Raw genomic sequence first — 72,089 nt, 5'->3', positions numbered from 1 at the left:
AAAGATAAATTAGACTTCATCAAAATTAAAACACTTGTTCTTCATAAGACCCTGTTGCAGGAGTAAATACAAGCTACAGACTAGGAGAAAATATTTGCAAACCATATATCAGATAAAAAACTCATATTTAGAATTTATAAAGAATTATCAAAACGCAATAGTAAAAAATAAACCATTCAATTAGCAAACAGGCAAGAGATATGAAAAGATGTTTCACTAAAGAGGGTATAGATGGCAAATAAGCACGTGAAAACATATTCAACATCATCATTGAATAGAGAAATGCAATAAGATTACTATGAGAGATCAAAATACCTACCCAATCAACAAAAATAATATCTAGTGACAAACTGGAATGCTGGCAAAAATGAGGAAAAACTGAATCTTTCATACTTTGTGGGTGGTGGTGATATAAAAATTATACAGCCACTCTGGAAAATAGTTTGGCAGTCTCTCAAAAAAAAAAAAAAAAAAACCCAACCAAACAAAAAAAAACCCTAAACACACTTACTATATAACCCAGTAATCTTCCTCCTGGGCATTTATCCCAGAGAAATGAAAACTTATGTCCACACAAAAACCTACACATGACTGTTTTTAGCAGTTTTATGAGAGCTAAAAACTGGAAATAACCAAAACATCGTATAATAGGAGAACATTTAAACAAAATATGTACATCCATAACAAAAATACTGCTCAGCAATAAAAAAGGACAAACTAGTGATATATGTAACAACTTGGATGGATTTCAAGGACACTAGACTGTGGAAAAAAAAGCCACTATCAAAAAGTCACATATTGTAAGATTGCATTTATATAACATTCTTGAAATGACAGTATAGTTTAGTATATTTTCTGCATTTGCTCTACATTATTTTTATGTCTATGTCTCTCTATCAGATGTCATCTCCAGGGACCAATGTCATCTTTTAACAGATGAACAGTTGCCAGGGGTTAGGGATGGTGGAGGGAGGAGGTGGGTGTAACTAGCCAGGGGTAGCACTGGGAGGTCTTTGTGGTGATGAAATACTGTGTATCTTGATTGTAATGGTGCTTACCAAATCTAAACATATGATATAATGGCTTAGATGCAGTCACTAGGAAAACTGGGTGAAGGAGACATGGGACTACCTGGACTATCTGTAACTCCTTGTGAGTTTGTCATTATTTCAAAATAAAAAGCTATTTTTAAAAAATCCAACTAGAAAAAAAGGGATGCTCTTTGACAATATAATTGTTTGCCGTGGATTCTAAGGACAGGGATCTAATTTGTTAATTATACTTCTTCTGAACCTCCTTCAAGCCTCAATTCGTATACTCCAGTATATGGATGACTTCGATTACACTTATAACTCTTTACTGTATTTGATTTAATGATTTACATGTCTATGTAACTCTGTTAGATGTCAAACCTAGGTCCACACTAACGTCATCTTTGAAACCTGTGTTTTAGCACAGTGCCTAGCACATGTTAGGGGTTAAATAAAGGTTGGTGAATGAGTAAGCTATGTACAAATTAACTATACATTCATTTTAACAAATGAAAGAAGAAATGAGTGATAATTTCAGAAAATAGCAATGGGAGTTTAGTGTCTCTACAGGAAATATTTTGGTGAATGAAAGCATCTAATCTTACAGGAAACATGAAGTCCTCATTATTTCCTAAAGCTGAACAATTACAAGATGGCCAGCAGGGGGAGAACTACCCTTTAGATTAGAGCTGGAATCTAAGGAGTACTATCTGTGGCTGCAGGAGTTTCCTACGTTCAATTTTACCCAAGGCTTACATTTATAGAACTAACAGTTTCTAAAGTGACAATTGTTTTTGTTATTTTTACTGCTGTTGTATTTATTATTGCTGTGAAGCATATTCATAAACTTGCAAGTTCCCCATTTATAGTCAGGCCTTACCACACATCCTGTCAACATGTCCTCACCCCAACTTGATTATTTTTTAAATTGTAATAAAACAAACAAAAACAAAAGCAAAAAAACATAAAAAATTTTACCATCTTAACCATTTCTAAGTGCACAGATCAGTAGTGGTAAATATATTCATGCAATAGATCTCCAGAAATTTTTCATCTTAAAAAACACAAACTCTATACCCATTAGACTCCCTATTTTGCCCTTCCCCTAGCCTCTGGTAACCACCATTTTACTTTCTGTTTTTATTAATTTGACTCCTTATAGATACCTCATATTAGTGGAATCATAAAATATTGTCTTTTTGTGTCTGAGTTCTTTCAGTTAGCATAGTGTCCTCAAGGTTCATCCATGTTATAGTATATGACAAAATTTCCTTCCTTTTTAAGGCTGAATAATATTTTATTGTACGTATATGCTATATTTTGTTTATCCATTCATCCATCAATGGACATTTGGATTGTTTTGACCTCTTGGCTCTTGTTACTAATGCTGCAGTGGACGTGGGTGCATATCAACATGTCCTTTTAAATATGAAATCAATACGTACACACAGATGACTGGTGTTTCCATTTTAAGCTCAGCCTTGTCACCTTCAGAGTGCTTCACAAACAATTAGAAATAAATTTTGAAGAACTCCAACATTACATGACACATACACAGGTAGTTCTTTCTTCTGCCTTCAATAGTCTTTTTACCATTTTCTAATCTCTGCCCACTGCCTGGTTTCAAAGCCAATGCTGCATGTTGTTCTTATAGTACCATTGCTTTCAGGTATTAATTATATATTGTTGCATAAAAAACCTCTCAAGACATTGGAGCATCTAAGAAAGATTTAATATTTCTCAAATTCTGTGGCCATACTCAGATAAGTGGTTCTTCTGATGGTCTCAACTGAGGCCACTTACACAGATACAGTCACCTGGCAGCTCTGTTAGGGCTGGAGGGCAGAAAATGGCTTTACCCTCTCATATGAGGTGTTGGTACAGGCTCTGAGCTGAGCCTCTCTCCTTCATCTTTTCTCATCATTCAGTAGTTTCACCTAGGCTTCCTTACATTGTGGTAGGAACATTTACAGAGCTGAAAGCATAAGGTGCAAGGCAACCTCATCAGTCACTTCTGCCACATTCTACCTGGTCAAAGTGAGTCACAAGTTAGCCCACATTTGAGGGATGGTGTAGCAAAGTCACATTGCAAAGGGGCATGCAGGATGGAAAAAGCAAACAATCTACCATAGTGGTGAAATGGGAAACATAATGGGAACTACATTGGGGGGAACAAATAGCAAAACAGGGAAAGAGAAAATAGGGTTGACAGAGATGTAGAATCTCCTGGGTATGAGCTAAATTGAGGAAATGAGCCAAAGTCCAAGAGTATCCAACATAGGAATTGTTTATACTCAGATGAAGTGAACCCTTTATAAGACAATCTCTAAAGAGGGAAATATCCCAAATGTCAAAGAAGGTCTAAGACAAACTTTGTCAATCTTTTCTCCCATCCCTATCTACCCTTGAGTTTCAAAAAAGTACATAGGACACAAAATATTCTTCCTTGACACTGTAGTTTAAAGGAAAAAAAAAAATAATTCTCAGACAATACTAAAAGATGGTCACACCTCATCTCAGAGTAAAATAGAATGTCAACTGAGGAGAAATGCAAGATGGTGGAGTAGATAAACACTAAGCCTGCATCCTTCCATGAATACATTAAAATTATAGCTAAATTATAGAACAATCAACCTGGAGAACCATCTGAAATCTAGCCAAACAGAAGTTCAGTATAACCGAAAATATAAAGACGCCACATTGAAACTGGTAGGACAGGGCAGGATGAAGAATGAGCTCAAAACTTCCTGTGGCAATTGAGAATCAGGAGAGATACCTTGGCTGTGGAAGTTCCCCCAGAAGGAGCGAGGCTCCCCAACCCCCTACACCAGGCTCCCCAGCCCGAAGTACTACTGCCGGGAAGAGAAGCCCCACAACATCTGGCTGTGGAAAACAGTAGGAATTCCAACTGTTCAGGTGGGACAGAAGGCTGCAGGAAACCCAGATGTCCTCTTACATGGCCCGAACACAGACTCACACACTCTCAGGCATTCACCTTTGGCTCCAGCGGAGGGACGGTGACTCAAGTGGCCTTGGAGAACTCTAGGAGTGGGTGAGGGAGGAGGGGGATGGCAGGGGCTTCAGGGGGAGGACTGGAGAACAGTTGGCATTTTCTCAGTGAGGGGTCCTCTTCCTTGCAGCTGGCAGGCAGGTACTATCCTTTCTATGTTGAGCCCGCCCCCATAGGCCAAATCTGAATCTGATTGGCCTGGCAAGCTCCTCTGTTCCGCCTTATTGACTCAGCTGGGATCCCTGCCCCACCTAGCTCACACACAGCTGGAGGCACTTTCTCTACCTGCGAGCAGCCCCTTTCCCATTGCACTCTTTCTAAGAAAACTATCAGAGTCCATGGGCTCCAGACAGGCAACAACTGGCTTCCATGTGCTCTGAAACTTTTTCTGAGTTGCTCCAGGCACAGCACTGGCACCAAACCAGAGTCTACAATAACCTGCTGAGCACAACTCTAGTGACTCCCTGAGACCCTGCCTCACTTAACTTGTGTATGCACAAGGCTTTATCATTGGCTGAATCTTAAGTGAGCCAGCAGGTGGCAGCAGGCCTCTGGGTGTCCTGGCTTTTTGTGGAGTTACCTCAGGCCTAGTACTGGTGGCAAAGTCTTCAGTTCACAGTGTGGCCTTTCCAACTCTTCTCCAGGGTTAGCACAGGCAGCGAACAACTGTGGATTACTTGGCAGCTCCCACTAGGTAGCCCTTGGTCAGTCACCGGCAGTGGCTGACCTGCGTCTGCACCAGAGCCCACCCCAAGAGGCCCCAGAACCATAAGATTGTCAGCTGATTCCTCAACAGAACCTTTGCAGGCCAGAAGGGATTGGCAGGAAATATTCAAAGTGATGAAAAGCAAGGACCTACAACTAAGACTACTCTACCCAGCAAAGCTATCATTTAAAATTGAAGGACAGATAAAGAATTCCCCAGACAAGAAAAAGCTAAAGGAGTTCATCATCACAAAATCAGTATTACAAGGAATGTTAGACGGACTTCTTAAGACAGAAAAAAATATATATGAATAATAAAATGGCAATAGCTACATACCTATCAATAATTACTTTCAAAGCTTGGTTAGCTATATTTATACTTAAACAAAATAGACTTTAAAACAAAGGCTATAACAAGAGACAAGTAATGACCCAGTAATATCACTTCAGGGTATTTATATGAAGAATTCCAAGCTACTTTGAGGGGATGTACACATTTATATATAAACAATATTGCAGCATTGTTTACAATGGCCAAGATGTGGAGGCAGTCTAGGTGTCCATCAATAGAAGAATGGATAAAACGGAGGTAGTATATACGTATTTACAATGGAATATTCCTTGGACCTGGAAGGAAATGGGTCCTTACCATCTGTGGTGGCATGGATGACCTGGAGTGTGTTGTGCTGAGTATGTCAGACAGAAAAAGACAGATGCAGATAAGTGATTTCACTTATATGTGGAAGTTAAGAACAAAATTAACAAACAGAAACAAACTCATAGACACAGAAAACATTTTGATAGTTGCTAGATGGGAGGGGTTTTGGGGTGTGGGTGAAAGAAGGGGAAGGAATTGAGTACAAATTGGTTGTTACAAAGTAGTTATTGGGGTGTAGGTTATAGCATAAGGAATGTAGTCAATACTATTTAATAACTATGTATGGTGTTAGATGTGTACTAGATTTGTTGGGGTGATAGACAGGAGGGGTGGAGGCAGAGTCAAAAAGGTGCAGGGATTAAAAAGTACAAATTGGTCATTACAAAATAGTCATAGGGATGTAAAGTAAAGCATAGGAAATACAGTCAATAATGTGCTAATAATTATATATAGTGCTAGGTGGGTACTAGGCTAGTCAGGGGGATCGCTTCTTAAATTATATAAATGTCTAACCATTATGCTGTACACCTGAAATTAATATAAAATAATATTGAATGTAAAAAAATAATTTTAAATGAGTGATAGATTAAATAATGCTGTTAGAATTGTAATCAGGGAAACTGGACATGGATTCATGGAGCTTCATTATACTCTGATTCTTGTGTATTCTTGAAATTTTTCAGAAAAAGCTTCAAGAAGAATGTCAACCATAAGTAAGATAAAAAGAAATAGCATTAAACTCAGCAAATATATACTACAGGATAAAAGAGGAGGAAGGAATTAAGGAAGGAAGGAAGCAAGCAAAGAAGGAAAGAAGGAAGGAAGGAAAGAAAGAAGGAAGGAAGGGAGGGAGGGAGGGAGACAGGAAAGGATTGGTTAATTCCACTTATTCCACCTAGAAGAAAACGCTAAGTCACATAACCAGTACCTTAGGAGTATGGCGCAGAAGAGGAGTGATATTTAAGAACAGGGGCCTTGGGCTGGGCTTTGAAATAAAGGTGAAACATTGATAAGTAAGGACCAAGGGCCAGGTATCTCATTTGTCCTGCTCTGCAACTTATCCCCAATGCCTAATTCCTTGAGATAGAGAAAACACAGCTTTGAAACCTATTGTCAATATTGATCTAATTGAATCTCATCTAGTTGCAATGTCCTGAAGTGTGCTGTTGAGTTAAACTATGGTTATATTTTATTGGGGTGACAATTGTTAGTAAAGTTACATAGGTTTCAGGTGTACAATTCTGTAATACATCACTATAAATCCCATTGTGTGTTCACCACCCGGAGTCAGTTCTTCCATCACCATATATTTGATCCCTTTACCCTCATGTACCACCCCCTCCCCGCTTACCCTCTGTTAACCACTAAACTATTGTCTGTGTCTATGAGTTTTTGTTTCTCATTTGTCTTGTTCTTTTGTTGTTTTTGGTTTGTATACCACATTATCAGTGAAATCATATGGTTCTCTGCTTTTTCTGTCTGACTTATTTCACTTAGCATTATATTCTCAAGATCCGTCCATGTTGTCACAAATGGCCCTATTTTATCTTTTCTTACCGCCGAATAGTATTCCATTTTGTATATATACCACAACTTCTTTATCCATTCATCTATCGAAGGACATTTTGGTTGTTTCCATGTCTTGGCCACCATAAATAAAGCTGGAATGAACATTGAAGCACATTTGTCTTTATGGATAAATGTTTTCAGATTTTTTTGGTAGATAACCAGGAGAGGGATTGCTGGGTCATACGGTAATGGATCAAAGACTTAAGCAAAAGACCAGAAACAATAAACTGCATTGAAGAAAACATAGGTACTAAACTTATGGACCTTGGGTTCAAAGAGCGTTTTATGAATTTGAGTCCAAAGGCAAGGGAAGGAAAAGCTAAAATAAATGAATGGAACGATGTCAAACTTAAAAGCTTCTGCACAGCAAAAGAAACCATCAACAAAATAAAGAGGCAACCAACTGAATGGGAGAAGATTTTTGCAAACAGTGCCTCCGATAAGGGGCTAATATCCAAAATATACAAGGAACTCATGAAACTCAACAACAAAAAAACAAACAACCCAATTGAAAAATGGGCAGAGGACCTGAAGAGACATTTCTCCAAAGACATACAAATGGCAAATAGACATATGAAAAAATGCTCATCACTAATCATCAGAGAAATGCAAATAAAAACCACAATGAGATACCACCTCACCCCAGTTAGGATGGCTGTCATCAACAAGACAAATAGTAACAAGTGTTGGAGAGGCTGTGGAGAAAAAGGAACCCTCACACACTGTCGGTGGGAGTGCAGACTGGTGTAGCCACTATGGAAGGCAGTGTGGAGGTTCCTCAAAACATTAAACTATGGTGATATTTTAAAAAGAAACAAGTTCACAAATGACCCACACATTTACTACCCTGTTTATTTGGAGCTTAATATAAGTAACTCTTCAAAACAAAGACAGTTAAATTGTGTGAAGGTATAGAACATTTTATGATAGAGAATTCAAAATTGTGTTAACTGAGATTTTTTAAATTGTGAAAATTTGAGCAATGAGATCCATTCACTGGACTGAGAAAATTTTGATCTCATTTATCTAAAATCCTCTCAAGTTTTTATTAACTTACAAATTTTCAGTACCAAGGCCTGTATCATTTCCTTTATATTATGCTCAGCACAACACCATCCAAGTGTAGGCATAAAACGTTTCTGATAGTGAAAAATACCCGGGCATCATGGGGCAGAATTACTAAGAGATGTTATAGAAATCTCATTTCCTGGATATTTATTAAATTGCTTTTTACATCTGTTCTGTGAAAGCTGAAGTCTAGTCTGAGTTCTGAATTTCTGATATATAGTGAAATTGGATATAAATTTCAAATGTGTTAACTTTCATTAAAATCCTCCAAGTGTCCCCTGAATTGAGGATGTTTATGTGCAAGTCTGAAGTTAAATTTAAAACTGTACCTGGTGGGATGAAAGGGGCTTCTTTCATGTTGTCACTTCCTGTTGGCATCCCATAGATATACCACCTATTCCACAGATTCTTTCATTTCTAGTATGCTAACACATATTTTATGCGTCTGTTTCTTGGTATGGATATGATTTCTAGACAACATTTTGATTTTTTTCTCCAGTCACTATTTATATATAATGGACAGGATAAATGCAAAAATGTCGTGTTTAAAAAAAATCTATGGAAGTTACAAGTTGGAGATGTTCCCTCTGGTTTCAGACCATCTAAGTACTGGAAGGATATTTATACATGCCTGTTGTTTGTTTTTACCTGGAAGTATGATGAAATGTAATTAAAATACCAGAAACAAGAATATAGGTCACAGATCAGAAATGGATGTTTACTCAGTTAACCTGAAATGAACTTTGGAGCCTCTCATTCCAACAACACAGCTGTGGTTAATTGTCCAGAATCCTTGCACTCAGTATCAGTCCCTGGAGAAACACCACCACCCATCATGTGCCCCCACCCTCCAAAAACACACACACCACCCAGGAAAGTAACCAAGCTTCTGAATATACAACTTTTATTTGTAAATCCACATTTTAGCTTGGAGACACTTATATTTTGTAGAAGACTTTTCTTTTCCACCTTACAATATTTAGACTGGCCCCAAATCAGGGAGAGTGTCCTTGGACTGTACCCATAATAGAATTTGACTTAATGTTTATGAAAATTCCTGTGATAGGCTTCAACATGAAATATAGTCATCATAGTTAGTTTCAAAGTTCAAATGCCAGTTTCTATTAGCATGTACCTACAGAGCAGGGCAGGACAGTTATTGTTGCTAATGACAGAAAAATATCAAGGGAATTAAGAGCCTCTGCTGCAGGAGTAGGTGGTTCAGCTCTATCCCTGTTACTTACCTCATTTAAGAAATACTGACCAGAGGCATGACAGTAAGAGATAAATAAAGTCGTGCTTAGCATTTGAGAAGCAAAAAATACCCTTTATTGAAGGAGAACGTTTTCATATATGGTCATAGGAATTTGCCATTCAAATTGGGGAAGTGGTGACTAGTCACATGTTTAAACCTGATGAATAGTGAAAGGAAGTATCTCTTTAAAGAACAAAAGAAAGGAATACTGTGTAACACCACCTGGAGGGAAAAAAGCTAAGTAGGAAGAAATATGGATGCCGTTTCCTTTAAAGAGTCAGCATAGAAGTGATAGTCTGACATTTCCTTTAAGAATGGGAGATTACTATAACAAAGCAAGAAAAATGAAATAGTTGAATATTATAAGCTGGTCACAGTGACACTTGTAGAAAATATCAGAAGTAGTAGTAAATGAGAAAATGCCAAAATGTATCCATCTCAGAGAGGCTAGAATACTCTTTCCTCACCTATTTGCCTGAAGAGCTTTCAGTTCATCCTTCAAGTCCCATCTCCAATGTCACTACCTCTGGGAAGCCACTGCTGAAACTGCCAAGCAGCACCCAGTGCATCCTTTGTACTCCCTGGCACCTCACCCACGGCTCCATGGCAACATTTACCATCTTTTAAGGATCATTTACACTTCTGCTGCCTCCTTTCTCTCTTCAGGTCCACAATGATTATAACTTGTGTTTCTTTGTATTCCTAGTGTCTGGCAAAGGGAAGAGGCATCTATCCATTTAATTAAGATTTACTAAGATGTTTTATGTAGAGGCAATCGAGTCTGCATGTGTTTTGAATAATACATAAAAACCAATGAGACACTTCTGCTAAGTGCAGATAAAAAGCTGGGTTATTACGTATAAAACAAACATAGGAAAATTCTGAAAGGTAGCGAAGACACACAGGCTAGGGACCTTGGGACCCAAGGAACAATGTCATGCATTCCCAAGTTTTCTTGGTAGCTCAAATAGCCCAGACTTGGAGCTGAAGAAGTCAGCAACCTGGAAACACCAAGTATAGACAAAAAGAAGCCTCAAGAAAGGCCTCTATCCAAAGGAACAGAAGAGAAACCACCTAGCAAGAAAGAAAGCAATAACTGCTGCACTCCAGCCAAACACTACAGAAAAGACCACGATCCCATCTATATCAGCAGAGACAGAGTATGGAGCCTAGACTTTCACCCTTGCCAGGCTATGAACAGGCGCCCCAAGTGCCCTGCGGGGTGATGCTAGAGAAGGCTGAGTAGAGAACTGGTAATTTCATCTCCACTTGGTGATAATAAAGCTTTCCTTGCCAGCCCTGTCCAGTGTCCGTGGAGACTATGTCAGGGTAGTAACTGGGCGTCCTGCACATCCCAGCCAGGGAGGCATCAATGGAGGCCGCGTGCAGAGCTGAATTCCCACCATGTCCAGTAACAAGGGTCCTCTCTTACCCCAAGTGTCAACGGAGGCTGAATAGGGAACCTGAACTCTAACATACCTGTCAGTAACAAGGCAGAGCCCCCACTTCCCCTGCTAGGGTGATGTTCAGAGAAACTGCTAAAAACAGATGGTTTAACTGTAACGTAATACCTGAAATATCCATGTTTCAATTTAAAACCATTCATCACGCCAAAAATCAGGACAATCTTTTTGAATGAAAAAGACAATAGATGCCAACATAAAGATGACACACACGTCAGGATTATGTGACAAGGATTTTATAGCAGCCATCATAAAAATGCTTCATTGAGCAATTGTGAACATTCTTGAAACAAATGAGAAAACAGAAAGTCTCAGCAGAGATAAAAAAAAGTCTCAGCAAAGAATTAAAAGATATAAAGAAGACCCAAATGGAAATTTTAGAAATAAAAAAATACAATAACTGAAATTAAAAAAAATTCAGTAGATGGGCTCAACAGCAGAATGTATTACACAGAGAAAGAATCAGTGAACTTGAAGATAGAACAATAGAAATTATTCAATTTGAACAACAGAGAAAAAAGAAAAACTTTAAATAAAAAATAATGTACAGAGTTTCAGAGATCTATGGGACTAAAACAGAAAGCAATGAAACTTTCTAAATTATTAAATAATTTTTGGGTGCAAACTGTATTATCTAAAGGCCTTTGTGGCCCAGAGGCAGTTGAAGAATGACTATCATATGAAAGACAAATACAAATATTTGGTGTACTAATAGAATACCTAAATTAGACCCAAGTAGCCTAGAAATGAACGTAGCTTTTGAAGGTTCACAGGTAGGCACAAAAGAATATAGTCTATGCAGTGGAGAAATCAAGTTCATTTATCATGACCACCAAGAAGATATGAAGTGATGGTAACATGTCTTCAAATCTATGGAGCTTCAAAATGAGCAGTCAGGGCAATATAGCTCTCCTGCAAGTGGGGTCATGTTTGTGCACAGAGGAAAACATTCCTACCTTCTCAATGAAAAATGTCACCTTGCATGTACTGGCAAGTTCTCTGAAATTTCACCAAGATAAGACATTTTAATAGTCTAAAAGAACCACTTTTAGAGCTGTTTTCAACCTATGTTAATTACCAGGGAGCAGGATGGGAGTATTTCTGTTTTTCGGTACAAATGTAGGGTAAAATTTTATAACAGGTCGATATACTCAATTCACAGATATTCCCTCAAAGTTTAACTTGTTAGAGTCATTAAATCAGGAGAAGCCATCACAATAAAACACATAACACAGGATTACATATTTTGCTTTTGAGGACCTCAGAAATATTTGTTTCCATTGACTTTTTTTTTTTTTGATTAAAACTAAAATAAATGAAATTCCAAAATCACTTTTAAAAGATTCAAGAATCACTTTAAAAATCTTGTGAGGATACTAACATAACATGGATTATTCCAATCCTATTCATTAGTCTGGTGTTTGTCAGCTCCATAAAAGTTTACTAATGATAATAAGATTCAAATATCTGGTGTCCAGACAATGTTCACAGGCTACTTCTGTCCTTAAGAGAAGTAGAAGAGCAGTTTTAGGTTTGGTCTGTCTTTATTCCCAAATTTGAACAACCCTTACACGTTCAAACTTGTGCGAGACTCAATAGGAACACATTTCTGCTGCTATGCTGAGGCCACCAGTTTCCCTGAGATGGTCGTATCACAGAGGATTCCCAGTTCTAACTCTGGTCGACAGTTTCCAAACAATGCAATACTGTGAATAGAGGACTGTATAAAATAGAAGTTTCTTTCAAAAAGATATATGGTGTGCTTTTGGAATAAAAAAATATCACTCTTCTTGGTTAAAGGTTGGCAACTGTGTTTTTAACTTTAAAATGTCTGAAATTGGCTCTTTTCTTTCTTGATAGAAGCTGAGTCCAGTGATGTGTTCAACATCTGTGATCCGAGCTCTGTGTAACTTCAACAACTCTTCAACCCATGAGGATTCATGCTTCCCATGCTATGAGGGTGAGAAATAAAGAAAAATCGTCACTGGAGGACAGTCAGTTCACTTACCCTCCAAGCTCTCCATCTCCCCTATTTTAATCAGCTATGGCACTTTGGCTCTTAAGTGGCAGATATCATAAAATTTGTTAGGCATAATCCTTGCTCTTGTAACTCACTATCTAATATATATCGTGTATGTTTGCTTAATAAAATGTACCAAATTCGGGGAAAGGAAAGTGTACCTGGAACAGATGCTGATTTATTGCATTCGTGCAGGACACTTCAGTTGTGTAGGGTTAAAAAATGTTGGAAAACAGAAGCAATATGGCATGGTAGAAAGCATATGGGAATTAGCATAAAGAAACTTGGATTCAAATCCTGGTCCTACCAAGTAAACTGAGGCAAGTTATTTCACATCTGAATCCAGATTCCCTTATCTAAACCCTCCTTACAAGGTTTTGTTTTGAGGATCCAATGTAATGATGTGTGCAAATGCACTATACAAACACTAGTTCTTATGAGAATCAGTTATATACATAATTGCAATGAAGAAAGGGTTTGGGGGAAGTGATAAAACAATTTCATTTTTGGTAAGGTAGTGAAGTCTTAGCTGATATAAAATTAGAAAAGAATTAAAGGCATATACTCTGGCACATGGAAGCAGAGGTGGTAGCTGACACAGGTAATAGAGATGGAAATCATATATGCATGTGTTAGTGTAAATTTTTCTGAAAAAAGCTACTGGAGAAGGTTAGATGAAGAAAACACTGACTGGTTGGTGGGCTATGATTATACTTGAAAGATCTCCTTCAATAAAGTTTCTTGTACCTTTGGAAAATTTTTAGTTAAAAATGATAAATACAGACTTCACATAAAAGGGGAATAGACCAATAATTTCCATTTTCCCATTAGCCTCCTAACATCTACTTAATACTACTCAATACTGCTGCCCCACTGTCTCCTTCTCTGCAGCTGTCCTCATCCTCTGTGACAAATATCTGGGTTCTCTGTTATTTGCTGCAGAACACTACGTGATAGTTTTAATGAAAATTTAATCTCTCAAACGAGATAAAGCAACAAAGAAGGAAATGTTTGGTGTGTGTCCAAAGACGCCCCACTACTGACCAGTTAGCAGAGTTAGATGCTCAACAGGCACCTGAATAATTAAAATCTCTTTGTTCTGCACATAATTCTGAAGCATAAGTAAAAAATAGCTTAATGAGAAATATATTCTATGAAGACTGGTCAATTAATTCTGTAAGTTGGTCAGAACAACAATTAAAGAGAGACATATCCTCATTAATTTTAATGAATGATACACAGGAAAACTACTAGATCAGGGATGGCCAATGGGTCACTGTACTGCACTTTTGGAATTATAAATCCAGTTTTGAAACCAGAGTAAATTCACACTTCAAATAAACCTAGAATTTAGTGGCTAAATCATACACGGTCACCAGGTTTTTACATTTTGATCTGATTTTTACTATTTTTAACAGACAAGAGTGGTCTTCTCCAAAGATATGTCATCTTAGAGGATCATCAATTTCAGGCCATCCTATAATTTCAAAGTATATGTATATTCAAGTTATATTTTCTTCCGCAGTAATGTTAGATGTAAGACACAAACACAAATATACTTGTATTTATATTTTCAATGTTTAAGGTAAGTTAACAAAGGCTACTTACCACACAGCTCTCACTGTTATCAGTCCTGTGAGGCAAAATGAAAGCTAAGGTATCTAAGTTTTCACACTGTGAGGAAGTCTGTGATGTGTTTTTACAACTTGTTAGTACAATGAAGAAGTGAGTTGGAATCAGAATTTCTTGATTGCGGATGAGTCTGCTGTTTCTGTAAAATATGGCAATATTCACTTTAAGAAAGAAATAACTATATTCTTTTTAATGAATACTTCAGCAAAGCATGTTTAATACATCTAAAAATAAAATTTAAATGATTAATTGTATTATAAGAAGTTAGTAATCATAATACCTCAACATATTCTGCCAGATTGAGAGAGAATAAGAATTAGAATACAGTGAGATAAACACAACCCAAATAACTTTTATTTTCTATACATATTTAATGAACTTTGAAAGTTTTAAACATTCTACCGTAACACACCGGAATTGAGGAATTGAGGCATTAATGAAAAAAATATCATTTTTGAATACCTATAACCAAGATTCTAAAGCATTATTATTAGTCTTTTAAACTCTATGCAGTTGTGGACAAAAAATGGACAGAGAAAGAACTGGTTTGGGATTTTCTTTTTAGTCCATCCCCTTCAGAGAAGACATGTTGCTGTGTCTTCTTTGCTTTAACTAGATTTTCTTTCCTATCCCAATAACATTATTATTCTTTTAATTGCAGCATATTTTTAAAGATGTCCCAAGTAACACCTCTGCCTCATCTTACTTCTCCTATTTCCTTTGGTCTCAAAGCTAGGTTTTTTGCTTGTTTTTTCAGCATCTTTAAAAATTTAAGGTAGTAGGCTCATTGTTTTCAAATATAAGTTTATGTGGTACCATAGTACAGAAAACAGATTAAAACAGAGAGCTCCAGTTGAAGCTGCAAATGGGAAAGGTATGAAGTTCTTTTCTTTACCTACTCTACTGCTGTGACTTGTGAAGCAGTTATATAGGGCCCTTATGCCTCAAGGAATATAGTAAAAAGAAATTGTGATTTTACAAACTAACTTGGCCACATATATACATGTGTGTAAACCGTAATCCCTAAGTCAGCTTGGGAGAGAAGGTCTCAGAAAGGGACTGAATCTCAGAGTAGGTTTTGGTCCCCTTTTGGTGAAGCCTTAATAGCAAAACTGCTTCAAAAAAATCTTGTAATTATAATTACTATTTTAATAAAGATCAACCAGTTTCTAAAATGTTCTCCTCTCTCCTTTATGAAAACAGCTCCACTGATGGTTTTCTCAAGATCGTCACTCTGTTATTTCCCTCCATCCAGAGTTGGGTAAAAGCTGTGACATTCACCTAAGACTTACACTTGGACACTTCAGCTTTATAACTGTTGATTCCTTGACTTAAGATGCCTCTAGCTACACCATATGGTTCTTTATCTTGTAACTAGCAGTATGTTAATTGAGACAGTATCTTAGCCACACATGGAGATTTTAATCACTGATGTCACCTTCTTACCATATGGCAGAGTTCAGTACTTAATCTGACCTCAAAAATTGCTCATCTGAGATGAGTGGTGGAGAAACACTACTTCTTTCACCTAAAAAGTATTCTAATGAACACTGAGCGAAACATCCATACTAATCAGATATATCAGGGGGCTTCCAGCGTATTCTGAAATGTCACATACATAAACCTGAATACTGTCAGAGAGAAAATGTTCTGATGACTCATCTGAATGGTAATCCCAATTGATAGCTGCTGTTAAGAGTAAATGAAATATGTTCTTACTGCTTCAGAATCTCCGCGGAATCATAATGTCCATCATAATCAGAGTCAAACACAGGACCGCTGACAACATTGACGCCATTTCTTTCTTCAGCGTACTGTGGTAGGAGGGTGCCATGAAAGTAGCGCCATATAACTGAAACAAGAAGGAAGATAGTGTAGTTTCAAAAGAACAAGAAGCCATGCTGTCATGTGAAATAAATCAACAGACGATTCAGAATTAGCATTTGTAATAATCAGAGATAAAGTCAAGTTTGGCTTTGGTCTTAGTGTGAGGCCAAAAATTCACTGTTCAGCTTTGGCCTTTGGAAGGACTAATAGACAAATGTTGAATTCAACTCTATTTCAGCCATTCCTGAACTTGTGCTTCATCATGAACTTTTGGTCACATATTATCATTAAACATTAAAAAAAAAAATCAGAAACAAGGCAGGTTATTCAGATTTATTGTTAATATCTGAATATTCCCTGTGAAATAGTCACAAGTATTCTAGATGTAAATTAGAGTAAAAATCTCCTTGTATGCTCTATATTTAAAAATCCCATGTCACTGGAAGTGTAAATGTATATTTATTCTTGTAAAAGCCAAATGCTTCAATAATTAATAATATAAAAATCTATTCATTTTAAGATCAAAAACAATTATCAGGAACTTCCAAACAGTTAAATAGGGAAATAGACTAAAAGTTAATGTTAGTGGACTGTATTAGCTAGACAAGAACACTACATACTTTCTCTACCAAAAATGTTTATAAACACTTAAATACTAAGCAGAGTAATAGATATGGGAATGTATCATAACTTTAATACATGAAGAATTTTTTTGTATACTGGAATTCTCAAAGTCAAACAAACCTATAAGAATGTATTTGATGTTTTGTCATTTAAGTTAAGAACGTCAGTCTTATACATATAAATTTTACCTATAGTACACAGAAATTCATTAGAATAAAATATAGGGTTGAAATTTTTTACCTTGAAAACTCTGGTACATAGGCACTACATTAGTAGTAAGCAATGCTTCAGAATATATTTCACTCGAACCTTTGTTTAGTTCTACAAAAAAATAAATAAAAAGGACATTCTTCACAAATAACGTCAGAAACTATACTTTCTTATTGGGGGACTTTAAAAAAATGAGCTGAGTAGTATCCTAAACCCATAAAACTTTCCCAGGTACTGATTCAAAGGGAAATACAATGTGTTTGGTCAAGTCCCTCAACAAAATAACATATTTAGATCTTTTGTTCTTCAAAATAAATTTACCAAAGAAACAAAAACCTTAATAAGAAGGACCCACACTAAACATATTCAAACTTTACCTTATTTGCCTTATTTCAACTAAAGTGTATCATGTTGACAATATTCTTTCCTTAAACTCTTTCACAGTGAAAAGAAAAAAGAGAATATCTGGCTTCAGAACAACACCTACAACCCAGAAAAAACATCACAGGATGTCTGCCTGGACATGCTGTACAAGGCTTCTTTGTATGGATTTTCAGCTTGGACCTCATCTATTTTTATAACGCAATAGCCAAGTTCTGACTTTAGACACTTACTCCAGCAACTGGACTGGATATTGAAGGTATTTGAGCACCTGGAGCCTTTTGATTTCTGCCTTATTAGGGTGGCCTCAAAATGTGTTCTCATTAACAAATTTGTCACTTTAAAAAACAGAATATTTAACTTCAAAAAAAAGCCTGTATTGGTGAAAAAACAAGCACACTTAGGTTCTACCTTTACCTAATTCTTTGACAAACTACATTTTTCTTTTTAAACAAAATGGTATCTCCTTCCTAAGAACCCTGATACACCCATCTGATCTCACTGAGTTTTATCAAATCCAGTTTAAAAGAAATGCAGAAAAGTGAAGAATACCCTATGTAATGTCTGCACTAAATCAACTACCCTTCAAACAGAAGTAAAAAGTTTTCTAAAACTCAAGTTTCAGCCCTAGCTTTAAAATTTTCCTCAGTAGTTATATTTCTTATTCACAATTTTCATCAACAAATAAACAAAATGACGTACACTGCCCCATAACAAGAACAGGAAAAGGAAGAGAGAAAGAGGACAGGGAAAAGGAAGGTACAGGAGAAAGAAACTTACGTGGTGGGGATAGGAACCCATAACTCAGTTTAGCGTTATTTTTATAAAAGGAACATTTATGGACAGGACTAAGAGAAATTCGAAGATCCTGGTAAAGGCAGTTGGAAAAGTCTTCTGTAGAGAAACTGTCCTGAAGAACAAAATGAAAGGAACCATTAGGTATCAGGTATATGGAAAAAAAGATTGCTTTGTAAATAGTTAAAGGTGAACTACATCATAAAATTATGGAGCTCTAGCTCCATAATGCTCATGTCTGTCACCCTTTTTCCATTTTTCTATTAGTGTAATTCATCTTTTTTTCTAACTAAAGTGCAAAACTCTTTACAATATGAAGGATATTAATCATCTATCACATGCATGCAAATATTTTCCTACCATGCTGTATTAATTTTATTTATAATTTATTTTTTATTCAATTTCTAACTTTTATATGGGGAATTGTATTTGAGATCTGAGACTATCTTCCATACTCAACTACACAACCAAAAGTTGGGGGGAGGGGTGTAAACATGCCACTGAATAGCAATGTAATATGAAAATCTCAGTAGTGATGACTCTGAAGTTTTGCAGTTTTGATTACATATGAAAACTGAAAATTCAAACCATCAAAACACCATAATTGAAGTACTAAACAACAATGAATAGGATAGGACCCACAAAACATTGTGTAGAATGCTACATATTACAAAGTCAAGAAAAAAAAAAGTTTACTGTGTTTGAATACAGTCTTCAAAACTTTTTTTTTAAATCAAGCTGAAGGTAGAAATTTTATGTAAATATGTGAATGTGTGTGTATAGCGTATCTATTTTTAAACACAGATTTACATTATATATATATATACATATATATATACACACACATATATAGACATATTACTATCTTTTTATTTTGCAATCTCAGCGACATTAACAATAATTTTATTTTTTAAATCCAACTCAACTAAGTGCTCTCAAATCCCCTGTCTATCCCTTAAGGGCATCTTTCAGCTTGCCAGACATTTTCAGTTTCTGGAAATCTGCTCAGTCAGTCTAGTTTAAAACTTCAATTCTTGTATGGAGCCAGGAGGGTTTTAGAGTTATCTGGGGAATCCTTCCATAAGTTACATAAATGTTTAACCACTATGGTGCATTCCTGAAACTCATCTAATATTGAATGTCAGCTGTAATTGAAAAAAGCAAAAAACAAAAAACCTCAATTCCATGTAAGATCTAAATCTCATCTCCTCCCTTCATTCTCACTTTCAAGGCCTTTCTCCTTCATCGTTTCTCTTCCACCACAGCACCCAGGGGGAAGATAGTGAGGAGGAAGGTGGTTTTATTCTGGGATCTTTTCTGTCACTCCTTTCAAGGCCTAACTCCTCTGGTCTGGGGCATGAAGAGCATCCCCAGCTTCTCTGTGGTTTGGTCTGGAGGCCTTTCTGTAGATGGTACATGCACTGAGGTTACTGAGCTTTAATGGGCTTCTCCATCAGTGAGGATCCCGTAAGAGTTGGGCAGGTGAGGGAAATCCTTGTGCTCACATGCTATGTATTTAGAGATGAATAACTGACTGACTGTAAAACTGATTTCATGAAATTACAAATTAGAACCAGAAAATATTTAAACCAAAAAAAATAAAATAAAATAAAGGCAAAGAAAAGCCTTTACTGTACATCCCTCATTTCACAGAAAAAGAAATATGCTGAGTCTCAAAGTCACAAGCTAGTGGCAGAGCCTCATTTTTCTGACTCCCAGGTTCAGTGATCTAATTTGGGAACTGATGTTAAAGCCAAGATTAACAGTGAGAAACAATGGTCTCCTTGTTTTGCTTAATAATTTGAAATCCCCACACCTAGCTAAAGGGGTAACAAATACTTGCATTTCTGTCCACGGTGTAGGATGCCCAAAGGGGCATTTGGATGTCATGGCTGTAACCACTCACAAACTGGTGCTGGTAGAGAAGACAGACGGAGCTATTCTTCTGGAGAAGTCTGGGTCTTCCATAGGGTAGAGCACCACGCTTAATAACCTTTTCTTGGGTTGTAAGGGGAAAATGAGCTTAGCGCATTTTATGATAACATACATGATACACTCATCTAATTCTTTCCTCTACTGAACCCTATTGGAAAATTATTTTAACTGTAAAAAAAATTAATAATTATAATGAACCATAAACAATTAAAGAACAAAAGGGATTCCTCACATTTTTTGGCCCATAAAGATTCTGAAAGAGCAATGTAATTTGAAGGTATCACAAGAGACACACATTTCATGAAATCACTAGGAATTTCAGCAATTAGGATTTCAATTGTATTACTAAAATTCTTTAACATCATTTTAACTGTTTATTCTTCAGGATGTATTCCAAAAAGAAAATTTTCTGGATGATATGTGTAATTCGGAAAGCAAAAGTTCAGAACCGAAATTATGACACTATACTGAATAAAACAATAGTAGTATATACTATTTATTACCCTTTTTCCAAGTGTCGTGTTCTTTGTAGACATCATCTAATTTAATTCTTAAATAGCCCTATGAATTATGGTTCTATGCCCATTTTAAAGAGGAGAAAACAGAAACTTATAGGAAGTAAATACTCTGTCCATGGATATACCATTCCTAAGCTTATATTCAAACTGAGATCTACTCAATTCCAAAAGTGCCATTCTTCACAACACTTTGCCACCTTGGGGTCATCAAACATTTCTCTAATCTGAACATTTACAGAGATTTTATATAGACAAATTCAAGTCAGGAATAGTACAGAATTCGGCTTTTTATTCCAGCAGGAAAAAAACTGTGAGACAAGAAATCTATCAGAGGCTCGATCAATGTGTATCGGGGTCTGTATCAAAGTGATGCTGAATATCCAAGTCACGACTGACAAATTTCATCAAGCGTCTGCATATTTGTAATTCTTTTTTCAAAACTTATGAAGAAATAACTTTAGATACATAAATCAAACTTACACCCTCTTGCAATTAACTGAGAACCCAGTAACACAGACATTTAATGGGTATTTTAAATGAAAACTGGAAGATTTATTACAAACTTATAAAAATCAAAATCTCAAAACAACTGTCTATGTTCATAAAGAGTGATTCAGCTTCCACTAAATATACTATATGCTGTTTCCATTGTAAATATCCCTTCTTTCTTTATGAGTAACTGTCTAGACTGTCAAGCAGCGAAAACTCTGTTTAATCAAGTGGTCCTCCACAACTCCTTTATTTTATTGGTGATTCTCAAAAATACCCTCAAACCAATATTCTGTGGTTCACATTGTTGAGAAAAAGCCTGTTTCCATGTTCCAAGTTCAAGAGTAAACATGCTTTACCTTCTGCCGTGGTCAGATTCAACTGTGTCTGAAAATCCACAACTGGAAAAATCTAAAAAGTTAACAATACTATTTTTAAGGAATGACAGACATGTTTTAATTTTGCAATAAATAACTTCTACGGCTTAATTATTCCATTGTAGAACAAAGATAAAATTTAAAACCATCTGCACAACTCATTTTTTTGATGAAGAGGATAAAAGGATAGGGACACTAGTTGCAAAAACATAAAATTGTTAGCATAAGCACAGCACTATTAATTGAAGAATGTAATGACTACTTTATAATTCTTATCTCTATTCTTAGTCTTTCTACAGCCTAAAACAAAAGAGAACATATACAATCTACTACTACCCAATTTTCTATCTTTATAGACCTTATCAGAAAAGATCTATAACTTTGCTCATAACTTGTCACATATTTTTATCCTTTTACAACAACTATATATTAAGATCGGAGTAGAAGAGGAACAGTGCCGTATTATCCATTTTGTAGTAAAAAATAATATTCTCTCCTAAACTTAAAATAGGTTGAGAAGTATTTTAGAGAAGGAATATTGTGACCGGTTTATAATGGAGATCGCACTGCTCGGATAACAACACAGAGTCTATGATTCAGAATGCTCCAACACACAGCTAGACTTCTCCCAACCTGAAAGTCAAGTCACAGCAGCCAGAGATAAAAATAGAGGCAAAAATGCAATAACAAGGTAAAGGAAAAAATGAAAGGTCTGCATGTGTTACTAAAATTAAAAATAAATACTATGTTTACTCGCACTCATAAATTTTAATCATATCATTAAATACTTCTACAGAACATGCTATGCAGAAGGTGCTATAAAACACACACCAGGCACAACTTCTCAGCAATACTTACTAAGGGATTGCACGAGCAGCCCATGTTGTCTCTGGGGGTCCTTGTGAAGGGGCACTGTACCAGGGGGCGGACTTCTTTGGGATGCTTTGGGGTGTGAACTGGATTCTTTAGAAGGTGGTTAAGACTTCCATGAGTTCCGTTATTAGGAGCAGGTGTCAAATTCAGCAAATCTGCATCATTCCAAGAATGGTAAAGATTTACTTAAAAGTTTCAAAGTCAAATAAATAGTAGACTTGTACTGTGATTTTTATTTTTTTAAAACGAAATCTATAGAGTTCTTAACCCTTTACTTAAAACTATGAAATTCTCTTGGGTTTTAGAGTATGTATGACTATGCGATTGTTAATGGAAATACTGATATGTATGCTATACTTCTTTATAAAAATGTCTCAATTTTAATGTGTATAACTATAGTTACCATCTGTTGAATGTTTATGATATGGTAATCACTGTGCTAATATATTAATCCTCACTAATCACTGTGCTAATATATTAATCTTTACTTAATCCTCAAAACAATTTAATAAGTTATAGTCAATATTTGGTAGATGAATAATCAGAGTACTTTGTTCAAGGTCTCAAAGCTACTAATTTAATAGACCTAGGATTCAAAACCAGCTTTGTCCAAGTTAAGACTCATGCTCTTAACAGTAATAATAGCAAACACTTATACAGTAAAGCACTTATTATATGCCAGGTACCGATTTAAGTGCAATAGGATCCATACTCATTTATGCATATCAGCTACCAAAAAGAATTATACTTAGGACATATTTAAAGTTTTGCAAATGCCCAGTATCATTATCCGGAAAAGGAAATTATATTTAAGATGTAATACCCCACCCATAAAAGTACTAATTAAGAAGGTACAGAGTAAACCAAAAACATATCTAATGGGTCGGCCTTCATTTTTACAATGTTGACATTGTCATCCATTCAACTATTATTGCTACCAGAGGTTCCACTGCTTTGTGTACCTTTCACAGCCCCCAAACTCTGTTATCTGGCTTCCACCCCTGATATGATTCAGTTGTTATATAATTAAGCCCAGAGCCTAGCAAAGTATTGGGCACTGGGGATTTACATGCCTCCCCACTCTGGCTGTTGTACTTTACCATTGTGCAGCCTACTGGAAGAATCAGATAAGTAATCTGATGGTATGTTTGGCACATTTTTTCAATGATTCTGGGTCAGGAAGAAGAAAGGAGGAAATGTGAGGAGTGTCTGTCTTGCCTCATCATCATCTTCACAAAAGTGCCCACCATGTGACCTATTTTAGATTATCCTATTCTAGCTCTATTTTCAAAAGGGGTGAGAGCTGCCTGTTCACACTTACCACAAATTAAGTTATAGACTTCAATATTTTCAAAGGACTCAACTTCAATGCCATGCTTGAATCCAGGTCCATAGCCAACAAAGAGGGCCTAGATTGGCCAGAAAAGTAACAATTTATTAGTTCATTTCAGTTATATATATAGATGGTCATAAGACTTTGGGTAGTGAACACACAATGCAATATATAGATGATGTATTATAGTACTGTACACTTGAAACCTATATAATTTTATTAACCAATGTCACCCCAATATATTTAATAAAAGGAAAAAATTATTTTATATTATTTACATTGCACAAATATAAACTGGTTATGGTAAGAGGAAAAATACTATGCCCGATGGCATAGTGATTTTTTTTAAACCTGTTGCACATATAATGTAAGGACATCTATGTAGGATCTTTCTCTTAGCTCTACTATAATTCCTGACTTGACATTCATAACAGAATGACAATAAAATCTATTTTCATCTATGACATGGGATACAAACCTCACCCTGCCCACCTCACACAGTGCTACAAGAATCAAATTACATAATTATTGTGAGCATATAAAAAATTTTAAAGTGCTAGGTAAATTTAAGGTATTATCTTCATTTAGAACATAACTATGGTATCTTTTCAAATATGAACAAACATTTCTTGTCTTTCATAATATTCTTAATGAAGCACAATATATTCAAAATAATTATTAGAAATTTAATAGGAGGTATATGTCACATGTTCATGAAATATGAATATTTCAACAAAATTCTATTAATTTAATGTCCAAAGGAAAACAACCATATGAAAGTATATTCTTCATCACTTCTCATTCAAGACATATAATCAGTCTGTGTTTTCAAGTCTAAGACTTTTTATATCAGTTTTTCTTCGGATACAACTATCATTTTTAAAAGTATATATATAATAGGTTTACTCACTTGCATATTTGAAAATATGTTGTCAGAGCCATGAAATCCACCTCCACAATATTTCCTTTCTGAAGGATTCCTAATTTTTACATAATATGAATTAATAATGTACAGTCCATTCATAAAGCAAAATTGATAACCATGGCATTATTTCCACTCATAAAGAATAAATAACTATTTTGTTAAACAAACCAAGAATAGACCAATAAAACTGCTTGGCTTTGAAAAGCATTAAGGGGCCACCTTTATCTTTTATTTGGTAGACAAATCAACTATAAGTAAGATGGTATAAATGAAAAAAACAAAACAAAACAAAAAAAAAACACTAGCATTGAGATAGAACTGGTTTTCAAGCCTGACTACTATTAACTAGCTGTGACTTTGGCAATTTATTTTCTCTTGGTTTCAATTTTGTCATATTGAGTTGTTGGTAAAAATTAAATGGTATAACCTAGAGAAATGCTTGGAATATTATAGATGTTTCTCTCATGAGGGTGAGACCCATCCCTTCTTTCAGTCTTTTTCCAAACACGAAAAGCATAGCTCTTTAATACAACAGAAACAATACAATTCCACTGATTGAATTCTGGTTCACTCCTTTGGTTTTGTTTGACCCGGGCTTCCTCTCAACCATCAAAGACTTAATGACCGAGTTTTGAGATTTAACATTAACTATCCAAATAATTTGCTGAACACACCAATAAACTGAGGTCTACTGATGGACTAGTATAACAAGAATAAGAAAAACAACTCTGCATAATGACGAAGGTAATTGGTCATTATTCTAAGGTAAAGAGCTCTTGCCAATTATCACTGGACTTTAAAGACATTATTAGGCATGACTGTAATGTGCAGAAAAGATACAATGGCAAGTGGTAACACAAGTATGGATCATAAGGCATAATCAGTATGGATGGAAGCAGACAGAGTAGCGGTTCCTAGCTGGGGGTAATACCCTGTCCCTGGGGACTTCTGGCAATGTCTGGTGACATTTTTGGTTGTCACAACTATAGAAAGAGTACTTTTTCATTTAGAAGCCAGGAATGCTTTCAAACAGCCCACAATACATGTGACAGCTCCCCACAACAAAGAATTATCTGATCCAAAATATCAACAGGCCAAGGCTGAGAAACCCGGGAACAGAATATAGAAAATCACACTTGTGCAGTTTTCATATAACAACATTTTTGGAAAGGGCTCAATGGTTACCTTGAATTACTAACAGATCAGGCTAAGTTTACCTGGGAGACTATCAGAACTTACAATGCAAGTTGCCACTGAGGGTCCAAATAGAACGTTAATGGCTCAATCCTGTCACTTTTGGCAAAGTGCAAACGCTTGGGTAAGAACTGTTTCAGGTAAGGTTTGAAGTGCTGGTTTGGCTCCCGGCACTGAAATTGCAGAAGGCAAAGAAAAAATATTTCCATATTTTCTTAAGTGTAAACTTCTCTTGAAATTGCTTTCTAACTCTGTATAAATTTTTTCTCACAAACATTTCACCAGCAAGCCCCAAAAGTGACATGTGGGAAAATAACTGAGTTCTTATTATTTGTGTAAAATGTACAGGTTGTGTATTCTCAGCTTTTAAATATTCTCATTTTTATAGAAAATCATAACCATTGCATAGAAGTCCCAGGGTGCTTAGGCTGTGTCACTAGATTATATCTGAGTTACTACTAATGATGCTATTTTCAAACACTCTTGTAACTATAATTGTAAGAATTTTCTCCAAAATTGAAAGAATTTTCTATCAAGTAAAACAAAACAAAAATGTAGTATAGATAACTCAGCACTAGGACAAAATTTTATTTTTAAAAAATAGCATAAAAAGGACTGGTAGAAAATATCTCATAATGACAACAGCATTTATGGTGGTAAAGTATAGGTGTCTTCCTTCTATTGTTTTCAATTACATATGTTTTGTACAGTCATATAAATTTAACAATGTCAATAGATAAATTCTTAAAAACATTCAAACCTACATTATTGTGACTTATCTTTAAAGATCTTAAAAAACTTGAGACTTTAAATGTTGGTCCAGATACTCAAAAATTCTAATCCTACCATCCCAAGAACAAATATGTAAACTTCTTTTCTAAGTACATATTATACCAAACTAACAATAATTTGACAATAGAAAAATAAAGATACTCACAGAAAGATTCCTGGCAATGCCTTCATAATTAACTGAAGGGGGACAAAGATAAGAATTAATTGTTGATGGTATGTTACAATTAGAAATTAAAAATAATACATCCAGCCCCATAAAATCCCTTTGGATGCGCAGAAGATCTGCATTGAAGATATTTAATCATGAAAGGGAAGTTAACTGTAATTGATTCCCTGTAGTTTGGAGATATAATGATTTAGAGGAATGTATTCAAAACATAATCATATTCAGAGTTAGCAGAGCCATACTTACATGAATAGTATTTATCTGGGACATCAGTTGGCCTCAATCGAGCTGCAGGTCCATATACAACTTTAATACTTTTAACATCACCCAGATATTTATTCAGATACACGTATTTCTTACAACTGCCTTGTTCCATGCCTAGGTGAAAAAAAATCCCCAAATATGTTGCAACTTTAATAAAAAATGTAATATGTAGAAAAAAATTTCTTTCATTTCCACCATTTAATTAAATTCTATAAACATGCTCAGTGCTCATGTTAATTAAATATCTAATAGGTGAGACACAGACTTTTAGCTATATCTACCATTTCACTTTTAAAAAAATATTTTCCCTTTTCCTTTATCCAAAATTAGTTTAATGTTTCTTCTTATTTATGTATTATACTATGCAAGTGAGGAGGAATATCACAGTTTTAGACAGAATATGAAAGCCCAGTATGCCCCCAAATCACCTAGGATATTAACTGGGGGTATAAAACTGTCAGTTTCATTTCAGGACTGGAGCTTGTTTAGGATATAACTTTTTAGGACTATTTCTAGAAATAGTTTTCAGTATTTATTTGTGAGGAAAACAACAACAAGAAAAAACAAACAGTAAAAGAACTGTTTCCTATTTTCTTGTATACACAACACTTCTATAGTCCCAAGGCTATAGTAAGTAAAAGTGAAAATATTGCCAAAATTAACATATACTGCCTCCAAAGTCAGATTTATCATGCTAAAGAAAGTAGAAACGGTTAATAATAATCTGTTCAAATTAAATCTAAAATTGTCAGAGTAGATTTACCAAAATTTAGTATTGAAAAAACATTTTTTTTTTAAGTATCCAAATTCCTGGTGTAAGTCTTCCCAAATCAGGAGATGGATGCATTTTGATTAATAGGCTCTTAGATTTCTGTGAATTCTGTGTTCCTTTTGTACTTTATATTTAATATAGTATTTCCGTAAAGACTTTCCACAAGAAAGTATGTTTTGAAAAAAGAATGAACTATATAACAATCAGAGGAAACAATGAAACAATAATCCATCAAGTAAATGGGGGCGGGGGCACCATTCTACTTGAAGGGTAAATGATGCAAATTCAGACTACCATGATCTGAAATGAGGATGAGGTTCAGGCATCGATGCAAGTTCAGCTCTTTTAGACCATCCATCAGCATGCCAACCATGTTGTCAACTCTCTGCAATGCTCTGATGACCTGAGAAAGAGAAGCAACCTTACACGATGCATTCCACTTTAAGGGCTATTTCTATGTAAAGCTATCTCTGTTAAAAAAGAAAAAGTTCAGTGGATGCAAATACTATGGTGAACTGATTCACATGAGCCTAAGACAAATTAGGTAACACACGAAGGACACAGTGTAACTTCTGACTATTAACAGTAGAAGGGCCCAAATTCCACACACACTTAATCGTAAGTCTTAGAGATGGTGAAATGGTGAAATGGGGTTGGCTGATCTGATTAGCTCTCCCTCCCTGAGTTGAGATGCTATGCCTTAGACCAGACCCAACTTAAGTCAAAGTACTACCAGCCCAAATTCATACTTTTTGGCCAGAAACAAATGTAGTCTCAATTATCACTTCATTTTTCTATAACCCATTTCTCCTTGTACTTTCTGATCATTTCAATGTTTACTGTGGAAATGCTATGTTTCCTAATTTTCAAAAACGTTAGAATTATTCATGAAATGCTTCTTATAGTTCTAGGTACTTAACTTTTAAAATTAGAACCCCTAGGAATACAATGCATTATTTTCTTATAAACTGCATGTATTTTGCATATGACTACAAGGACACCAAATGGCAAATAATTTTGGCAAATTGCTGTTAGCATTTCTTTTCCTCTTTCCTTACAAAACTACCTGAGGAAAACTCTTGTGCAGTTTTGCATGTGCTTTCTGTAATGTATCAAATCAGTCTAGTTTTTGATAAATAATTGTCCGTGTATTTTACAGTAATATGAAACATGCTCTTTCAGTATGGCCTTTCATTCACTCGAAGATCCCTAAGCAACGTGAATTGGAATTTTCAAGTATTATGAGAAAATGTGCTTTGATGTGCCAGGAATATTAGAGTTGAATGGAGTTTACGAGTTGGTGAATAGGATTCAAAAGCAATGGGCTCAGATTTGAATGAAGATGAATCAGAAAAGCAGGTACTTTGCAAACTCTTTAGTGAATTAGAAAAGGCAGCACTGATTTTAAAACTTACATGATCTGATAGTCAAGCAATCACAAAATGATCTTTAGGCTTACTTGTAGCCAAACTGACCTAGAAGTGAGTCTTTGGTGTCAGTGATTTTAGTGAAAGAATGAAAATTATACTAGCATCTGACCAATTGTTCAAACCAAGGTAACAGCTACAAGAAACATTTCCCTTTGAGCAATTATGACCTGCCACACTGTAGTCCACACATCTTCCTTATCCCAGCTCAAAGAAGGAGCATTTTTGCTTAGTTGAAGGATAGAATCAAAACAAGGGCACATGGGGTTACCAACCATATTGGAGCTGCTAGAAATGCATTTTGCTGGAAGGAATACAAAGGGTAAAGACAGATCTAGATGACGGTCAACTTTCCTCTCTCTTTGTTCTCTTTTATCTGATGAGATGGCACCCAAGAGGAACCTACTTTTTAAGAGGGGCAAATCTAGGGTAAACCCAAGGGAAGGGAAGCTAGGGGAAGATGGTTTAAGCAGCTGTTTTACATTCAAGTGAGAAAAATGAGCATGCTTTTTCTCCCTTTCTTCTGCTGTTGCTGAAGTAAGCATCTAGAACAAGTAGTACCCTCAAACAAAGGGCTCACAACACACATGTTCGGCCAGGCTTTAGTGTGAACCCTGTGGTAAGTCCTTGAGGTACACAAACTCTCAAGCCTGGCTTACCTGGGCAGGAGAACTGATGGGAATCTGGGAGTGAAACTCTAGCTATTAAGAAAGAGTGTGTTTTCCTAGTCTTTTATATCTAGAATCACATGGGGAAAAAGATAATTAGAGAAGAATTCTGAGATTAGAGACATTGGCAATACCTCTTCTCCCTTTCAGCAAGACCAACAATATTCACAGTTCCTTACTTACTGTTCCTTTTTATATTGTAAAATAGAAATTTAAAATTTTATATGACATATAAATCATAAGGAAAGTCAGCTTAGAGGCACAAGGAAAGAAGATCAAATTGTTTTCTGTTTTAATGCTTCTTATCCTCCACGATACAAAATGATAGGGACACACAGAAACTGAAAACACTGTTTGAGGTTTTAAAGCACTTGTACCAGTTATAAACATATCCAGGAGTGGGCTAAGTTCCTGAAAGGGTGTCAGGTCAAATAAGATGCTACATTGAAAGTCTTAGTCCATGAGCTGTTTCCCTATTTCTTCTTTCCTAGTAACCACTCAATAAAACGATGATGATTTGAACTTCTCTACACTTTTGATAAAAATCTCCAATCCTTCAATGCCCAAACCGTGTCGTAAGCATGATCTCAAATGGTCAGAGGTATATCTCCTAAGGTGAAGAGTTCATCGGAGGCTTCTTCTGCTATTTGAAATATTATCTTACATTTTCCTGGAAAATTGGAGTCTTACCCATTTACAAAATTTTCAAAGAATACTCAGTTTTTAAGCCAGTGTAGGGGCACACAGAGTGCATGAAGGCTTTGGATTTGAAAATATTGAATTTAATTCATCATCAGGTCAATTTAGCACTGTAAAAATATAAACAAAACAATTCTCCCAACTCTTATTTTGATTAAAGTGCATTCTTTGGTTAAGTAAAATTGTGCTTAATACTCACTCTTTCCAGAAACCATGGAACTTTACAGAATAGTCTAGTAACCTGCTTTAAATCAAGGTTCAGTTAGCTGTTGCCAGGTTTAATGAAGTAATCACTGATAAAATGTACTTACTTCACTGCTGACTGGTCCATATGAATGACCTGAAGAATCTGGTTCTTCTAAATACAGAGTGTAAAAGTGTGGTCTAAATCAAACAGTATCAAAATGTAATATTTTATGAACACATTGTAAAAGAGAATGGAAAGAATAATTCAACAATTGATATGAACAAAAATTATACAACACTGGGGTAACATTTCTAAACTTGCTGAGAATAACTTACAGGTTTCGAATTCTTCAAAATGTGGCTGTAACAGCTCACTAAAGAGTTCACTTGGATATAAAACCTCATGGCCAATACCAAAGTTCTCTTGTAGTCTATTTTAAAATATTATGCGATTTCTATAAAGCAAAGGAGTATTTATAATACATACCTTTCATCTTTAGGAAGCTGTAACCACTTAAGAACAGCTAAAATTCTTTCTTCAAATGGTACCGAACTAAAATTAAGGATAAACAAAATGAAACAAATCTGTGACAACTGTTTAGGTTTAAAATATAAATGTTTTTCTTAATGAAACTGCGTTAAGAAAGACTAAAACAATCTAATCCGTCAATTGTGTTTGTAGCAATGTAAGAGTTTTATTTGAAAACTTAAATTTGTTTTCCCAAAAAAGGAAGCAAAGTTAATAAACATATGAATGTTGTAATTGGGCTTAAGAATTTGCTTCCTATACTCTGCTTGAGGATGTTTTTCCTGTACCTGAGAATATCAGTTGCTACCACACGGAAAACCCATGTGTCAATACATTCGTCAAAGGGTACCTCATGAAGAACTCACTCACTGATGACTCTGTAAAATGGGAGGTAGGCACCTGGTGAGCAGACAGTTCTCCAGGCAACATTTCCTCTGCAGAATTAATAACACCTTCCTCTGGGCACAGCAGTTTGTCTACACAGCTCCATCAGAGAGTGTGCTTGCCCAAACCCAAGTATAGTTAGTTGTGTTCTCTATTAGACCTCAAGAAGCCAGAGAACATATATCGCTAATCTTTAAATCCCCCATGGCTAGTACAGTGTATGGCAATAAAATCTCAATTACCATCTATGGAATGAAAATAATGGCAAATAATAAGGTGTCAAGAGGCACTGCACTGTGCTCAAGTGAACCATAAAGAAGTAATAATGGCATAAGATCACCAACGAAAATCATTATGCATTTCTTGTCTAGAATCTTGATCTTTTCTGTTCATCTCCCAAACACACTGTGGTACTGATTTGGAGAGAGAAATTTCCTAAGCATAAAATAAATAAAATTATTTTGGTAGTCTCACTAAAGTTATTCAAAGAGAGTCTTCCAGAACAAAAGTGTTTTTTTTTTCCTCAATACATCATAGATTTTGAATATTACAGGGAGATTATTCTACTCAGTTTCTCACATCAGACACCATATTTATTGAAGTAATTCAGAAGTACAAATCCAGAGATGCCACTGATATCTTCTTTCAAATAATAACTCCAGACAGCAGAGTCATCTGTATCCTCTCTAATTCATCTCTTTCTCCTAGTTCTTTTCCTTCCTAAAGTTAAAACGTGTAATAACTCTACTCTGAGACCTCTACTTTTACCATGACTTCATTTTTTATTCCTGTCCAAAGATCTAATTGCAAACCCCAATGTGTCATCAAAGCTTTCTCAAAAACCTCTAGAAAAGACTTATCTTGTTTTACTATTTACCAGCCATCTAAAACTCTTTGAGATAAGAGTCCTTATTCCGATAGTTCTCATTTTTTAGCTAATATATCACTCAAATGCTGGCATCTAGGACGTGATAGAAAGGACAGTCTGTTTTACGTCATAGGTCCTAGAAAAAGTACATCTACACATACCCATTATATATTTTATAGATGTCTGGGAAAATTCCATTAATTTCCACATCTGATCCTGGCCAAAAATATGTGCCAGCCTTCAGGCCTTGATATTTAGCTGTGAGCCAGATCTGGGGAAGAAAATGAAGGAAAGTTAGAAATTATGCAAATATTCATCTCTTAGGAGTATGTGTTCATGCAACAACAATGAATTCCTCTGAAGTGCTAGAATGTTTTTGAGGTTAACAAGCTACAGCAGTTAGACTACAAAATAATCATATATTTCTGAACAGGAGCAAGAAGAATTTAAATAATTAGAAATTAAATTAACCTCAAAAATATGGACATAAGTCAGTTGGTAACTCCTACAACTTTTAAACCATTCCTGTACTTAATAGGTTCTCTTTAAAAGAAGAAAAATGCACACATATATATGTATAATTTCTTGGAATTTTTACTTACTGAACTACCATTTATTATTGCCAATTACAGTTGTAAATAGTATTCCTATAAACATCTCAGATTATTAAATAATCTTCACAATAACCCTATGAGGATAGTAACAGTATTATCCATAGTACAGACACGAGAAAACTAAGGTATGGAAAGAATAATTTGCCCGAAGTCACAAAACTTTAAATTTTTAAAATTTGAATTTATAACCTGCAAATTACACATCATGCTCTTTTTCCTTCCAAGAGGATTATAGACCCAAATAGAACTTAGAGAATTATTGTAACAATTTAAAAAAAAAAAGGAAACATCTAAATCACAGAGAGAATCTTCTAAGTTAGCCTCGGTAAATAAAATCAAAGTTTACCTCCTTCAGAAACAGCTAGCTTTGTGTAGATCAAAACATTACCCCTACTCATCTACTGCTATATGCTACTTTTACAAGAAGGTAGAATCAAGCAGAAAAGAAAAATGGTTCAGAATAAGGCGAACCAATTCTGAAATAAACCACCACTCTCATACAATGACACAAACTGCATTTAAGATTATCAGCATTCATCTCCATTCACAAAAGGATGGCCACAGACACAGTAAATGAATTAGGTTATTAAGAGTTCCAGGGAATCTGGTATTTTACTCTGACTGAAACAGATGAGAATAATTAAAGAAAATGTCTTTCAGTAGCGAGACAAACAAACAACTTACTGGTTCTCCTTTGTACCACTCAGGATTAAATTTCTCTTTACTCTTAAGTGCAAACGAAACATTCATTTTGGGATCATACATTTTATTGTCAATTATGCCATGGGATTCTGGATAAAGACCCTAAAAATATAAAATACAGGTTTTATGCAAGTTATGAGTGACTTAATACTAAAGTTACAGAACAATTTCATCAAAGAAAAACAGGTAACTGAAGCTGCAAGGAACTTAACAGTTTAAGGAGGTGAAAAACAAAACAATGCATATTGTCAAAACACAACCAACCACTCAGTATTTTATGTACTATTTGTGTTTTATACTAGGAGATAATAAGTTAGGAATGCTATAGATGAGAATCTATGTAAATAGGCAGTCTCCTAAATTTTGAAAAAAGTACTCTGTTGTCCTTTTGCATTACTGAGTAAAATATTTCTTCAGAACAAATTTTTTTTTGGTTTGGTCGAAGAAGAGCATGTGTCAATACAAGCTAATGTATTAATTTTGCCGCTTCAACCTTAAGGCCTAATGAATTCTACATTTATTTTTTTTTCTGGATTCAAATTAAATCTGGAAACTTTGACACAAAAACAGGGCTGTAATCCTATTCAGAGTCAAGCAGAGTGACTTGCTCAAACTCATACATCAAGATGCCTGGAAAGACAAGTTGAGAACACAAGAGCGTGGGATAGCTGTGGGGCTCAAATAAAGTAAGCTACAAAACTGTAAGAAAAAAAACAGGATACAAAAATGACAGATCTTAAAACTAAAAGGAAACCAATAAATCATTTCTTGGGGTCTTTAGTCACCTCTTTTCACAGATGAGAAAATTGAGACTCGAAGATAAAGTGGACTTCCAGCCACAGCTAGTTAGTAGCAGAGCAAAGACCAGAACCTATGTTTCGTTATTTAATGATACATTGGAAAAGAACTTATTTTTTTCTGAGCTGATATCTAATTAATTCATCAAAAAATGCATTTACATCTCACTTCTCTGAACATATAAAAGTTGAAATGCGGCACTTACTGTGACAATACTGTAGTGATTGGGGAAAGTTTTTGTTGGATATACTGGTCTCATGTTTTTAGTATACGTTCCACAGTTTTCTACAAAGAAAAAAAAAATAAAGGTTGTTATTAAATACCACTGACAATCTGTTTACGTCATTTAGCTTTGGTACCACAGCAGTCTAAACCGTATAAAAAAAAATTAACCCAGGAGGAGTTTATAACCATCTACAAATTCAGGGTGAATTATAAAGCAATTTTGTGAACTCAAAATCAAGGTTAAGATTAGAGTTATTTTTCTCTTAGTGAAAAAAAAAGGAAAGAAAACATTAAAAAAATAATTAAGCCAATGGAATAATTATCCCATACTTATCAGTAACATTACATTCCAGATGGAATATTTGCAATAATGATGTTTGCTAGACCTTCGTTACTATTTAGTGGGCACATACCTAAATTACAACAGGTAGTATTAAACAAAACAACAACAACAAAAAATTGCACTAGTACGGTAGCTAAATCTGCAAAACTGAAACAAGGGTAAAATAGTGGCTGGGGTCCCAACTCATAGATCCAGAACTAGCTAACTTTGGAGAAAACTACTGAAAGACAAAAAGGCATGCTCTGGCTTCAAGTTTGAGAAAGCACAGAAGTCAGACTGTTTTTGGTTTAGCCCTGGTGTCACACTCCTCTTCTCTTGTGTCTGCTATTGAGGAAGGAAGATATAACTAATGATTCTACCATTTCAATGCTTCATTGACTGAAAATGTTCCCTGGATTAGCATGAGTCTATCTATCTCAGTACCTCCCGAATTGTTCAGAATACCACACTAAGTCCTCCACTTATCCAAAGCTAAGGATTAGGCTAATTGTGTATTAATTTCTTTTAAATGTCACATTCAGGTACATATGGCTCCTTAATTCTCAACTCAGGATGCCATGTGTAGTGCCATTGAGACAAACTTTCCTCCTAATGGTAACAAAGGGCCAAATTCAAGTTTCAAAGTCCATGGGCCTGGCTGATAGGAACAGAGCGTTCCTTGCCTGTGCAAGCTCTTTGTTAAAGGCTGTTTATGACAAATGATTATTTATAAAACCTACTTTCTTCCAGATAGAAATTAAAAACTGAAATTTTAAGAAGTCTTCCAAAATTACTTTTGCTTGTAACAAAAGAAGTACAATTAATGTGCACATGTGTTTACCGAGAACGATTTTAATGTTTAAACCAATCTCATATACTCAAGTCTGGTAAATAACATTTTAGAATTCCCGAAGAACACTAAAATAGTTGTATTTAAATACTTCTATCTCAGTCCAATATTACACTGTAACTACCTAAATTTGATCACTGGTAATGAGTAAAATTCTACCCTTTTACACCCACATACAATTTTCCTTTTTCGATAACAATAGTGACACAAGTTATACCCATATTACTGGTGGTTAATGTGATTTAAAACTTGGGCATTAATACTAAGAAAAGACCATTCTACTAGTGTATCAATAGAATCAACTTATAGAATAATCATTCAATTAAGGCCTTAGTTAACACAAAGAAACTGGAAGGATGTTACATGATACTATAGGATAATTAGCAGGCAATTATTGTGAGTCTATATTACTAATATATATCAGAAATACCTTCAAATTTTTGAAATTCTATTTGAAGATATAGTAGTTAATAAGTAAATGAAATAATAAATAAAATTACCAGGAAATAAATCCAAAATTTTAAGAAAAAATGTTCATGTATTTATATAGTTATTTATATTAAGTTTACACACACACACACACACACACACACACACGTGTACTAATGGATAAAAATCCTAAGATAACTGTATTATCTTCAGAGTAATGATAATATTAAAGACTAGTTCCTTATCATCAGTTTCAACTACTTTGCAATAGAGAAGTTTGGTAAAATAGGTTCAGCCAGTATTTTTCCAAAGAGACTGTCTCCCTAGTCTATCTCACTGAAATCATGACATTCCAAGAGTAAAGTCTGAAGTTACTCACTTAGTCTGCTAATAACAGGAAGAAGTCCACCCCAAGTATGTAAATATTCTGCTCTGAAACCATCCAAGGAAAATAAGAGGGTAGGAGGCATTTCAAACCTGGGTAATAAGAAAAAAAAAAAAGTTTAAATAAGCAGGAAGAAGACACACACCAGTGAAGATTTTCTCCTTCCTTGGTACAGATCCAGTGAAGATTTTCCATGGAGGTCGGTATGTAATCTAAAGTAAACTAAGAAGCTCAGCAAGCGCTGTCATACAGGATATTTTACAAGTATTTGTATTCCTATACATGCTTTTATATTTCATTAGGTATCTATCATCAAAAAGCATTTATTAAGCACTCATACCATTTCAAGGCACCATACAGAGGACATCATTCATGGTTCCTACTCTTCCAAAAGCTAGACCAAGTGCTACTAAAATGCAATGCTACTTTCCCAATTTGCAGGGGAATAAATGTTAACAAACAGCATTTTCTAAATTATATTTGTTTCCATTATTTTTTTTCCTGAACAATCACTTTCCAATAGTCTATATGTGAATCTAACAGACGGCACCTCGTATCATATACATTATACACAATATTTAATTTTTACATTTAATATATTTAAACTATATTAATATTTAATAAATAAGTTTGATTGGTATTCACTAGATTTAAATATATAAACAAAGAAATGATCCAAAGCTAGGAATGAACAGTGTACATACACACACACACACACACACACACACACACACACACACAGAGTTAATGTGTGTGGTGTGGAAATCCAAACAGAGAGGCAAAAAACAGCCCAAAAAACACATACAAAAGAGAATAATGACAGACAGCTATTATATGACTACACCAAAACAAGCATGATTCAGAAATTTGGCAGCTTCTAATGATATCTAGTAGATGGCAGGAGAGTTGTGTATCACTAGATTACCATGAAAAAACTTTCCACTGAGTGAAAATTCACTCAGTTATTTAAAATTTGAGAGCAAATGTTTACCTCACCTTGCCTTTCCCAACTCTACCTCTTCCCCAGCTTACTCTCACATACGAATGCAAATAGAAAAAGGAGAAAATTTATAGTGTTTGTACCATAGCTCTGTTGGACGGCTCTGCAAAAGCAGCTGCTTTTAGCCTCAATGATCCATATCTATATAAAGAAACTTACACCGAATCAACAAAAAACACAAAAAGAGTTTACTGGGCCAGCAAGTAAATATACTGGTATAATAATTTCCAGTATAATAAAGTGTGATCTAAATTATGATCTTCTTGTAAAGACAGGGGGATTTACATTTTTTTTTACTAAAAGAGTAAACATCACAATTGAAAAATAATGATCAATGTTTCAAAGGAAAAGATTCAAAATTCACTAAGTCTGAAATTTCCAGTACGTCTTGGACTTAAAAGACAGCTTAGGGTACATGAGTAGTGCCCTTTGAAAAAAGTCTCTTCTGGAAATTTTTGGTTTAGGTTTAGGTTTTGCTGCTGCTGTTACTATTGCTTTATAAAACAACAACAAAATACTCTCCCATCCAAAAGAAAAAAACAACAACACATCTTATATCGTTAAAAATAAACAAACGCATAAACAAAATAAGCTATACAGCTTTAAAACTTTTAATAGTTTAAAAACTCATCATTTTGAAGAAGTGAAAATATACTTCTGAAGATCAATAATTCAAGTTATGAGGTAGATCCCAAGTGTAGCACAGTTAAATATATCTAACACCTTTTACAAAATTTCCATCCCTTGAATTCCATAAAAACTTTTTTATAGCCTAGTATATAAAACGTACTGTGCAAAATAATTTGACAAAATACAAATATGAACTGTAAAAATTATGTAACATCTTCTCACAGACATGTTGCTTATCCCTAAAATTTATAAATGAAGCTAAATACAAAAATAACAAAAAGCTACAAAGTAATTTGCTACAAGTTCAACTCTCAAAACTCCAAATGAAAGTAAAAGGCCTTCTTTCTTAAGAAGGAAGACACAAATACTTCCATCTAACACTCATGAATACTAAAAAATATTCATGACCTCTTTTTTCCCACTAGCTTCCAGAGTGGGGGTCATACCACTCTACGCCATCTCTATACCACCAGTGCCAAATATGAGTCCTGACTAAAAATCATGTCTAATGAACCAATAAATAATTAGTATTTTCATCTTTTCAATTTGGAAAGAAAAAAGATGGTACTTCTGAAAAAGAAAGAAATTTGTATCTGAGAATATCATCTTACCCTGCTGGACACTGTGGCTCATTAATGCTCTCACACGTTTCTTCTACCCAACTTTTCTCACCTAAAATATTTTTAAGAAATAAAATGAGTAGAACACACTTTAATAGTAACAATTGAGATGTTTGTGAGACACAGTAAGACAGATTCCCAAAACGAAATGTGTGAACAGATACACAGGTAATATGGGGCATGGTTCTAGGGAAATACAATGAAAAGAAAGTAATCTGTTTCTAAATAAAAATCTGTTTCCCAAGAGTTACTAAATATCAGGAAGAAAAAAAATGAATGTATAATCCACAAGACTAAAATACAATACTATATTTGTGATAACTTAAAGGCATATTTTCCATTTTCAAATTGTTAATATTTTCAGCCAAAATTTACAACCCTCCTTCTAACCCACCCTACAAAATCTTCTGGTTTTAACTCCTTGATGTCTTAGTTCCTTTCATATAGAGCCAGATTCTGTCGTCAAGAAATTTCAAAGAACCCTGCAACAACTAGACAAGACTTCATAATAACCTCAGCTTACATAATACCCTGAAATCTTTTGCAGTAATTTCACACCTGCTCTCTCAATGCATGGCAGACTTTATCCTCGTTTTTCACAAGGGTACCTGGGACATAGGAGTCAGCCAGGGCAATCTTTCTACAAATACCACATTAAATGTGTAGCTAATATCAAACTAGCATGAGGGGGTGATGGCAGGAGAATGAGTAGATAAAACAAGATTGGCCATGTGCAGCTAATAATCATTAAGCTGGGTGTGGGCACCAGGTTCATTACACACACTCTCTCTACTCATGTATATGCTTGAAATTTTCTTTTATAAAGTGTTTATGCAAAACCCAGCGAAAACCCAGGAAGATGTCAGGCTGCTGTCGAAGCTGTTGAGGGCGTGCAAACCTGACCTCGACACACAGGGCTGTAGTTGATGCAGCAGTCACCCTTATCTCTACAGTCATCGGAACAGGAGCAGAGGCTTCTGGGCAACCTTTTCTCACCACACCGGAATTTGCTGCAAGTCCATATGTGTTCTGGAAATAAATATCGACAAATTTAATTTGATGGTCCAAATTCAAAACATTCAACGTGAACACAGAATTGTGGTCTTCTGAACCCAAGATCTGTAAAAGACAATGAACTAGCTCATTCTGTAGCTTCATTTTGTCACTCACAAAATCTGCCACTGCAGTGGTCAATCAGAACGAACACAGAGAACATGGAGGCAACAATTATTATTTCACTAAATAATAAATCCCAGAATCTCATCATTTTAAAATGTGGACAAATTATTATACAATTCATATGAAGATCTTGGCTTCTTCCACCAGCCATTTCCAGGGTTCTCAAATTTAACCTAAATCTGGCTCACTCCCATTTAAATATCACTCCATGTCAAATGTAGAGAAGTCTACATCAAACTGAGAAAAGTCTCCATATTCTGATGGTTTCATTTTAAAGTTTAAGTGGACGTCTAAGAACGCTTACTTTAATAAGCCCATAATGAAAATATTCATATATTTCAAGCAGCTTTTTTTAACTTAGTTTAAATGCAAATTAGACTGTCTAGGCTTTCCGCATACATTAAAAACAGGCACAGTTTTGCTATCTAGAAGATGTTTAGTGAGTGGCAGAATAGGTGAAATTTTTTCTTCAAAAAAATATAAAGGCCAAATTTTTAAAAATCTCAAATGAGTTAGGTCACACACCTAAAAGATGCAGAACACTGCTCTGATTTTTTACTACTAATTCTTGTGACTCCATTTTTTTCCCCTGTGCATTTTTACCTGGCTCTATACACGTCTCCTGGTAATCTAGACAGCAGTTTCCAAGGTCAACGCAAGCAACATCACAGCGGCAGTTCCCAAATGTTCTCTCAAAACAGCGACCTTTACAACTTTTAACTGAAAATGTTAAATAATGAGTTAGATGTTTCTAATCATTATATGATTAAAAAGCAAATATCAACTAATATACCTAAGTAGCATACAGATTCAAATACTACTTTAGAAAAGATAGATGGGATAATAAAGTTACCTTGGAAGTTTTTCACAAATACATGTAGAAAGTGAGACAAATACAAGGTTACCTTATATAGATTGTGATTTTATCTCTTGCCATAGAAAAAAAGAGATATTTTTCTCTTATTTATTACAAACCCTACCGGGTTTGATAAAACTTACATACCTATGGGATGGTTAAAAAAAAAAGTCAGAATAAGGGCTTGTGGTGAATATTTTATGCTCTGCAAAGGTTGGCCATGGAGTTCTCCAAAATTTCAAATTGTGAGCAAGTGATTATGAATATTTCAGAAAGAGAATACCTGACTTACCTTGCTCTCAGTTTTGGTATAAAGTAATGTGTTTATGCAGAACACATTCTGCGGGACTGTCCCTTCCACCATCACCTTACTCACCCATGTCACCTTCAGATCCAGTCTGGTTCCCTCTCAGAAGCCTGTCCAAATTCCCCAGTCTAGGTCCATTTTCCTTTCTTTAAGCTTTTATAAAACCTTGTCCTTCTCCTCAGTCACTTAATTCCATTTGTAAGTGATTATTTGGTTAGTATCCTAAACCTCTTAAGAACAAAGACAACACCTGGATTTTGTTCAGCATACTGTCTCCCTGGTACCCAGCAAGATGCATGACATATAGTTGGTCCTAATATGATTTTGTTTAATGGATAAATGGTAGACAGGGAAGGAAAATATTTTTCATTAAAAAAATTATTTTACATTGTAATTCTTTACTAGATATTAGGTTGGTGCAGAAGTAATTGCAGCTTAAAGGGTTAAAAAAATTGCAAAACACCGCAATTATTTTTACACCAATCTAATATTTGGTGCAAAAACCGCAATTACTTTTGCACCAATCTAATATTTGGAATAAGCTGTGTTTTTATTTGATTACTGAAAAATCAGATGATGAAGAAAAAAAATCCATTCGTAAAATAATGGAAGTCCAACTGAGAAAAGGAATAATCTTAGCTCTTGACTTTAATAGCCTCCTGACCCAACAAGATATTGTCACAGAATTTAACTCTCAGGACACAGAAATTCAGCAATTTTAATTTCTAGGATCAGAAGTACTTATTTTGTTGACCTGGGGTGGGGGAAAGCTATTAGCATGATAGTTATTACTTGAAGCTCATTAATATGTACCTAGTCATTTTTAAAAATACTAAGCATACTATGTTGGGTTTAGATTAAAATGGCTATTTGTAACCCTTCAGTATTATTTTTGTCAAACTGAACTCAAAGTAAATTACTTGAGGCCTAACACTAAAGTCTGTAGCTTCTTAATTTTGTTAAACTTCAATACATTTGCCCTGAAGACAAGCATACCTTGTTTTATTGTGCTTTGCTTTATTGTACTTCCCTGATGCTGTGTTTTTCATAAAATGAAGGCAAGACCCTCAACCATAAAAAAGATTATAACTTGCTTATTGCAGTGGTTTGGAAACCAAACTGCAATATCTTCAAGATATGTCTGTAGATTGCTGACTAAACACATAAAATTACTATATTTCACTCATTTCGACAATAAATGATGGCTTAACAATCACTAATTTTTTTTAATGACTAATATTACAATTACAAAACAATTGAGAAGGAAAAGAATTTGTTCAATTTTCACAACTGAATTGCCTAGGAAGACCACCAATGAATGATTTTATACAGGTTAGAAAAAAACTTACTTCAGAGGCAAATAATGACTACTACAATGTACTGTGATTCAGTTTTATTATTTATAGTGATCTTGTCAATGCTGGATAATTTCTACACTCGGTATAATATGCATATATATTATATATATATATAATATATGTAATATATTATATTTATATATATGTGTGTATATATATATATATATATATATATATATATATATATATACATATACATATATCTGTTTAAAAATACCACTATTTTTTTGAAACCACCAATGTCACAATTTTAAAAGCCTTAAGAGCATGTAATGATATGTTTCTGGTTTTGAGGGATGTTAACTGGTCACCTAGTAACATCCAGGACTGCTTCAGCAACTAACTGCTTGGGAAGAAAGGGTGTCCCTAGGAGACTGCCTGGAGGAAATCTGGGTGTGGGCTCCAGGAAAACGGCACCAGAACCTGTTCGCCATGTCAGCTTGTTTGTTTTTGATTTAATTTCTGTTGTTCTGGGATTTTTGTTGTTGTTTTTTGTTTTTTCTGTTTGTTTGGCTGGTGTTTTGGTCATAGCCCCTCTTTGTTGTTTTGGGATGGTTTTACAAGTAAATAAAATATTGTATGGTTACAATAATAAAAGAGCTTCAAGAAGAAGGCTAAAACCAGCATCAAATTTCAATATCTATGGAGTATCCATAGGATTAGGACATAATGCTTATCTCAATCACATTCTAAAGAAGCCTGAATACACACACACACACACACACACACACACACACACACACTACTATTTATTTACCTTCTTTGGCACAGCTTGGTTTCAACCCAAATATACAACCAAGGATTATTGTTAACACACAGACTGACAATACCTGTGGGGAGAAAAAAGAAAATTATACAGTTTTAAGACATTTCTTCAAATGTTTGGTTTCTTCAAATGTTTCTAAACTTGCTGCTCCATTTTCTGATAAGGGTGCTGGTCACATAAACATGTTTACTCTGTGAAAATCCAAACCGCACACTTATATACTTTTCTGTATATATGTTATACTTCAATAAAAAGTCTACCTAAATGTTAGCAAATGAATCTCTGCCGTCCAAGGTTAAAGTTGTCAGAAATTTCCCAGTTGATGTAAATTAATCTAGTCAAAGAATCTGTAGTAATTAAGAGAGGGAGAGAAGAAAATCCATCTAGAGACTTGATTTCCTATTTGTTAATCTATAAAAGGCAATACTAGAATATTAGATTCCTTTTTAAACAATTTAACTACACAAACCTAAGCAATATCTTCATATGCACTGTGGCAGCTTCTGGGAGCTGAATAGGGTTAGGTGTCTACATCGCGGGTCCAAATGTTACCATGAATTGGTTTTGTGATTCAGGGCAAGTCACTCTTTAATTTATTCATTAAAGAGTTGGACTGCATGGATCTCTAAAAATCATTCCAGTTCTAACATTTTGCTAATTTCTCATTCTCTACTCTTATGGCCTTTGACATTTTAAAATAAGTGGATACAAAATACAACTCCTAAGAACAATGGCAGAACTTTTTGTTTGTGAATTAGAATATAAAGCAGGACAATCCATTAACAACCCTCAATATTTTTAGTGGGATGGAGTTGCCTTGAGAGCTCTCTGGAATGTCACTTTGCAGGACATTTCAACCAAGTATTCCTTTAATACCAACTATATGTAAGGACAGAATAAGAGATACCTCAGGGAGCTCGTATTTGTGTGCAAGGGGATAAAAAACAACAGCACAAGAGACTCGTATTGGCAGGCTCTAGGAAGAAGTTGCAGAGTTCTACAGTTGTTTAAAGAAGGATAAATTTTGGGGTGGTTGGGGAGAAGGAGATCAGAAAGAGCATCATAGAGAAAGGCTTTGGGCTGGCTGGGCTCTGAAAGGGCCAATGATGGCGTGACACTGCAGGCAGAGCTGAGGGAAGGGAACAGAGGACCCATCAGAGCAAACATCTAGGAGCAAGACCAGCATAAGGAAAGGCCCAAAGGAAGAAAGGCATATAGAAGGTGGCTGATGAGTAATGAGCAGCTATTTTGGCTGGAACAAAGAAAATGCAAAGGGGAATGGACATGGACAGAGCGTGGAGGAATGGAAAGGTGGAGTAGTATTGCTCAAAAGCCAAGAAAGGTAATAGAGACAGGAGGAATGGGTGAATGGGGCAGGGTGGATGGGGGGTAGTGGCTTTTATGAACACGTTCCTGCAAATAAAACATTGAGCATTGAGCATATGCCAGTCTCTAGGCTACGTACTGGCTTCTCAGTAATAAAACAGACATGACCTTTGTCCTCCAGGTGCCTACTCTCAAATGACTGCCATAACGAAAGAAGAGGTGAATGCTAAGTAAACTGAAGCAGCAGGTATAACTTATTACAAAAGGAAATGGGGAAAAAAAAAGGAGAGCAAGAATATAGTGGGTCTAAAACTAAACAGGGTCAAGGCCAGACCTTTTTTATTTCTTTTTTAAGGAAACCAAAAACCTAAGTGTATACATCTCCATTAAAATAGGGAACCAACAGAAGAACAGCTTGAACATTTGATGGTGGTGTAAAATGACACAATCACACAGTAGCATACTTTTAAAGTATCAAAAATATTAAAAATTCTTATTGTCAAAAATATATATAGAAAACAAAACATAGTAAAACTAACCTTTATTTAGTATATTGTAATTTAAACCATGGTGAATTAAAGTTTTAATTTTTATTTTTGCCCTTTCTATGCCTTAGTGAATTGCCATATTAATTTCTAAGTTTAGGTAAGTTTCCAATGTTTTAACCTTTGCATTTTCAATATCACGCAATATCTCCAAGAGTTCTTTCAATATGAATTTTGGTGCCAGTGTCACTTCGTTTGACACATCTTCATTCTTTTCATCACAACCATGCTCCTTATTTATGTCAGAAAATTCTCCCTTACTAAGCTCCTCTGGCTGCGTATCTAAAGTCTATTAAACAGCGGCAGTGTTAACATTCCCACAGTTGGTTATTTCTCCCATAATCTCATTTACATTCAGTTTGAATTTCACTTCCAGCATTATCATTTTTCTTTACTGCACTTTCATCTTTATCAACCGATTCCCTCTTTCAATTATCCATTTTTATAAATGTCATGTAGACTTATCACTGGGAGACAAAGAAGCAACACAATTGCCTGCTTTGCTGTCTGGGTTGAACTGATCAAAAGACACATAATGACCGATCCCTGACAGACTTCGAAAGAAGTAACATTGGTCATGGACCACAATATGCATTTTATATACGTAGTGCTTTGTGGACTGAAAAGTTAGCAGCAAAGACTGAACTTTAATGCAACTACAGTTAACAAATCTTGGCAACTGAAATTTGAACCATATTTTTTGGGGAAAGGTGTTATTTAATTAAACCATGGTAACTGAAAGTGTACGTCAGAAAGTCATGCAAAACTAGGACTGCCTGTACGCTTACAAGCAGGTGTCCAGGAACGTTTATTTCAAAATTGGTTGAATTCATTAAAAACAACAACAAAACCCAGAAACAATCTAAGCTCATTTTGAGAAACTGGTTTAATAAGTCATGTTTAATCTATAAAATGACACATTCTCATGGGGTTAGCCTCAGAGATAGGTGTGCCAGAGGAGTTTGAGAAAATACAAAAAAAACACACCAATAACTGAGGTGTAGCCGTAAAAAGTGGAAAGCAGCTAAAGACAGACCTCCTCAATCTTCTTGGATAAGTAAGAAGCATCTGCTGGAAGTGAGCAAGTCAAGGTGGGGCTCTGAAGTAATGGAGGGGACTTAAAACATCCCATCTGAAGGATGGCAGCACATCAGTGGGGACAGGGGAGACTTAGTCAACAAGGGAAGAGTGAAAAGACCCTCAAACTCTGGGAGCCAAGCTTAACCTGAGATCATGGATTGTAATGGACCCAAATGCCCTGAACTCTAGGAGTGGCAGTGGGGGAATGGGATAAAGAGATAACATGGCATGGGGAGACAGGGAAGGCAAGGAAAACAGAGCAGAAAAGGGGGACAAGAAAGTCAAGGTGTGGATGCAATGGCTTAACAGGGTTAGGACCATATGGACATCGGTATGTGAAAGGAGAACTAGGAAAAGAAAGGGGGTCAGGTGTGTGAGAGAGTGCAAATGAGATGGCAAGCTAGCAAGGAGGAAGAATGAAAGCTATGAGCTCGGAAAGGAATTTCAGAGTCTGAGTTGAGTCCTCAGAGGTGGGACAGTATGGAATAGAGATGAAATCAAAAGCAGAAACCTGAAATTGGCAGAGGGATTTGCTGGAAGTAAGAAGACCCAAAAGTTCTACTACTTTTACCAGTAATCAGAGTTAACCTTTCACCTATAAATGAAAATCACAATAAGAGAATTCTATTTATACCATGAAATTTATTGACTTTAAATACATATTCCCTCACTGCTGTAAGAAGTTCAGTACGAAGATAATTACCAATAACTGTACTGTCCTTACTAAATATAAAACAGAACTTGTGAACAGTTCTGTTACAAAGAAGTCTCATCTTGAGAAAAACTATGGAAAGATTTAGTAGTAAGCAAGCATTGATATCATAACACTGGTTTAAAACTCCCACATTGTATGCAGGCCTTTACTTTCTTGTTTAGCTGAAAAGGCACACTGATTTTTTGAATCACCTCTTCTTTGCTAAAAGAAGCTACTTAGATTTCCCTTTTATAAGATAAGGCACAGCATGTAACTGAAACGAAAGTACAACAGAAGCAATCATTTCTCAACTAGTCTCATCCATCAAAGATGAAATTTAGATTAGCTAGCACTCTGTTACACAACACCCAATCAGAAAAGTTCAGTATGAAATTTCTCATCAACAATTCTGAGAGCAGTGAAATCTAATTCTATTTGAATTTTCTTCTCAAAATAGTTTAACTCAACAACACAATAGCACAATTTCTTTACAGTGAAATTATGACTTCAAAACTTTATCTCCATTTCTAATTTATGACAGCTTTCAAAAATGTATCTTTTAGATCTCTGTCTCTCCAACCGGTGATCATCCTCATCAAATTCAATTTAAGAAATATTACTGCCTGTCTGTAGAGCCAGGAAACATTTAATATGATAACTGTCTTAAGTAGGATGTTCTTTATCCTCGCAATTACATCAGCTTTGGAAATTATGGGAATAGTGATATTGCTTGTTAGCTCATTAACATGTCTCAATTAAGAGTCCAAAAAATTATACCAATATCTATCAACTTACGACTAGCATAGACTGAAGACTATGATGACAGAAGGAAGAAAAGGTGCTAAAATAAAAGTAATGTAAGAGTCGTTTGATAAAGTTTTAAGCAATAACTAGCAATTAATTAAACTATACAAACACTCACACACACACACTGACAATAAAAAAACCCAAATATCTAGGGTCTTGGTGGACAAGGCCATTTATTGCCAAACCAATGCTGGTTTAAGAGTAACTAAAGGATCAATCAGAAGGCTAATGACAGCATAACAGAGGGAAACACTATGGTGGGTTCCTGTGGCCTCTATACAGATCCATACATGTGAGGTAGAACTTGTTGCCACCTGCTCAAACCCAGGTGCTAAAGCACTTCTAGGATATTCTATTACACACAAGCTAAGATCACAAGCCATAGAACTTTCCTTCAGAGAGACTCCTATTTCTGTGGATAAGAAGAAGCTCTGCTCTTTTGGATACCAGTACAGCACTTTCCACAAACATAAAAGGGAAAATGTTGGCTTTAAAATGAGAGATATTAATACCAAAGTCCACAAAAACAAAGACTTTTCACAGAAATTTTGATTGACTTTCCAAGAATCCACCATCAACATATTTTTTTTATAATAATGGTTAATAGAATTGCTGGATGTCTGCCATCATTTCAAACACTACTTGCTTCTAATTTATGTCAGAAATAGTGTCATAATCTGGTGCATTTTTTTAAATGGCAAATATTTCTCATATGTTTAAGTGGGAAAATCAGCAGCAGTTTGAGTTTAAAAGACTTTACCAAAATGGATTCTAGTTGTGAATAAAGAGACGTACATTCACGTTTTTAAAAGAGCACATGCTCTTCTTTGGGATCTTTATGTTTTTCTTTATCTCATATCTTAAAAAAACAACAACAAAAAACAGAAGAAAAAGTCAGAAGGAAGTAGAGAAGTTCTGTAAGGCACAAAATAGAAATCCTTAAATTATTATGTTAAATACTGGCTCTTTTAAATGCTCCCATGTGTCACTCAGGGGCTCTTTTTAACCCTTTCCTAAGTAAGAAAGATAATAGCTGATATATATATTTTTTTAATTCAGGTATGACACTATGTAATGAAAGACAGAGAAGACAATGCCCCCGATTTAATATAAACCTGTTAGCAGTTGCTGATAATAGAAAGCGCAGTTCAAAACAATTATTTTGAATAAGTACATTACACATTTGGTTGAACTAGTCTCTTGGGAAGATAAAATTATGAAATTCTTCTCTAAATTAAAATTAAGAGTCCAGAAAAAATTTTTGGCACCTTTGATATTTAAGGAAATAGTCATTTCATTATTTCCCTAATTTTCAATAATTATCCTGCTAAATATGCATTTGAAGAAAAGTCTCAAAGGAAGCTCCTATCAGTAGCCCATGGGAGCTGGTCACAATCAATGAAAAATATTTTTTTAGGACGGAAAGGTAAAATGAAGTATCAAATTAAAAGGATGGCTTAAGAACACAAATAATGCTAGTACTCTCCCATAAACTATTAAGAACTTACTAAAATTTTAGCCATTTTTTATTAAAAATATAAGTATGGCCAAATTGTGGCCCTAATCACAAAGGAACCAATAACTCTCATGCCTCTATATCCAAATGAAAATGTGTATTACATTTGGAACTTTGTGATACTGAGAAAGCCACAGCATCTGTAGTCCTTTCATTGAACTGGACTGGATATTCTCTATAGTCCCTAATAAACCTAAGATATCTATACATCTATTTCCCCCTGACAATTGAGCCTACCTTTGGATCACTCCTGACCCCATATCCTGAGCAATATCCTTCATATTAGAAGTTTTTCCTAGGACCCTGTAAGGGCTCCAGAGAACTGATTTATCTAGGACAGAACCAATTATCTAAGAACTGATTTATCCTTTCCCATCCTGTTCATTTATTTTTGTTTTAAAAAGCACTAAGCATTTTCAAAGGAAAGAATATCCAGCGCTTACAACTTCTGCCTGAGTGAGCAAATCACTTCTCCCAGATCCCACCAAGTACTCTCACAGACCATTTCTCTTTGAAGTTAAAGGCCAAAGGATAAACCATCCATTGGGTAGTATAAAGTAATAGTTTCAGTAGAGACTAAGCTTGGATGGCAGACTTCATTCCATGGCTTGTATACCCTCACTGAATCTTGACACACAAGTACCTAATCTACAAGGTCAGTAACAGAAAACACCTCAACACAAAGAAGGATCACTCTTAAAAAGACTGTGGGGGGTGGGGGGTTGGGGGGGGTACCTCCTTAAATACAGCCTCCTGCCTCTAGACTTTCTATTTACATCTAAAATTGGGCAATGCTACAAGTGAAAGCAAAACTGGGGTGAAGGAAACTAGGACAAACCATTTCCAACATACGGCAAAAGGTTAACTTCCATGGTAGAGAATGAATGTATAAAATCAAGTAGAAAAAGATAACCCGTAATTTTTTAAATACCCAAAGTAATAAACTAGCTATTTAAACATCTAGCAAAAATATGACATTTACCTTCATTAGAAATGAAAGAATTATAAATCAAAGAGTCCCCTTTTTACCCCCAAAAATTGACAAAGGTTAAAAAGATTGCTAATTCATGTGTTAGCAAGAATGGAAAGTGAAACAGGCATTCTCACACTGTCTTCATGGATGTATAAGTTCCTTTCTAAAAGATGATTTAGATGAATCTATCTAAATTCAAAATGTGCATAACCTCTACTCTGCAATCCCAATTCTATTAATTTATCTGATAGATATTTTCACAGAAGCACATAAGGATATGCAGAAATATTTATTTATTGTAGCATTTTTTGTAATAGTAACAATGTGCAAATAACCTAAATTTCTGTTAATAAACAATTGAGTAAATACAATACACTATGGTAAATCCAAACAATATAAAATACTATCCGATTATTTTTAAATTATGTAGATCCATCATCGAAATATCTGGTCTTAAAGCCTTCAGCCCCCATGTAAGCAGTCTACTCTGAGGCTGTCGTGCTGCAAGCCCACGCATAAAGACGACATGAGGATGTCATGAAAGTGCATGAAGTGGGAGAGAGATACTTTGCCAGCTCCTAGATGCTCCATCCCCTGCTGTTGCAACTCGAGCTACCATCTGACTGCAACTGCAAGACAGACTCTGAACCACACCTGCCCAGCCAAGCCTTTCCACAATTCCTGAACCATCATAAAACTGAAAGGTTTTTGAGTCTACAGAGCTGATGACTGGATGCTGAACAGAGAAGAATTTATCAAATGACTAGTAGTACTAACCAACACAGCTCCTTGACCACGTAAGAAAACACACTTGCTTTTCTCCTTCTCACAGATCGTGTGCCTCAACTGTGCCCAAGGTGAAGTGATCAATGCAAAGAATCTAAGAGTTGACTCTGCTGAAAGTGCACAACTGGCCAGCTTCACTCAGAGGTCACGACCTGGTTCTTCATCACTTCATTGGAGGAAGGGAAATGCTTCTGGGTTGCCACATCATTGCCACATCAACCCCTTTAACTTGCAGCTTTTCTAACAACTTTGTAACGTGTTTCTTATATTAAATCCTCCTGATTAAATTACCAAGTGTGGTCTTTGTTTTTCTGATTGGACCTTGGCCAGCACAGCAAATAATCAGACATCACACACACACACACAGCCCAAGGTATAATCTAAGCTAAATTTAACACAGGCAAAAAACTTTCCATGTTGAGGGTTCACTTGTTTTTAATTCTCAATCTCATAGATGCAAAAAATATTTAAATTCTATCTTGTTACAGATGGATTTCAAGGGGGAAAAAACACAACAAAACAGCATGGTCAAATCATCCTGAAAACAGTTTGTTTCTTTTGAAGCTATAATTAAGAAAGATATGACTCATTAAATAAAAGTAGTATTAAATTATTTTAGAAAAAAAATGTTTTAAATTTAGTTAAGCTCATCAATGGGAAAGGGAAGAAAAGTAATTTATTTATGGTACAAGAGAGTTCTTCCTACCTTCAGGCAGAGTATAAAACAGATAAACTAAAAGGTAAAGCACCCCCGGTTTTACCCAAAAGACATTGTTTTTCTTGCCTAGGCAGGTATCTTGCCTACGCAGAGAGTAGGTCAGAGATGAAACACAAAAGGTGGAAAAAGAATATCGTGCTCAATTGTGTTTCTGTGATTTATTTCTTTTCTTTTCTGAAACAATTTTTGGAACATAATGGCTAGAACACCTTGTACCTCATATTTCTTCTTGAAACATGGGCACAGTGGAAATAGACAACTATCTAGAGGGTTTTTGGTAATTCTTCCTGAGGATAGGAAATGGGATAACAGGGAGATAACAAGCAACCATTTACTTTCTGTAAACACCCAGATTAAGTCTTCGGTAAAGACGCAAATGACAATTACAGTGGCAATTAAAAGACAGAACCTAAAATCTGGTAATGGATACATGGGTTTATAATTCTGGAGGGAACAGAATTTCAGAAATGTGTCACCTTTCAAAGTGTATAGTTAGGCTTACGTCAACTTAATTACAATCATTCATTTGGATAAGAAATCTTAAAATTATATTTGTAAGAACATTCACAACGTAACCCTTTCAAGCAATTTCTTCTGTTCTAATAAAGATTTCTTGAACAAAGAACATTTATTCTATGAACATTTTCATTATTACTTGCTGGAAGAACTATAAATTTAAAAAAAACTTTAGACATCACAACCTGTAAGCACTGGGCAATAGACATTTAAAGGAGGATACAAAGTTCCAGTCTGTGCAGCCCAATATGGTAGTATGTATGGCACATCACTGTTAAGCATTTGAAAAGTGGCTACTGTGAGTAGGAACTGAATTCCTTTTTCATTTCAACTTTAATTAGTGTAAATTTTAATTTAATTAGCAACACGTGGACCTTAAAATCTAGTAGGAAAAAGTAGTTATGAAATGGGCAAGTAAAAAAATGACTGTGATCTTTCTACACCTAATATGCGCCCTTTAATTTGGTCTTGCCACTAGAGCTAACATGACCTTTCTGAAATGTACATCAGATTTTGTAACTAATTACAAAAATTGAAATGAAAACAAACAGAAAAAGACTTCAGTGATTTCCAATTGCCCTTAAAACAAAAACCCAAATCCCTAAATGGTCTGCAAGGTCCTGCCTGGACCTGGCCCCTGATCACCTTTCCAGCTTTGTCTTGGTACACCAGCCACCCAGGCCGTCTGCCTTTCTGGGATGGACCATGCTCCCTGCTATCCAAGGGCCTAGGCACATGCTGCTGCCTCCCGTCAGAATCCTCTTCTGCTCACCTGTCAGTTCCTCAGGGACGCCTTCTCAGACCTCTATGACTAAGCCCTGTGTACAGCTTCTAGGCAGCAAGACTGTCTCACAGCTGTAATGTGAGACAATCTTGTGGGAATCTTGATAAGTTTCTGGTCCTGGGAATATATTCAATAATATCATAATAACTTGGGATGGTGACAGACGGCTACTACACTTATTGTAGCGATCACATCATAAGGTAAATGTTAAACCACTATGCTATACACCTGAAACTAATATTGTACATTAATTCTAAAATAAACAAACAAACAAACAAACAAACAAATTATCTGCTCCAGTGGGGATGGACCACCATAACGGAGTACGCCTTTCCCCTCCCCTTATCACCGTTTAGCCCTCAGCCTCTTGCAAAGGACTGCTCACACAGTAGGAACAATAAATATTTGTTTAATAAGTTACTAACCATAACAATAACAATAAACCCTAAGCTAGCATCCACTACTTCTCAGGCACTTTTATAATTAGTTTGCATATACACAGAGGACACAGAGAAGTTAGTGGCAGAGACAGATTCACATTCCAACACTCTGGCTCCAGAGTCTGACCCTTAACCACTAAACTCTATAGCCTCTCTATGCCTAACTGACAATTGAGTGGTTCAGGGAAAAGGGAGAGCTGGTCGAAGAGCAGCTAAAAAATGTTTCATGTGGGAGGAAAAATTGACATGGATCCCAGAGTGTTGGGTGAGAAAAAGTTTAGTGAAAAGATCACTCCTGGGATAAAGAACAGAAATAATCGACATAAAGTATATTTGAGGAACAATACAAGTCTGAGATGATGGTAATGGAAGGTGTATTTCAGCAAAGCTGGAACATTAGGGAAAAATATGCATCTTGAGCCCCCACTTCTCAAAATCAACTAAGTGCCATAAGAGCAGAAGTTGACCGAAAAATATCTGAGCCCTGTGAACTCCTAATTCCAAGTTATACATATGATACCATGTCCCACATAAGGTAAAAGACACACAGTCCCAACTAAGGTCTGGGTACCATACCGGACTCACTCATCAGCGAACAGGTTTGCTCCCTCCTACCTCACACAATTGTATCAATTAAAAGAAGAGTAAGTGCATAACAAAGGGTCTAGCGAAGAGTAATCCCAATCAAGGCATGTATGAATTCAACAAATACTTACATATCACTTCTGTGTGCAAGGGTCTGCTCCAAGTGCTTGACAAATATTGACTAATAAGTGACTACACATGTATGCATAAACCTTCAGGAGTGCTATGAATGGATGAAACTGTTCACGGTAAGCCCTCGAGTGATAACTCTTACTCAAGTGATGAGAAATAAGGCTAAAAAGAAGAATGAGTTTATGAGTACACATTTCCCCATATATGTAAGTTGTGGTAGTCTCTGGGAAATTCTGAGCAGAATCTTAATGAAGGGAAATTATTATTTTAGGAAAACTAATAAACCATAAAAAAGAGACATGAGCAATGGACACAGAGCTAAGAAATAAATAAAAAAGAAAATATGTACTAGAAAAATAAATTATTGGGGACTGATTACATCTGAGGTACAACTAGAGGTGGTTTCAAGTATCATCTAATGAACTAAGATTAGGAAAATAAAAGTCTCAAACCCTACTCATGAAAGACACACTGAAAAGCTTTCTAGCAGTGGTAAATCTCATAATGAAACATAAATGAAAAAAGGCAATGAAACATATGCAGTTTTGTTAAAAAAAAAAAAAAGTAGTTCATACACATAGAAAAGTCCTGGGAGTGGGAACAAAATAGTGATAGCATATAGTAAGAAAACAGCAATTTTTAATATCTTTATACTTTTTTGTATTTTCTGAGCTTTCTTCAATATGTAGTATTTTTATAAGAGGAAAATATTGTCAGCTCTCTATGTCTAAGATTTTAGACCTAGAAAGAACCCACCTAGTCCAAACCCCTCTTATTATGGTTAAGGAAATAGAAAGTCAGAGAAGCCAAGAGACTGTTCAAAGGTCACATGGCAAATAATTCTTGTGATTCCAAGTTTAGGACTCTTTATACGGTCCCTTTCTCTCAAGACCTTTGTCCGAATCACCCCAGAAAAATCAATGTTCTCTTTTTCTTTGAACGTTCCAAAGAGGTGAGAAATGTAAGACACTTTTATATGTCAACATACTTTATATATACTTCCTTTGAACTGATCAGTAAGATATTTCAATAGTGTACAAATATAGAGTTGTTTTGTATTTATTTCCCTGGTTAATTCAAAAATAGAAAAGACGGACACAGTATTCATAATGCCCCTGAACCACACCCTTCCCACAGGAATATACATTATTCACCTGTTTCCTACTCTCCAGAAGACTCTAATCTAAATGATGCTGGGTGGCACTTAGGAAACCAGTGTGATTGGCGAAGTTTTAAGTGTTATGGAACAAATTCTGCACAGAGGACATTTAACCTGATTCAACACCACTGGAAAAGCCCTAGTATAAGATTCTTTGTTTTGATTTTTGGTCAAGTACATTGTTGATTATGGAGAAAGTACTGTGGTGGAAACTTGGAATTGAAGAGTTCTATTGATGATGAGATGTAAAGTGACATCTACTTGGTATTTTGAAAGATGGATGGTTGAATTGGAAAAAACATCTCAATGTTTTCAGATCACAGCAAAGGCAGAAGACTGGCACAACCAAGAGCAATAACGAGAAATTAAAGGACAAGTCAGGGCAGAGTAAGGAAGAGGCAATTAAAGTATAAGAAAACAAATGAGAGAATAGGTAGGCTCCTGAGAGATGGAAACTGCACACATGAAGGGAGTAAGACATTGTGTATCCAGTGTTCTGTACACGTGACAAGAGCAATGGTGCTAGATTTCCAGTCAAGATGGCAGAGTAGATAAATGCTAGGCTCACCTCCTCTCATGACCACATCAAAATTACAATTAATCTATAGAACACATTGCTGAGAAATCACCTGAAGTCTAACTGAACAGAATTCCTATAACTAAGGACAGACAGAAGCCACATGAGGCTGGTAGGAGGGGCAGAGACCTGAAACACCCTGGCCCCACACCCGCGTATGGTGGTTAAAAATCAGAAAGGATATCTCAGCTGCGGAGCTCCCCGCAAGAGAAGCAAGGCATCCCAGTTCCACAACAGGCTCCCCAGTCCAAGGTTCAAATGCCAGGAAGAGAAATCCCCATAACTCCTGGCTGTGAAAATCAGGAGAAATTTTTGTTGAATGAGCGAGAGGGTGGCTGCAGTCCCAGGCACTCCTCTTAAAGAGCTCACACATAGACTTATCCACTGATTGTCTCACTTGCTCTGAGCTCCAGTGCTGGGGCAGCAGCTTGCAAGGTGCCAGGGACATAAGGGGAGGAATCAAGTAGTCTGGATTCAGGGTAAGGGCTGGAGGGGCAGCTTTCTTCCAGATGGAAGTGCTGACAGAATCTACCATTCCTTTGTTGAGCCCTCTCACCTCCGGCCATGCAGACACAGGTGGCCATCATGTCTGAGTCTCCATCAACCTGGCAAACACCATTCACCCTGCCCTGGTGATTCCCTAAGACCCCACCCCACTGAACTTGCAGGCCCAACCAAGCCACTTCCAACAGCTTTTCCACACAAATGGCCTATCTTGGCTCATGCTGCAGATTTTCCTAAAACCTCTCAAAGGTTCACAAACCCCAAATAAGCAGCATCTGGCCCCAGGGTGCCCTGTACCTCTTGCTGATCAGACCCAAGTTTGGCATTTGTGGCAGCTGGCTTCAATTCATAGCTTGGCCTCTTGAGGTATTTCCAAGCCCAGGGTAGATTGTGGCAATCTGCAGATTGCTTGGTGGCTCATGAAAGGGAGTCCCCAGGCTGGGCACAGGCTGCAGCTGAACTTGGCCTGTGGCAGGTCCCCTCCCAGGAGGCCCTGGGGCTGGCATACCAAGTAGGCTGAGCCAGAGCATCACTGGAGGCCACATCCCAGGACAACATATCCAAAGGGTAGACAGGACAGGCACCAGAGCCCTGCTAAAGTTAATCCTGTTCCATATGGTCAGTTCCTGCACTACAGTTCCTCTACTGTCATCACAGCCAGTCCTCACAACCAATCAGCCTGAGAGCCAATCCCTCCCATTGATGTCCAAACAGCAATCAAGGCTAAACTAAAATAGAAGGGCACACAGAATCCACACAAGGAACACACCTGGAACACCCAGCTCAGGTGACGAGGGAGAATGCCACTGGGGCCCACAGGACATCTACTACATAAAGCCACTCTACTAAGACCAGGAGACATAGCAGCCCTATCTAATACATAGAAACAAACACAAGGGGGCAGACAAAATGGCAAGACAAAGAAACACATCCCAAATGAAAGAACAGAACAAAGCTCCAGAAAAACAACTAAACAAAATGGAGACAAGCAATCTACCAGATGCAGAGTTCAAAACACTGGTTATAAGGATGCTTAATGAACTTAGGGGAAGAGTGGATGGACTCATTGAGAACTTTAACAAAGCAACAGAAAACATAAAAATGAAGATAGAAAACATAATAAAGAACAGTCAGAAATAAAAAATACAATAAGGGAAATGAAGAACACATTACAGAGAATTAACAGTAGATTAGATGAAGCAGAGGATCAAATCAGTGATTTAGAAGATAACATAGCAGAAAACACCCTATCAGAACAGCCACAAGAAAATAAAAAAATGAGGACAGCTTAAAGGGTCTCTGGGACAATATCAAGCGTACCAATATTTGCATCATAGTAGTACTAGTAGGAGAAAAGAGAAAACAAGGAATTGAAAACCTAGTTGAGATGAATGGACAGAGGAGACCCAAGATGGCGGAGTAGATAAATGCTGTGTTTGCCTCATCCCGAGAACACAACAAAATTACAAATAAATTACAGAACAATCAACCTGGAGAACCACCTGAAGTCTAGCTGAACAGAACTTTTATAACTAAGGATATAAAGAAGCCATGTCGAGACTGGTAGGAGGAGTGGAGATGCGAAATTGGCTGGTCCCACACCCATGTGCGGTGGTTGAAAATCGGGACAGATATCTCAGCCACAAAGGTTCCCCTCAGAGAGCAAGGGACCAGATTCCCTAGCCTCGAGTACTGGTGGCAGAAAGAGGAGACACCACAACTTCTGGCTGTGAAAAGCAGTGGGGATTCCAACCATATGGGTGAGACAGAAAGCTGCAGGAAACCCAGACATCCTCTTAAAAAGCCTGCACAAGTACTCACCCTGAGCACTGATGGAGGGATGGTGACTTGTATTAGAGACATATGGGGAGAGATTGAGTGGTGTAATTTTGGAGCAAGGACTGGAGGGACAGTCCCCATTTTCCCTGTATGAGAAATCTTCTTGTGCAGCCAGCAGGCGGGTGCCATCTTTCCTGTTTTTGAGCCCACACTCACGGACCAAATCTGAATCTGATTGGCCTGGTAAGTTCCACTGCTTCACTGAAACTCTGCATCACCCAACTTGCATACCCACAGGAGGCTTTATTGGCAGCTGAACCTTACAGGAGCTAGCAGATGGCAACAGGCCTTGGAATGTTCTGGCTTTTTGTGGAGCTACCCCAGATCCGGTACCAGTAGCAGCTAACCTGGGTTTGCAGCGCGGCCTCTCCCATGTACCTCTAGGTACAGCACAGGCAGTGACCAACTATGGATCACTTTGTAGCTCCTACCAGGTACTTCCCAGCCAGTCACAGGCAGTAGCTGCCTGGGCCTGCACTGGAGCCCCTCCCAAGAGACCCAGAACCAACATTCTTGGAGGTTGGCTTCAGACCACAGCAGAACATTGTCCAATCAGCCCCACAAGTGGCACACAAAGGGTGGTGTCAACAGGAACCAGAGCCCACTGGGGTGAATCTTGCTCCATGTGGTAAGACCCCCACACAGCAGCCATATAAGCTGTGGACGTGGCCAAACCCCACAGCCAGTCAGCCCGAGGGTCAATACCACCACTGACATGCCAACAGCAATCAAGGCTCAACTATAACAGGAGGGCACACACAACCCATACAAGGGACACTCCTGGAACACCTGGCTCAGGAGACCAGGGAGACTGTGCCACTGGGCCCCACAGGACCGCTATTACATTAGGCTACCTGGAAAGACTAGGAGACGTCGCCGCCTTACTTAATATATAGAAACAAACACAGTGAGGCAGCCAAAATGAGGAAACAAACAAACAAACAAAATACATCCCAAATTAAAAATCAAGAGAAAACTCCAGAAAAAGAACTAAACAAAATGGAGGCAAGCAACCTACCAGGTATAGAATTCAAACAATGGTTATGAGGGTGCTCAAGGAAGTTAGTGGGGACTTCAACAAAGAGAAAGCAAGCATAAAAAAGGATATAGAAACCATAAAAAAAATAATAAAAAGTAAAGAATATAGTAACTGAAATGAAGCCCAGTGGGCTCTAGAAGGAATCTCCAATAGATTAGATGAAGTAGAGGATCAAATCAGCAATTTGAAAGACAAGGTAGCAGAAAACACACAATTGGAACAGCAAAAAGAAAAAAAAAAAATCCAAAAAAAATGAGGACAGTTTAAGAGATCCTTGGGATGATATCAAGAGTAACAACACTCGCATCATAGGGGTACCAGAAGGAGAAGGAGAGCAAGGGATTGAGAACCTATTTGAAGAAATAATGACTGAAAAATCTCCTAATCTGGTGAAAGAAATAGACGTACAAGTCCGGGGAGTGCAGAGAGTCCCAAACAAGATGAATCCAAGCAGGCCCTCACCTAGACATATTATAATTAAAATGGCAAAGGTTAAAGACAAAGAGAGAATCCTAAAAGCAGCAAGAGAAAAGCACGTAGTTACCTACAAGGGAGCTCCCATAAGACTGTCAGCTGATTTCTCAACAGAAACTTTGCAGGCCAGAGGTATTGGCACAAAATATTCAATGCGATGAAAAGCAAGGACCTACAACCAAGGGTACTTTATCCAGCAAGACTATCATTTAAAATCAAAGGACAGATAAAGAGTTTCCCAGAAAAGAAAAAGCTAAAGGAGTTCATCACCACCCAACCAGTATTACAAGCAATGTTAGAGGGACTGCCTTAAGACAAAAAAAAAAGAGAAAGAAAATAAAAAATATTAATAAAATGGCAATAACTACGTATCTACCAAGAATTGCTTTTAATGTAAGTGGATTAAATGCTGCAATCAAAAACATACAGTGGGTGAATGGATAAGAAAATAAAATTCTTACATACACTGCCTACAAGAAACTAATTTCAGACTTCAAGACACACACAGATGGAAAGTAAAGGGATGGAAAAAGTTATTTCATGAAAACGGAAAATAAATAAATAAATAAATAAATAAATAAATAAATAAATAAATAAAGCTGGGGTAGCAATACTTACGTGTATACCAGATAACAGACTTTAAAACAAAGGCTGTAACAAAGGACAGAGAAGAACCCAGTAATCTCAATTCCTGGGGACATGTGCTATATAACAAGAGACAGAGAAGGACCCAGTAATCCTACTTCCAGGGACTTGTGCATCCATATGTTCATTGCAGCACTGTTTACAATGGCCAAGATGTAGAGGCAGCCTGGGTGTCCACTGACAGAAGAATGGATAAAGAGGAGGTGGTGGTACATATATACATAATGGAATATTGCTCGGCCAGGGAAGGAATGGGTTCTTTCCATCTGTGGTGGCATGGATGGACCTGGAGGGTATTGTTCTGAGTGGAATATGTCAGACAGTGAAAGACAAATGCAATGTGATTTTGCTTGCAAGTGGAATCTAAAGAACAAAATAAACAAACAAAACAGAAACAGACTCAAAGATATAGAGACACTTTGATAGTTGCCGGATGAGAGGGAGGTTGGAGTCATGGGTGAAAAATGGGTAGGGATTAAGAAATACAAAGTGGTTGTTACAAAGTAGTCATGGGGATGTAGGGTATAGCATAAAAATTATAGTCAATAATATTTTAATACCTACATATGGTGTCAGATGGGTTTATTGTGGTAATAGATGGGAGGGTTTAGGGGCAGGGTGAAAACGATGAAAGTATTAAGAAGCACAAATTGCTAGTTACAAAATAATCATGGGGATGTAAAGTAAAGCATAAGTAGGAAATATAGTCAATATTACGGTAATAGCTATGTATAGTGCCAGGTGGGTACTAGACTAGTCAGGGGGGTCATTTATTAAATTACATAAATGTCTAAGCATACGCTGTACACATGAAATTAATAATATCGAATATCAACTGTAACTGAAAAATTAAAAAGAGGGAAAGGGATAAAGAAGAGGTGGTCCATATGTACAATAGAATATTACTCAGTCTTAAGAAACAATGAAATCTTGCATCTGCAACATGGATGGACCTAGAGGATATTGTGCTGAGTGAAGTAAGTCAGAGAAGGACAAATACCATATTATTTCACTTATATGTAGAATCTAAAGAGAAAAATAAATGAACAAAACAGAAGCAAACTCATAGATACAGAAAACATTTTGATGATTGCCAGATGGAAGGGGGTTGGGTGTTGAGTGAAAAAGGAAGAGGGATTAAGAAGTACAAATTGGTAGTTACAAAACAGTCATGAGGATGTAAAGAACAGCATAGGGAATGTAGTCAATAATATGGTGCCAGACACGTACTACATTTATCAGGGTGATCACTTCGTGTGGTTACTATCATTAATTCCCCCCTCAGGTCTAAGGAAGGAAAAGGGCGAAACGCAATCAGCAGCATGTGTGAAGTCACTGGCAGAACAAGGGTTGATTAGAATTCCCAGCTAAAGAAATTACCATTGCTGTGACTTCTCCACTGCATAACCCTATGGAGTGCTGCTCCTCAAACTTTAATGTGCAAACTAATGCCTGGGGATCTATAGAAAAGAAGATTCTGGTTTGGTTAGGTCTGGGATGAGGCCCAGGAGTCTGCATTTCTTATAAGTTCCAAGTAGTTGATACTGACATGCTGGTCTGCAGACCACAATTTGGATAGCAAGGATGTAAAGTGTCTTCTGAGTAAGGAAAAATAAAAAATTCAGTTACATTGAAGATTAGCAATAACAAGAAAAACAACCACTTAGAGCGCACTATGAGCTAATTTGTACATGTTAGCTCATGTATTCTAACAACACCTGATATGGTTTTATAATCTCTCTTTTATGGTTGTGGAAGCTGATATTCAGGAAATTTAAAGTTATTTGCCTACATTCAAACAGATAATAACAGTACGGATTTAAACCCAATTCTGATTTCAAAACGATCTGTCAATAAACTACAATGATGAGAATAAGAGAATTGTTAGTTTTGTGATTTTGCAAAGTCCCCCAAATTTCTCTGAGCCATGATTTTTTTTCATTTCTAGCACAGGGACAATGGCAGAGCTGTGGTTTGAACCAAAGGAACGAGATGTAGAATTATTTTGGAACCTATAAAGGACCTTAAATAAAAATACAACTTTTGTAACTAGCTGATTCTTTTTATGTCTTAATCTCCGTTGCCCCCTTCCTATTTCTTAAATAGTATTGAATGTACAACTTTTCTTAAAGCAGGTATTCTCCAGACTTTTGGTCTCAAAATTCCTTTATACTCTGAAAAACTACTGAGGACCGTAAGAAGCCTTTTTCAGATCATTGTGGACATTCTTCTTCAAAAGGACACCAGCATTCTACAAGTATAATTTCCTAAAGGCAAAATGCAATATGAAACTGGACACAATATTAATGAACTTTTCATACTGTTACATTAAAATCCATTAGTTTATCTTGCACTTTCAATGGTACTTGTATCCATGTATGATTTTGTAAGTCATCCATTGGTCCTCTGGAAAATGTTGGTTCACTGAGTTATGTAGTTTTTCCAAATGTTGACATGTATTATTATGCCATTTAAAAAATTATGTCCCTATCTCCATCAATTTCATCAGAAAAGTCTTTAAGGACTGGGAAGCTGTCAAGACTACAATGGCAAATAAAAGTTTTCCAAAATTCTAATATTTACTTGAAACCTCGGGTTTTATCATAGGCGACAGTCACCTAAATTTGTTCTCCTTGAAGTGACATGTTAAGATCATTCATTTTTTAAAAACTACATGCCAAATACCCAAGTCTGTAACCACCGTTGGTCAGTTTTTCTTTCAACTAAAAATGGTGTTCCATGAAAAAAAAGCAGTCAGTTAAGCTTCCAAATCAATTGCACAATTGCTTTTCATCCAGAAAACATTGGTACCTCAGCATGCAGTAGATATACTATATAATACTTCCAATTTTGTCACACAGAATAGTAAAGACAGGCAATTTAGAGTTGAAATTGAATAAAATCTGCTTCATCAAGGTTATTTTTACTGCTTCATCTAGTACATTCTTTTAAGCAAAACTTATTTTATTTTTAATTGTTAAGTGCATGACTATTTGTACAATTGGGGCCACTGCCTTGATTTCTGCAAAGGTGCCAGCAGTTTTACCCCTCAGTGCTTTAATGCCATCAGTGTAAATGTCAAAATGGTGAAAAAAGGTAAATAATGTCTCACTATTGTTATTAAAATCCTTTAGACTTCATGGATCCCCCTGAAAGACTTTAGGAACTCCCCCAGACATCCAGACTAGGCTTTGAGAACTGCCACCTAAAACATTCTGACTGAAATTCTGTTCTACATGTGTTTTCTTATATTGATAAACATATATATTCAAAATTATTCAAAGATAGTTTGGAGAATCTGAGGCTCTATTTGGAAAAATCTCATGACAGTTTTATTTATTTTGCTGTACAATAGCATCATAAAAAAACTACTTGAATTTCTTTTCAGTTCTCTCTCTCCACCAGAGACCATAAGCTCCAGATGCATGGTAATATCAAAAAATTTTTGAAGGGAAAGAAACCCATTTAGAACAAGCTACTTTCTCAGGATTATTTTCCTGAAAACGAAGACAAAATGATCTTAATTTAAGGGTCCAAAATCACACCTATGATAAAATGTTTGCCACCTAAATTTGTGTAAAGTCCTAAGATATGATGCGAAAATGATCACTCTACAAATGAGACATGCTTGTGAAAATTCACTCCCTCCAAAATGACTTTCTATCATGACTCTCTATTTTCCTATTCTAGTACATTTTACATGTATTAAGAAGGAAACTCAGGCCGGCCCGGTGGCTCAGGCGGTTAGAGCTCCATGTTCCTAACTCCGAAGGCTGCCAGTTCGATACCCACATGGGCCAGTGGGCTCTCAACCACAGGTTGCTGGTTCAACTCCTCGAGTCCCACAAGGGATGCTGGGCAGCGCCCCCTGCAACTGAGATTGAACACAGCACCTTGAGCTGAGCTGCTTCCCGAATGGCTCAGTTGGTTGGAGCGCGTCCTCTCAATCACAAAGTTGGCGGTTCGACTCCCGCAAGGGATGGTGGGCTGTGCCCGCTGCAACTAGCAACGGCAACTGCACCTGGAGCTGAGCTGCACCCTCCACAACTAAGACTGAAAGGACAACAACTTGAAGCTGAACGGCACTCTCCACAATTAAGATTGAAAGGACAACAACTTGACTTGGAAAAAAGTCCTGAAAGTACACACTGTTCCCCAATAAAGTCCTGTTCCCCTTCCTCAATAAAATCTTAAAAAAAAAAAAAAAAAGAAGGAAACTGAAAATAAGAAGAAAGCCAATGTCCCAAAAGTTTGTATACACTGGAAGCTCACAATAACACAAGAGAATTGACTTTACACAATGGCAAATGGCAAATGGATGGGAATGGCAAATGGAAGGCATTAGTCCAGAGTAAAACTCTGAGTTAAAAGCCACTTCACTTATGATAGTCTACAATTTCCTAATAGTGTGACTTTTGCCTATAAATTTAACCCAGTTTCTAAAAGTGGAGTAAATGAACCACCTACACCTAAATAACTTGAGTGCAAATTCATTGGGTCCATTCCTGTCTTGGTGTGCTTAAGGCTACTATAACAACATACCATATACTTGATGGCTTAAATAGAAATTTATTTTCTCACAGTTATGGAGATTGGGAAATCCAAGATCAAGTTGCTGACCAGTTCAACTGCTGGTGAGAACTCTCTTTCCTGGCTTTCAGATGGCCACCTTTTTGCTCACATGGTTTTTCCTTGGAGAATGCATCAAGAAAAAGGACAAGATCTCTCTCTCTCTCTCTCTCTCTCTGTCTCTCTCTCTCTCTTTTCTTTTCAGGCCACTCACCCCACCATGAGAACCCCATTCTCCTGACCTAATATAAACTTAATTATACTACCCAAAGGCCCTACTTCCAAACAGCATCACATTCTTAGGGTAGGGCTTCAACATATGAATCGGGGTGAGGAGTGGGGACACAAACATTCAGTCCATAACAATTCCAAATATTCACATCACAATCTCTGGGATTGGAGCCCAAGAGTCTGTTTTTAATAGTTTCCAAATGGTTCCTATGCACACTAATGCTTAAGAATACAGATTGTACCCCTGGGAACCAGATGTTTCCTTACCTGTAAAGTAGGAGTGTCACCATACTACCCAATTTAAAGCTGTTGAGGATCAATTAACAATCTATGGGAAAATGCTTTCTAAAACTTTGAAGTGCTATGTGAATGATTATAATCATCTAAACTTTTAATACCTACATCTCCACCAAATTGTATTCTAAAAACTAAAAGGGAATGAGCAGAAAATAATGAAAAATATTATAGATGCTGTCTTAATTCTTAGAAGTGAATCTCAGATAACTACAATACTCTAGAAATAGAGTGTTCTAATTAATATTTAGCTGAACATTCTGGTTATTTATTTATTTATTTTTGGAAAGCCCTCTTAAATGTATTATTACGCTTTCTTTCCCTGGTAAATACATAACTCAGCTCTTATTTGATGCCAAAGGATTTTCATCTTGGGTCATCATTCTGATTATCAGTTCTTGCTGCACAGAACTTAAGTTCAGAAGAGTAATCTCTATTCTACTAAAAGTACTTTTGTTTATTTTTGTTATTTGGAGGACATTTCATGGTTGATAGAGGCATGTTTGTTTGAATCAAAGGCAGATCTCTAATTACAAGTATTCCAAAAGCTTATTTGTTCCTAAGTTGTTTGAAACTTGAAATGCCCTTCCCCCCGCAAAAAAAAAAATAATAATAATAATAATAATTTATGCATCTCTGGCTTGTCCAAGCCCATAATATAGATAAGATACATTTGCTATGTCTTAAAAGTCACACAAATATTTTGCAATGGAATTCATCAAAAACAAAACTGACTGTAAAGCTGTTTTCATTGACTTTAGTATTGGTATCTGAGGAAAAAAGTATTAGCTAGAGGAAACTGAGAATAAAAATTTCTGCAAATGTTCTAAAAGGATTAATGGACCCCAGTTCTTTATTATATCTGAGAATGTATAAGGTCTCCCAACATGGCCATTAGGGATTCTTTTCAGAGTCATAATTAGGACATGATGGGGCAAGAGGAGATGACAAAACTGAGTGTCCAGAGTTAACTGAAAAAGTGTGATAGGAGGAAAAAAAGAAATATGTTGAAAAGATGGCTGAGTGTCCATGAGAAAGAAAATGTATTGAGTAGAAACAGCTCAGATATTAATCCTGAGAGAGAAAAAATATCAGAATATGACTCGGAGCAGAAGAAAGGAAGCAAAAGAAAGTAACGCTGGAGAAAATAGTTCCCTACAAGATCCACAAAGACTGAACTTGGGGTGTGACAGCAAAGTCATGAAAACCAAAGTGGCCTTGGTTGGCCGGCCGGTGGCTCAGGCGGTTAGAGCTCCATGCTCCTAACTCCAAAGGCTACCGGTTCGATTCCCACATGGGCCAGTGGGCTCTCAACCACAAGGTTGCCAGTTCAACTCCTCGAGTCCTGCAAGGGATGGTGGGCAGCGCCCCCTGCAACTAAGATTGAACAAGGCACCTTGAGCTGAGCTGCCGCTGAGCTCCCAGATGGCTCAGTTGGTTGGAGTGGGTCCTCTCAACCACATGGTTGCCGGTTCAACACCCGCAATGAATGGTGGGCTGTGCCCCCTGCAACTAGCAATGGCAACTGGACATGGAGCTGAGCTGCGCCCTCCACAACTAAGACTGAAAGGATAACAACTTGAAGCTGAACGGCACCCTCCACAACTAAGATTGAAAGGACAACTTGACTTGGGAAAGAAAAAAAAAAAAAAAGGCCTGGAAGTACACACTGTTCCCCAATAAAGTCCTGTTCCCCTTAAAAAAAAAAAAAAAAAAAAAAAAAAGAGGCCTTGGTATAAGTGAGGAGACTCTCATTTGAACCTTCAGGGTGGCCTTACTTGTACATGCCAGATGGCCACACTGGGGTTGTTTGTACCTGAGCAAATGCCCAGTGGATAGATCCTAATTCTGAATTCAAGTTATCATGGAGGCCCTGTTTGGCCTCTTAGGTAGGTTGGCCTCAGCTGGGAATTTCTGTTTCCAGTTCATTTACTGCCTCTTCCACCTCCCATTTATAGCAATAGTTATATTATACTATTATATTTTTACATATTACAGAAATAATTATCAGTACACACTAATAAAATGTTTGATACCAGTTTGATATTGTCCCTGAATTTATACCCAAGTGTCATCTCTCTTAGTGAATCTATATTTGGATTCCCAACCTTCATATACCCATATACCCAGCCATATGGGTATATGGGTATGTGGTTGTGTATTTTGTCTTCCCGTCTTGCCCTTTGCCAAGTCAGTGTGTCACCAGGTCTAGGTAAAAACACAGTGCATTCATTCATTGAATGAAAACCTGACACTAAGCGTAAGGCCCTGTGTTAGGCCCAGTAGTAAATACAACAGTCTTGTTGGGTTCCTAGAAATTTCTGGCGCATTTCACTAGAACATGTGGAACAAATACCATAAAGGGGCAAACAGGAGACTTCTTTGGCCTCCAAGATGTTCTGGTCATTTTGAAATAAATGCTAAAGTATGGCTGGACAGATGTTACATTTTACAAATCAAAGAGCAATGTCAATTCTAGGTCAGATTAAGAGCAGAGAACTATCTTGAATATTCTCCATGCTGTATTCTAGAGATAAGATAATATGCTACAAGAGGAAGGAAAGAGAATCTACGTAACAGAACAAATAACCTTCACAACCAAATTTATGATAAACAAGCCAACTTCTGCCACTTACAAAGAACTCTTTCAGTGAAAGGTGAAAGTAGTCTTTACTTACCACCACCCACACACAAGGCCCTTTACACACACATACACAGGTCTATGTATTCATGAGTACAGCAGAATTTCACAAACACAAAATAATGCCATAAAACAGCTCACTGGAGAATGGAGAAATCTACTGCCATGTGGGTGAAAGTTACCTGCCCCCTTAAAATTATGCCAGGGAGCAAAAAAAACATCTCAAATAAATCTTCAAGTCTAACCTCAGTGGATGTGAATATTTCGGTTCAAAATTTAATTTGGAACCAAGGAAAGGATCCAGTATTTAACATATCTCCTGAAGTATATAGAGAATACAACGTGTATTTGCCCTCTTGAAGTTTCCTGCAGTCTGGCTCTGTGCCTAAGAATGAGCATTTCCAGGGCCTAGAGCCAAAGCTCCCAGAGCAGGGCCTGCTGGTCTCCTGGGATCAAAAACCACACTGGAGAGAAGCAAGGGTAGGGCAGGATCTTCCCCTCTGCATCCATTCTTGCATACCAAATCATTTAGTTTACCTGAAGGATTTTCAGAAAAATGCAACAGTCAAGTTTCCACAGATTATCTCTCTACAAGGCGACTCTTGTGTTTATCCTGCTAGATGAAAATGTTGTGCCTGAGGACCTCCTTAGTGGCTGGCCTCTTGTAACCTCAACCCCAGATGCAATTAGTCAATCCGTTCCTTCAGCTTTATGAAAAGCGTGCTCATGTTTAACCTGAAAAAGGAATCCCATAATTGCAGCTCCTTTCTAGAAGACATGTCCCAGGGCTCTTTGATGGCAATTGTCAAGTTCCTTTTGGAGACTTTCCCATTGGAAGTGCATGGGTAAAAGAAGAGTGGGTAAATTAAGAGTTTCAAAAACACAGCAATGAGTTTTGGTGGATTTTAACGCCCTACAGCAGTTCATCAAAAGACAAGAGGTTAAGAGTTCTTTCCAATTAAATTTGTGTCACAACAAAAGACTCCACCTAATGAGATAAAAAATATTTAGGATTGTGCTATTTGTGGAAATTAAATCCTAGGACACTTCCATGTCAAACACCCGGCGTTGCATCATTGGAGCATAACAGAATACTGCTTGACCAGCTGATCGCATGGGTCAAAGACCAGAATGCATGTTCCAAAGGCAGACCTCTACTGATACCAATTGTAAATCTCTAAGTAAATGAGTAGGAAAGATTTAAAACCTAAATTTAGCAACATTTCTAGAGTATGAACATTTAGATATGATTTTACATTGGAGTTACATACAGATTCAATGTATAGTTACTGAATGCTCATAGTGTGCTAAACACCTGAAAGTACTGATACTAAAAATTGAAATGATTGTGATAAAAAAGCTAAGGGCTCCTATTAACAAAAACTAAAAAGGTAACTCAATAGACTTAAAACTAAGTTCTCATCAATATCATGTGTTCTAGACATAAACAGTGATATATGATGCAAAATATATTTTGAGATAAAATCATACTTTGGGACACTTTACTCATTGACTCTCAGGCTTGTTTTTAAGTACTACGTATGACACCATCTCTTTAGGAATGTTGATTCCTCAAAGTACTGTAATAGTTCCATGATACCCAAACTACAGTGAAAATGGAAATGCTTACAAAAGGAAAAAAGATTTCAAAAGTCAGAAAAGATATTGTCTACACATCATTGTTCAAATCATAACATGTAAGTGACGATATATTTTAGGGCACTCTATATGTGGAAATCTGTTCTTTCCATATGTTACAATAAAAGTGATTTGTTCTCCTTGTAGTCTTTTAATTTACTTCCCCAAATGCATGGTTCCATGTGATTCTCACAATAATCTTACGCGATGTGCAGTGGAGTTGATGTTGTCCTCATTTTAACAAAGAACAAATCGCGGTTTGGGGAGTGGTTATGGAAGGCCTCAGCCATTAATAACAACGAAGCCAAGAACCCAACGTTCTCAGTCCAGCACTTCTCACCACAGATCTAGACTGAAAAACAACCCCCACATTTCACAAAGTTGACTGTGGATCCTGCAACTGTCATAAAAGAATAGCTAAGGAATAATAAGGACTTTTGTTAGCAACAAAACCGAGTAGCCAATAGTTTAAAGAGTGGACAAAGAATCATAATCGTTTCTTTACACTCACATAATATGAATATTGATGGAATTTCTAAACAGCTGCAAGGAAATTCCTAAACAGAACCAAAGGAAAATGTATTTTCCCAAGTTCCTGAAATACACTGAGCTCTCTTCAATCTTTTCAAGTGGAATCAGTTAACACCAGGTGAGTCATCAATATCGCACCCAGAGCCACCCAAACGCCAACCACAGGGGATAAAACATTGTTGGTAGTTCCTAAGATCAACAACTTTCGGGCTGGTAATTTTTCCCCTTTGAAAACCTTGCACTCCCTGGGGGTTAGAGACGGTGTTTATATAGACCAATTTTTAACAGCCTGCTTTCATGAACAGGCCCTTTTTTATGCATCAGTTAATACAAATGAGAGTGAACTATTCCCCTGGGGTGAAGAGAAGGCACAGGAGTGATGAGCACGCTGTGCAGCCAGCAGAGATGAGCGCGAGGGCGAACAGGAGCGGCACACAAGCTGCCTCTCTCCTGGTCGCGGGTGCTGATCGCGCTCGGAGCGCAGGAGCTGGTGCCGCCCTCCCCGCCCCGGGCGCCGCGCGGGGCCGCGGACCTACCAGCGAGAGCACTTTATAAGTGTTGGGGTCTTTGGCCGGGCGGGCGCGCGCCGTCTTTTCCAGCGGCTCCTCCCCCAGGTCCATGGGGGCCAGCAAGGACGCTGCCGTCTGCGAGTCCCCGGGTGCCTCGGCGGTGTGGCCGCGGCCTGGGTCGCGGCCGTTCCCCGCCGGGCCCTCCCGGCGGTCGTGCCCGCCCTCGCCGCGGCTCCCGCCCCCCGCGCATCCGTCGCGCTCCATCGTGTCCGGGGCGCTCCCGCCCCGCCGCCCCGCCGCACCTTTAATAGGCTCCGCACCGGCCCCGCCCCGCCGCCGCGCCCGCCCCTCGTCGCCAGACCCTTGGCTAGTCGCCCGCCGCCCAGAGCTAGAAGTGAGGGGGAAAGCAACTCAACGCCCTGGATTATTTGGCTTCCTGTCTGATTTCGGGCACTTTGTGTGTCGGTTATTTTGGGTCCTTTAACGTGGGCGTACCTTTAACTTCCCCCAAAGCCTTCCCCTCCCCGCGCCCCGGGGCACCTTCCGAACACTTGCAGGAATCGCCCTGCGTGGCCTCGTGGCGCGGGCTGGACTGGAATTGCAGAGTGTGGTCTGCAGAGGGCATGAGATCATGGGCTCCCAAAATAGTGCAGGAATAGCAGAAGTAGGATGCAGCGGCCCAGTCTCGTGCAGTTTCCCCAAGGTAGGAGAGTGGAGTCAGGACAGACCTGTGTGTTTGTGGGTGCACATGTAAATAGGGGGACTACGATCTTCTTTTTCTCCCACGTATAGAAACAATCAAGAATTCCCTCCAAGCCTGCCGGCCCACTATCTGCACTACTCCGAGAG

General features: G+C 36.8%; 1 protein-coding gene across 1 annotated transcript; it reads right to left on the bottom strand.

Moving 5' to 3' along the window:
* Window positions 1-11,979: 11,979 nt before the first annotated feature.
* On the bottom strand, window positions 11,980-71,526 carry ENPP1 (ectonucleotide pyrophosphatase/phosphodiesterase 1). The gene is made up of 25 exons (XM_019729374.2): window positions 71,268-71,526; window positions 43,680-43,752; window positions 41,005-41,121; window positions 40,126-40,251; window positions 39,214-39,274; window positions 36,967-37,064; window positions 34,967-35,046; window positions 33,946-34,065; window positions 32,809-32,918; window positions 31,354-31,419; window positions 30,992-31,064; window positions 28,181-28,289; window positions 27,097-27,228; window positions 26,830-26,861; window positions 25,938-26,065; window positions 24,684-24,753; window positions 23,762-23,849; window positions 22,426-22,595; window positions 21,550-21,601; window positions 20,092-20,246; window positions 18,234-18,363; window positions 17,103-17,183; window positions 16,131-16,263; window positions 14,388-14,550; window positions 11,980-12,711 (listed from the first exon to the last, which is right to left on the bottom strand). Exons 1-25 carry the CDS (start codon window positions 71,502-71,504, stop codon window positions 12,541-12,543), a joined length of 2,775 nt encoding a protein of 924 aa, XP_019584933.2. The 5' UTR covers window positions 71,505-71,526; the 3' UTR covers window positions 11,980-12,540.
* Window positions 71,527-72,089: the final 563 nt, after the last annotated feature.

This window comes from Rhinolophus sinicus, linkage group LG05, assembly GCF_036562045.2.
Source record: "Rhinolophus sinicus isolate RSC01 linkage group LG05, ASM3656204v1, whole genome shotgun sequence".
Lineage (NCBI taxonomy): Eukaryota > Metazoa > Chordata > Mammalia > Chiroptera > Rhinolophidae > Rhinolophus > Rhinolophus sinicus.
This window is presented reverse-complemented; position numbering and strand designations above follow the sequence as displayed.

What these genes read in the sequence shown, in the direction of transcription:
- ENPP1 (XM_019729374.2), bottom strand. Translation starts at nt 71,504, where the DNA reads ATGGAGCGCGACGGATGCGCGGGGGGCGGGAGCCGCGGCGAGGGCGGG. An exon ending in GCATTGCCAGGAATCTTTCT is followed by an intron (nt 26,066 to 26,829) that starts GTGAGTATCTTT and finishes CTGCAATTTCAG; the next exon opens with TGCCGGGAGCCAAACCAGCA. An exon ending in TCCGCGGAGATTCTGAAGCA is followed by an intron (nt 14,551 to 16,130) that starts GTAAGAACATAT and finishes CATATTTTACAG; the next exon opens with AAACAGCAGACTCATCCGCA.